This window comes from Lithobates pipiens, unplaced genomic scaffold (assembly GCF_037356315.1).
Source record: "Lithobates pipiens isolate NorthernLeopardFrog02 unplaced genomic scaffold, aLitPip1_a1.2 Scaffold_13, whole genome shotgun sequence".
Taxonomy (NCBI): Eukaryota; Metazoa; Chordata; class Amphibia; order Anura; family Ranidae; genus Lithobates; species Lithobates pipiens.
Genome location: NW_027507718.1, coordinates 276,887,317 through 276,959,405, shown reverse-complemented (window position 1 = coordinate 276,959,405; position 72,089 = coordinate 276,887,317).

Genomic DNA, 72,089 nt, shown 5'->3' with positions numbered 1-72,089 from the left:
AGGTCTTGAAACAAGCTGAACAACTACAGAAGGGAAATCTTGTTCTATGTGGAGATTTTAACATGGTGATGAATGCATCTATGGACTCCTCTTCCAGTGCAATGAGAAGGTGGCAGATTTTAGGTCCACTCTGTTTTAGGATCTTCTGTTTTTTGTTTTTTTTCCCCTTTTTTTTTACTTTATTTAATTATTCAAAATTTTCTTGATTATTACAAACAATGTTAAGAAAAAAGAATCAGACATGTCCTCCAAGTCCCGCCTCCCACCCCTGTTTGATCCGCCCATATAAAAGAGTCATTATAAAATAAATATAAGAATGTAATCTGGGGGGGTGTCTGACGGCCTGAAGGGGGACTGTCTGAAATATCGTTAAGGGCTAGCTTCACACTCATCCAGTACACCCTCCCAACTCAACCGTTCCACTCATTCTAACCAGCCATACATCTCACAAAATCTCTTTGGTCAATTTCTTTTAATTCATTCCCATCAAAACAATGTTTTACCTGATGAGTAAGGTTTACATATCAATCCCTCCTGCGTCCCACCAAGCTTTCCAAATCAGTTCATATTTCCATAATGCACTTTGTTTTATGTACACCGCTTTTTCTTTAAGAGTTACCGCATTCATGGTGTTTAGCCATTCCTCACTGGCCAGGGGTAGCAACGGTTACCCTCTCTGGGCGATCAAGTTCCTTGCTTGGAATAAACATCTCGTGACTGCTGTCTGCCTGTTTCCTAAATTCCCCCCTCCTTCCACTAAACCCAGCAGGCAACGTTTTGCTTCCAGCTCAGTGGAGGTACCAAGTACTCGGTCAATGGTTCCCGTCACCCCTGTCCAGTAACGGAACAGCTTCGGGCATCTCCAAAACATATGGAGCATGTCTGCCTCTAGATTCCCACACCTAGGACAGTTCAAGTCTAAGAGGCGGCCAAACTGGAAAAGTTTAGAAGGGGTTTAATAAGTTCTATAAAGCAGGAAAAAGTGTGATATCCTCTGGGAGGGGGACAAGGAAACCAGCGGGGCCAGTTCCAAAATTCTATTCCACTGTGTTTCTGTAATATCTCCCAGTTATTTATTAGGAGGTTCCAGCTTTCCCAGTCTCATCTTATTAATATGTAAATAAATTGTGGAGATTAGACCTTTCCCTGTATTTGTGTTAATTAATTTTTGAAGTACTGGGCTTGTGCTCCATTGTAAAGTCATTCCTCTAAACTGTTCCTTCAGGGCGTGCCTAACCTGTAGGTATCTGAAAAAAGATTTATTCGGAATGACATATTGGTCTCTTAATTCCTGAAAGGACTTCAGAGATCCAGCTGCATATAATTGAGAAATACATTTTATTCCAAAACTCTTCCATTCCCTTACTACCCCGATCTTCTGCAGTTCTCCCATTTTGTAATTTTCCCACAGTGGGGTATATTCTGTAAGAGAGAATACAAAGAAGGGGAAGGCGCACTGACCTAGTGCATTACCATAAAACAGCTTTATTTAAAATTGAATCATAGTCCTTTTTGGCTCTGAAGAAAGGGGGTCACTCCCGAAACGCGTTAGCCATTTCCGTAGAGGTACTCATCAAATTCCTCGGACATCTGGTCTGGAGTCGCCAAACGTTTGGTGCGATGGACTTATTTGTATTGATTTTGCCTGTAAGATCAATACTCGTTTGTGAGTAGCCATTTTGCTATTTGATTCAATTTTAAATAAAGCTGTTTTATGGTAATGCACTAGGTCAGTGCGCCTTCCCCTTCTTTGTATTCTCTCTTTTTAGTATTTGAACACCCAATGTTCTAAAGGAGGGCTGCAAGACGTAGTGACTACACCATTCCAAACTGTTTATATCACATTTAAAGACCAAGAAACCAGAGCGCAGGAGAATTTGCTGTGTTTGTATATTCTGTAAGGCCATTATACTTCAAGATTGTTTTCACTGTACCCATACTCTCATTATAAGGTTTAGGGTAGGTAGGCCTACGGGCAAAGATTGTGCCTCCAGGGCTTTGATTATGAAATCATGTGGGGTATTTTGTAGAAGCCTCTTTCTTCTTAGTTCTTGGCCTAATAAGTTACAACCCCCGATATGCTGAAGTGGTGACGCCCAGAAATAGCTAAACGGGTGTGGAAGGGCTACTCCTCTCTCCTGTTTCTGAAGCTGTAGAGTACTTAACCGAATTCTTGCAGGGCCAACCTTCCAAATCAATTCCCTGAACAACCTATCAATCTTTTGAAACCACTTTTTGTACAGCCATATTGGAGAATTATGTAGTACGTATAAAAGTTGCGGCATCCAGATAATTTTAATTAAGTTACGAGCCACCACTGATATTGGTAGACTTTTATTTCATCTCTAAATTTAGTCTGTAATTGGATGATGTTATCTGCGGTGTAACATTGAGGGTCTCTGGATATATTTATGCCTAAGTATTTAAATTTGTTTACCACTGGGATCTGGGCCACATCCTCAAGTAAGGCATCACTCAGCTGGTCTACAGGTAGAAAACAAGATTTCGCCCAGTTTATCTTTACCTGAGAGATTTGGCCAAACTTATTAATAATCTTGGTAGAAAGAGAGATATCACCGCTCCAGGTAGGTCAAGCGACAGTGGAAGCCCAGGTATCGGCAATGTATACTGCAATCAAAATCAGAAAGAAGATCTGGAGAGCTGCTTATGACTAAGCACTACATTGAAGTGTGAAACACGGTAGCTCCTGTCTGTTCCTTCTGTGGCTTGTATTTTTGTTCACAAGAATTTTTTAATAAAAGGCAAAGAAATATTGTTTACCTCTACTCTAGCCTCTGGGGCTCTATAAAGCATTTTAACCCAGCTGATGAATCCCGGTCCAAGCTGGACTGCTTCCATAGCCCTCCAAAGATAACGCCATTCTAGGCAATCAAAGGCCTTGGCAGCATTTAGCGAGAGAATGACCCTCTCCCCCCCCCCATCCATTGGAACCTGTAGGTTTAAATAAAGGTGCCTTATATTTATACTAGTTGTTCTTCCGGGTATAAAGCCCAATGGGTCGGGGTGGATACGTTTCGATATGAATTTATTCAGCCTAGCTGCCAAGGCCTTTGCATACATTTTCATGTCTGTATTCAATAGCGTGATAGGTCTATATGAGGCCACATCAAGTGGGTCTTTACCCTCCTTAAGTATGGTGATTATGGTGGAATCCATCATTGATGAGGGGAGAGTACCCTTTGCCATTGAGGAGTTCAGTACCCTCAAAAGCTCGGGGAGCAAGACCTTCCCATAATGCCAATATATCTCAGCTGGGAGGCCATCTGGGCCTGGGATTTCTGGTTTGCCATCTCATTAGTGATTTGTTGAATCTTCTCCAATGTGATGGGGTGGGCCAGCTCAGCTCTATCCATATCAGTGAGGGAGGGGAGATTCAGGTTCCCGAACAAACTCTCTGTTCCATCGCTCATCCCGTATTGATGGGGTCTACACAGATCTTCATAATATTCTTTAATATTTTTTTGCTATTTCTGGAGTATGGAAGGTCACTCTTCTATCACCACTGCGCTAAATATTGTGAAAATAAATCCCTTAACCCCAGCCGCTACTATAAACAAAATCAATAGTGTAGAAAAATGTTTTCCTTCCTCAATTGTAGGAAAAAAGCAGCGCTCAAAAGTGTAACTCTGCAAATATCACACAATATTATATATAAAACTCTAAATAACCAATGCCCATTAACTAGTGCACTGTGAAAAAATTGTAGCAAAGTGGGTTATTAAACTTTCAATATAGTGAATTGTGAAAACTCACATACAAAGTAGAAACCCTATATAAATAAATAATAACCAAAGAACTAAATAATTAAATAATCCAAATAAATAGTGCAGTGTCCACCCCCCATCAACTGAAGTCCATCAAAGTGAACCTCTTTCAATAAAGTCTATAAATGATGGTCCAAAAAACGAGAAACCACAAATAAAAAGTGATGACCAGTGCCTCTTAGTTAAAGAAATCTTGCAAACGCATCCTCCACCACAGTGTCTGTGACTCCCCATATGTGATTAAACTCACCAGCTGAAAAGCCTCACACTTCCGTGTTTGGTTAATATCACTTTACCCTCTTTACAGGGGTTAAATGGGAGATCCCCAAGCTTGCAGTTCAGAAGATCGATGTGATTTCCTTGGCAGTTCACATAAGCTCATCCATGCAATAAAAAAAAAAGATTGCCTCCAATAGCGTAATAAAATGTAAAACTTTTTAATCACACGCCAAAAATCTCACTTCAATGCACTCACATGTAAAACTATTGTAACACACCAAAAGGTAAACTTCTCATCAATCTTTAAAATCTGTATACTGGAGCATGGATGGTCACGGCAGACCCAGGATATACGAGAGGGTCAGTATTTCTCTCACCCCTTCTTATATCCATTCTCACTGTGCGCTAGGCGATATCGAGTGTTCACCGTCCTGTATTCCTCCTTAACTCCGCTCCCATTATCCACCGATCAATACGGTTGGTTGAGGTTATTTATCCCAGACGCTGTCAAAATTTTGCCTTTTCAGCAACTATATCTCTCTATACCAACCATTTACCTCAGGAATGTTATCTGTTTGTATTCAGGTGTCAAATGAAACCTGGCTGGGGTGCCCTCTTTCCCCAATAACTTTTTCCTTGACCATTGAGCCTCTAGCAGAGTATACTAGAACCAATTAGCACTGAAAAAAAGAACACAGACTGGGACTATTTGCAGACAATATTATATTGACAACAATCTAACCCGATATCTCTCTTTCTAAAGTACAAAACAGTTTGTCATGGTTCGGGAGAATTTCCAATTACAAGATTAATATGTCTAAATGCTATTCTCTTCCTGTAGGTATTTCCCCTGCTACATGCAACCTACTAAGGAAGCTATTCTCATGTAATTGGGATTCTCCTTCTATGATATACCTTGGCATACAGTTAACTTCCCCTGTCATTGATTTGCACAAGGTTAACTTCCCCAAACTCCTAGAACAAATCTCTCTGGAGATGTTACACATAGGTAAAAGCCATATCTCATGGATAAGTTGAATCGCAGCCTACAAAATGCAAATATTACCTAAACTTATTATTTAAGGTTGCTTCCTATTCCTGTCCCTTCACATTTTTTCTCCTTCCTTTGTTACTCTTTTGCAAAATTTTATCTGGGCAGGGAAAAAAAACCCAGGTTGTGTTAAATACCTTATACATACCTAAACACCTCAGGGGTCTAGGGCCCCCAAATGCACAAACCTATCACCAGGCCACACTTTTGGATCAATTACTCTACTGTCTCTTCTGTCAAGAAGATGAACTCTGAGTAGATGAAATATGGGAGGTAACCCCTGGGCATGGCCTGTTTGCCTTGATGAGGGCCTCCTGTCTCCACTATAAAATATATGCACCATCCAACCATTCAGGCAACTCAATCTGCATGGTCCTTGCTGACCAGACTCAAACTTAGCAATGATAATCCTTGAAGAGTAGGAGTTCCACTTAAAGCATATGAATACTTAATCCCATACATGTCAATTCAGTGAACTTTAACTTAGAGGACCTTGGGGAAATAGATGCTGCTGACCTATACAGAATAAATCAAATTAGGCACTTTCATAGAATGATATATGTTTGCCAAAATGTGGTGCCCCAGCGGATCTGGAACTTACTGACGATCAGATGCCTTAAGATGCATATCTTTCTTTTATAAACACTGCAATCCTAGTTCCTTAGACAAAAAATTTAACAGTATGCCAAAATGGTAAAAGGAATTAGACCAAACATTTTCACTATGCACAATGGTTGCAGGGCATAAAGGTTAAAACAGTCGATCATCAGCATGCACAGAGCACTGGGATAATTCTCAAAAAATATTTTATAGATGGTACATGACTTCCCTGAGAATTCATACATTTCAACCAGAGTCCTCCCCACTGTGTTGGAGGAATTTTAACCATATAGGCAACCTATTGCATATTCTAAGGGGTTGCAACATTCTCCAGAAGTTTTGTAAAGACGTTTTCTTCCTTATTTGAGACATTACAGGACTGCAAATTTTTATTACACCAGCCATATGCCACGTACACATGACCGGTTTTCCATGGAAACTGTCTTGCGTACACACGATCACACTAGTCTGATTGTTAAAAATGCGGTGACCTACAACACATACAACAGGACTAGAAAAAGGAAGTTCAATAGCTAGTAGCCAATAGCCTCAGTCTTGTACTTGCTTCAGAGCATACGTCGTTTTTGGTCCGTCGGAACAGCATACAGACGAGTGGTTTTCCCGATAGGAATTGGTTCCGTCAGAAATATTTAAAAAAAATTGTATTTCTAGGTCCCGATGTGCTCGTGTCACCCAGACATGGCGCATCTCAGATCGGCAGGAGGGCTCTGTGATTGGCCCTCCTGATCACATGACGGCCGTGTCCAATCACGGCCGTCATGTGATGTAAACAAACAGCCGGTCTCTAGGCAATCGACTCCTCCTCTCCTCACACAGAAGTCATCGCTGAGGAGAGGAGAGCAGATCGCTGCAGCCGGCTGATGATCAGTGAGTATGAGCTGTTTTTTACAGCTTTTTACTCACTGATCATCAGTCTAGTGTACACACAACACACCACACAGTATAAACACAATGTCCCCACATATGTCCCCAAAACACACATGTCCCCAAAACATACATGTCCCCAAATAATAAAAACACATGTCCCTAATAATAAAAACATGTCCCCCACATATGTCCCACTAAAATCACATGTCCCAATGATTATCTGCACACATATGTACGTGATCACCTGTACACATATGTACATGATCATTTGCGTACATATGTCCGTGATCACACAAACCAATTATTATACACTTAACGGAATTTTTTTTACCAAAAACATGTAGCAGAATACATTTTGGCTTAAATTTATGACAAAATTTGATTTTATTGGATTTCTTTTAAAATAGAAAAAAGAAAATATTGTTTTTTTTTACAAATTTCCGCTTTTTTTGCGCTTATATCGCAAAAAATAAAAAACGGAGTCGTGAATAAATAACACCAAAATAAAGCTCTATTTGTGCGAACAAAATGATAACAATGTCATTTGGGTACAGTGTAGCATGACCGCGCAATTGTCACTGAAAGCGCTAGAGCGATGAAAGCTGAAAATTGGGCTGGGAAGGAAGGGGGCGAAAGTGCCCTGTATTGAAGTGGTTAAAGAAAAGTCAGATGAGCCATACACACGGTCAGAATATACAATGAAAAGCTTTCATCTGACTTTTTCTGTTGGACATTCTGCTCGTGTGTAAAATCATCAGTGTTTCTTAGCATAGAGATGGAGTGTTTTCCCCCAGCCACCAGGACTGTGGTAACACATTCTATTTGCTGCTTGCATTACTATTGCCAAAGAATGGAAATCACCATATTCACCACAAATGTCTTTTTGAAAAATTGTTAGTGTACAAAGAACATAGAGTTCACATCTATCTTAAGCAATGGGATCTACGGAGAGGTTATTCTCAGACCTCGGCACAACTTTAACATTTTGAATTACTATTAGTGGTATATGTATTAATGCATATTCAATTCCAGCTGGAACAAGGAACATTCCAAATGTTTTCCTCATATGTTATGTAATTGTACTGCTCATGGTTTTAAGTTATTTTACACGTTATGAACCCTAGGTGGGCCAATCAGTGGCTCAGTGAAAAATAAGTGGCAAGCCTGATCACAATGTGTACCAATTAGGGGTGACAGGCTTCATTCCTCTGGTTAGGAGATTTAACCACTACTTGTTACTAAGATTCTGTAGGGTCCCAATATTATATCATATCATACCTTATTTATTTTATTTTTTTCTGATTGTGATTGTTCATTGCCAGTGCTTGCTGTACCATCTAATCATAGTTTCAATAAAAAAATGATGGTTAAAAAAAAAAAAAATCCCCCATTATTATCAATGTCCCAGCTCTAGCAGTCCTTTCTATCTGTGCAAATAGCTGGGTCATCACCTCCTCACTAACACTGGGAGGTTTATAACAATCTCCAATGATCACCTTTGTAGTACGCACATCCATGTGCAGTTCTACCCATAATGCTTCAGCCTTATAACACTCTCCATCAACTAGGTCCTCTTTTACGCTCGCTTTGAAATCACATCTCACATAGAGACAAAACCACCACCTTTCCTTGGTTTCAACCAAACCTTCAAGGTGGATGAGTGTTTCTTGGGTCCAGGTAAGGACAGGTCCTCACAGGCGCAGGGTAGAAAGGACCCAACACATTTCAGCGGCTACTGCTACTGAAAAAAACCCTGACCACTTCTTTATGGTTTGACTGTTTAAAAATGAAAATCTGTCTCAAGTCCAGCGGTAAATTTGTTCAAGAAATTTTGCAAATCTGTTGCAATTGGCAATTGGCTCCTCAGAATTACAGACGCACGGGTTTCAAATACATAGGAAAAATGTTACATAGATTTTGTGACATGAGAGGTGTTGCTGATGTGCCTAGTAAATGTTTGCCTCTAACTGGAAATATTCACCTGCAGTGAAATAATGGTGAATGTCATATTCACTGCTTTATAAACATGCCCCTTAAGTGTTACTGTAGCTAAAAAGTTAAATATATATTTTTTGAGATTGAGCCCATTTAGTTAAAGTCACTAAAATTATGTTTCTTTTACAAAGCATGATGAATTGAATTATACATGAAATAATAGTTTTTAAAATTATGTTTTTTTTTTTTTGCAATGTTAGAAAAAATAATTAACAAGATGAAACAAATAAAAATGGAAGATAATAGTATATCTCATGCTTTCTTGTACATTTTCTGGGGTTTACTTTATAAGTAAAACTTTTTTGATCTGCTCTTATGAACAGCAATCCAGCAATTTTCACCACAAGAGTATGTGTGTTCAGGCACTGGGTGTATCATGTGTGCCAAGGATATTTAGATTCTTTTTTTCTTGGCAAAATGTGTATTGCTGAAGTACGCCCCTTCACCCTCAACATCACAGGGGGGCCACATGCTATTGCTGTGGGCATGGAGATTTCCAGTAATAAATATTGCTATGTAGGACAGTTAACAGAGATCTTTTTTTTTGGAAAGGGTGAGACATTTTATGGAAAAGCTTTGGGGATTGTGGATCTTAGCTGTAAGAAAATGATTAAATGTTTTTATTATCAGCATGCTAGAATTGTTTTTACTGTGATTTTTTTTATCATATGGTATTAATATTGGCAATCAAATTTACTTTAGTTATAAAAAGCACATAGCAATGTGTTCAGTGAAAGTACATGTTCATTCCTTCTGTGGGGAACAAAAAATTATATTAGACTATTTTCTGTACAGATCAAACGTTTTTCATGGATTTAAAATGGCAATTATCATATTTGACCACTAGATGGTATTAAAGAGGAACTGCAGTGTGCTCACGTAATTTGTAATAAAAACATCTTTGCCAGTCTGAAGCTTTCCCTCCAACCACTTTTCATATTATTTTATATATACTGTGACTCTGTACTTGCCAAATATGCTGCAGAGATCTCCCTCCACTAAGTCTGGCTACAGCCATTTCACTGTGGACAGCCGAAGCTGCTGCATGTTCACTTCCTGGATCTACACAGACACACACACACACACACACACACACACACACACACACACACACACACACACACACACACACATAAACATATATAAAGACACACACACACACACATACACATTTAAAAAGACAGACATACACAATCACACCACTGCTTGCCTGTACATTTCTCCTCTCTTGATGAAAACACATGGATCTCTGAAGTCTCCTGTTATCTCAACCCTCATCCAGCCCCCTCCAGCTCTGCAGCTCTCCTTAGCTCTCCTATGACTCATCCCTCATCCACCCTCCTGCCCCCCCTTCCCTCACTTTCTGGCAAACTCTTACGAGAGTTAGAGAGAGAGCTGTGGATGATGTCATTAACCTAGACTAATTACCAGACAAGAGGAAGTGGGCTATAGAAGGTACTGGCAGAAAAAAAATGTTTTACTATCCAAAGTTAAAACAACAAGGGCAGAAGATCCGCTTTAAGTATGAGCAAAATTTTCAATGTCACGTTATGCCATCTAGTGGCCAAATGTAGTATTTTAATTTTAAATCAATGAAAAACATCCAACCATCACAGCAAATAGCAAATGTTTGGCCACATTCAGAAAGAACAAATGCACATACACTTCTATTGGAAAAATTGTTTTGCATTTTTTTAAATTAATACATCTCTAATAGTTGGGTTGAAGTGCCAAGTTAAGACTAAGGGTATAGTTAGATTGTTAAGGTTTAGTTTAATTTCTAGATTTTTAGAGCCTTACACATAAACTCTGTTAGTGGACTGTCCTTTAACATCCCTGCATACAGTGCAAGGCTATGGGGTCTTCAGTTGACATGATGATGTCAGAGGACTTGTAGCCACTGGAACATTGGGGTAGAAGAGGTTGCAAGGAGCAATATAACAGCCTGCAGGGAGCCTGTGGGAGTTAAGGATCGGGTAAGGGAGCAATTTATCTTTTCCATGTTAACTTAACCCAGGAAATGCAATTATTTTAGTAAATATAAACTGCCATAAATACTCTTCTCATCAGCGGTATATAGTAGTCTTGTCACTTCTGGGCATCAGTGTCCAGCCGAGCACTGGTTAAAACTTGTAGGATGATTTTTCATTCTCCTCTGACTGTCCTATGAGGCTGCATGACTCCTGAGCCTCTGTCCGGACAGTGCTCATTGGCCCTGTGCTGATCACATGCACCCTCACAAAAAAAAAACTCTCTAGCAATACAGACTACACTGAGCATGAGTGCCTCAAAGGCGCTGTACTATCTGTAGATGGATTGGGGACTGTGGAAGAAGGGGAGGATCAGATAAAATGGGATCAAACAACCTTTTTACTCAATACACAATATTAACCCCTTAGGTTTCACTGTAAGTATAAAAGGCATGCTTTACTGCATATACAGACTCATTTTATTGTCGTGGGATTAGTAACACTTTATGTTCAGAATACTTGGTAACATTAACTTTGGGATATGATCATTTGTGTGTGTGATAATTAAATTAATTTTTTTATCTATGTTGGGTGAAGGCAGTGACGATATCCCATGTGTGCACTTAGTAATGGACCCACATACCATCACTCCCAAAGATATCTTCCTTCCTAGATATCTTCTGTAAACTACCAATTAACCTTCCACCCATGTAACTGAATAATGGCGGCGATCAGCGTTTTTTTTTTGTGACTGCGACATTATGGCGGACATGTCGGACAATTTTGACACATTTTTGGGACCATTGGCATTAATACAGCAATCAGTGCGATTAAAAATGCATTGATTACTGTAAAGATATCACTGACAGTGAAGGGGTTAACACTAGGGGGCAGTGAAGGGGTTAAGTGTGACCTAATGTGTGTTTCTTAATGTAGGGGGTGCTATGACAGGGAACAGACGATCAGTGACAGGCAACTAGGAAGCATGGGGAGAGGTTTGTTTACACTTACCTCTCCCCATTCTTCAGCTCTGTGACCCGCGGGCACGGTCACGGAGCTCAGGACCGGGTCGCGAGTGGGCCACCGGCAGTGCGCACGCAACCCACGGCCAGGCAACGTACCTGTACGTGCTTGTGCCCAGTCGTGCCATTCTGCCAAGGTATATCGGTGTGAGGCGGTCCTTAAGTGGTTAAAAGCTATAAAAGAAAGGTATGATAGGAAAGGAAATATATATACAGTATGTCACAAAAGTGAGTACACCCCTCACATTTTTGTAAATATTTGATTAAATCTTTTCATGTGACAACACTGAAGAAATTACACTTTGCTACAATGTAAAGTAGTGAGCGTACAGCTTGTATAACAGTATAAATTTTCTGTCCCCTCAAAATAACTTGAAACACAGCCATTAATGTCTAAAGCGCTGACAACATGCTCTCACTCTCTCTTACTGGTCACTGGAATTTCAACATGGCACCTCATGGCAAATATCTCTCTGAGGATCTGAAAAAAATAAATTGTTGCTCTACATAAAGATGGCCTAGGCTATAAAAAGATTGCAAAGACCCTGAAACTGAGCTGCAGCACAGTGTCAAGACTATACAGCGGTTTAACAGGATGGGTTCCACTCAGAACAGGCCTCGCCATGGTCGACCATAGAAGTTGAGACTAAGGACATGGATTACTGGAACCATGTCTTATGGTCTGATGAGACCAATATAAACTTATTTGGTTCAGATGGTGTCAAGCGTTTGTGGTGGCAACCAGATGAGTAGTACAAAGACAAGTGTGTCTTGCCTACAGTCAATCATGGTGGTGGGAGTGTCATGGTTTGGGGCTGCATGAGTGCTGCCAACACAGGGGAGATACATTTCATTTGAGGGAACCATGAATGCCAACATGTACTGTGACATACTGAAACAGAGCACAATCCCCTCCCTTCAGAGAATGGGCCACAAGGCAGTATTCCAACATGATAACTACCTCAAACACACCTCCAAGACAACCACTGCCTTGCTAAAGAAGGGGCGCTAAAGAAGCTGCGGGTAAAAATGATGGCTTGGCAAAGCATGTCTCCAGACCTAAACCCTATTGAGCATCTGTGGGGCTTCCTCAAATGGAAGATGGAGGAGCGAAAGGTCTCTTAACATCCACCAGCTCTGTGATGTCATCATGGAGGAGTGGAAGAGAGTTCCAGTGGCAACCTGTGATGCTTTGGTGAACTCCATGCCCAAGAGGGTTAAGGCAGTGCAGGAAAATAATGGTGGCCACACAAAATATTGACACTTTGGGCCCAATTTGGACATTTTCACTTAGGGGTGTACTCACTTTTGTTGCCAGTGGTTTAAACATTAATGGTTGTGTGTTAAGTTATTGTGAGGGGGCAGCAAATTTACACTGTTATACAAGCTGTACACTCACTACTTTACGTTGTAGCAAAGTGTTATTTCTTCAGTGTTGTTACATGAAAAAAAGAATATATATTTACAAAAATGTGAGGGGTGTACTCACTTTTGTGAGATACTGTGGTATGTGTGTGTGTGTGTGTGTGCGTGATATATATATATATATATATATATATATATATATATATATATATATATATATATACACAAAGGCAAATAAACACACAAGACAAAGAAAAATACTGTATCATTTATTTTACAACTTTCTTTTTCATTGCCATCTTTTTGTCACCTTGTCTGTTAGTAGTTATTTCATTCAGAAGCTGTCCAATTTATAAGTACACAATGCACAGAATAATAGATCTTTGGTCTGTTTTCAGTTTCATTCATCTTAAGTAGGGTGTAATTTAAAATTCTAAAAAGCATCTGCTGATGCTTCCAATGACTGCCTTATAAGCTGCATAATAGTTCCAGGGCAGTTAGCTCACTCACAAGCTGAATGGGTTTTGGCATTAGAAATAAGCAATAGCAAACTTCATCAGAAAAGTATCTAACTTAATGACTTATCCCCTTTAAATTCCCTATCTCTTTATTTGGTTACTTGTCCTAATTGCAGTATCTGAACAAAACACTTTCAAGTAAGGCACTTTTTGCTGACAACCAGGATGATTTTATATTGATTTTCTTTCCTAGTTTAAGCTTTAAATTTTATCTTAGATGTTTCCTCAGGCAGGACAACTGGAATGCTTATTTGATAAAGCTGTTAAATATATTTTAAAGGACAGTTCCAATCAAAGGTGAAAATAAAGTTGTATGTAACATAAGGTTATATTTACTTGCAAGACCACACTCTGTTGCCCCACACACACTATCAGTTTTTCTGCTGAGTTTTTCCTTCAGGTTTACCAAAACCATATAATGTGAGGTCAAACCTTAGGAGTTTCAATTTTTATGCAATCAGACAGGCCCTTGCACTACATGATTTTGGTAAATCTGAAGGAAAAACTCAGCAGAAAAAACTGATAGTGTGTATGGGGCTTAAGTTGTTTTATTTAAAGCCACATATGGGTTCTGCAATATTCCCCCCACAGTCCTACACAGAGGCCTCTCAAGCTGTATTTTATTATATATTGTCTTCAAGACATTCACATGATAGTGCAGAGTCATCTTGTTCTTTACCCCTTGGGTGGCCCTCAGTCCTTCAGTCAATCTGCATCATTACACTGTGAGTGCCCGGTAGGGATGAGCTTCGTGTTCGAGTCGAACGTACGTTCGACTCGAACATTGGCTGTTCGGCCGTTCGGCGAATTCCGAACGTTTGGGCCGTTCGCGTTAAAATTCGAGTGGCGCGCGCGGACCACAATGCACTGCGGTGGCGCAGTGCATTGCTGGCTCATGATTGGCCAAGCATGCACTGTGACCCCGCATGCTTGGCCAATCGTAGCGCCAGCAGCGAGGAGAGCCATGATTGGCCACAGGCATCCTGCCTGTGGCCAATCATAGCTCAGGCTGTGTAGTGCACGCCCCACACTATATAAGGCCGCCTTTGAGGCGGCCTCGTGTAGTGTGTTAGCATCTGAAGCAGTGGGTGTTCTGTGTACCTTCAACACAGTACACACCGATCGTTTTTGGCTGATTTCCTATCTTGCTGCTGTGTAGTGGTTGTTGTCTGTGCCCTGACCGCAGTATACACCACTATATTCACCTCACCTATATAGCTAGTGATCTAGCTTTAACCACTTAACAACTGCCCATTGCCGATTAACGGCTTCAGGGCGGTTGTTTAACTCTGAGAGGCCGTTAATTAAGGTGTGGACAACCACAGTTATAGTATGTTTTAACAAGGGGGGCAATCACTTTTTCACACAGGGCCATGATGGTTTGGATTTTTTTTCACCTTTAATAATAAACACCTTCATTTACAAATTGCATTTTGTCTTTACTTGTGTTGTCCTTGACTATTGTTTAAATTGGTTTGATGTTCCGAAACACTTAAGTGTGACAAACATGCAAAGGAACAGGAAATGAGGAAGGGGGCAAACACTTTTTCACACCACTGTATATATATACTAAATAACATGCATAGTTGCTTGATATGCATGTGTTTTCACAATGATCTTTTATTAAAAAGATTGTACGACAGCAGAAGCTGCACTGGCAGCCTCTGAACATCAAGCTGAAATGTCTGTAGGTATCCTAAATCTTTAATTAGCATTTTGCTTTAAAAGCAATACAATATTACAGAATATTGCATCATTATGGATAAACATAATGTACACAGAATTTATAAATAAAAACAGATGTGTATTCTTGGAAGGCTTGGAAAGCAGAACTTAAAACTTATTTAACTTATTTAAAGGAAGAGTACAGTCAAAGCTCATTTGGCTATACTTCTCCTGTGGATCATAGGACTGCAATTCGTTTTTTACTTATGTTACCCTTTTTCAGCAGAGAGCGGGCTGAAATCTGCTCTCTGCTGATGTCCCAGTCGGTCCAAGCTAGGGTGTCATCAGGACCATGAAGTTGGGAACCGCCCAGATCCCTAGACCGCCACCTGGCCGCTGAGAGCCAGAGCAGGCCACTCCTGCCCCCTCCACAGCCCAGTGCTCCAGTGAGTGAGGAGGGGGCAGAGCAGAAAGCTGCTGATTGACAATCGGCGGTGTTCGATTGCTCGATTGTCATGTTAGAGGCGGTGTTGGAAGCTTATAGTACATTAAAAGATTAAATTAAAAAAACATTTGCTTACTGTATGCTACAATACTCACCTTACATCTGAAGTACCCTCAGTCAAGTACTTATTTTCGACCATTAGATGCCTTTAGTCTTCCAGCATGAATGAAAGCCAGCATCACTTTTCAGGAATTTAGACTGCTTACATTTAAAAACACATTTAATAATTTATTAATCTTTAAGCTCATATTTAAATATGGATAAAAGTGTATGTTACTGGTGCTTCTTGCCTTGAGTGGAATCAAGGCCTGATTTATATTTCTTGCCCTTCTGGGCCAAAAAGATATGTACATGGCACTCTCTGCCACCAACAAAAATACATAAACAATGTCGGGTCACCATTAACTTGGAAATAAATTAATTTCAAAAGTATGGCGGACTCCCGCCATAGTCCGGCGGACTAGTCCGGTTGTGTGTGGGCAGGTCCGCTCATTCGGAAAGTCCGGCGGACCTCTGCTTCAAAGTCCAGCGGTTTGTCCACCGGGCTAAGTCCACCGGACAGTCTGATCGTGTGTACGCGGCATAAGGGGACCCCACAGGCACCATATTGGAAGTCATTTTTAATTTTTATGCTTTCACTTTAAAAATCAAAAAGTCACTGCTCATTTGAAAATTACGTTTATCACAAACTTTTTTTTTATTCATACATGTCCCCCAGGGCAGGACCCGGACCCCTATAACCATTGAATAACCATTGCATTCTATTAAGGTCCCATTGACCTTAATAGAGTTTGTTATTCGGGTCTGAACTTTTGGAATATCTAGTCAGTTCAGGAGGCTGAACAAATGATCCAATGACCCATTTGTTCGGCTGTTTGTCGAACGTCCGATCAGTGAAAGTTTGGCCCGAACTTATGTTCGAGCCAAACCATTTGCCCACCTCTACCTATAGGTACTGTAAATATCTCCTAAAAGTGCACCCGTGCATGCTCTCTGAAGGAACAGCATACCTGTGTTTTATATATATATATATATATATATATATATATATATATATATATATATATATATATTAGGCTGGCTGTATGTATATATATATATATATATATATATATATATATATATATATATATATTTTGTAATATTGGGGTGATTAAGCACAATTGGTAGATGCACGTTTTAGTCTACATCAGGCAGGCGTTTTATGGTTAAGGGCCTGGTAGCCCACGTTTATTATAAGAAAACAAAAATATTTAGTTCATCCAGTAATCCCACGCAGGGGTTTAAATTCATTCAGCACACAAATGAACATACCAAGCCACCTGGCTCTCAATTGTCAACAGTTCCTCTGCTTGCTCCCAACAGATTTGTCAACTCTTTCCAGCCCCCTGGACTCACCGACTTCCTTAGTCTTCCTGACTCTCAAGGTTGTCAGCCTTTCCCAGTCCCTTACACGGACTACAGTCTCCCACAGGGCAAACCACTCTTCAGCCAGCAGCAAGCTGTTCACACTCCTCCACCTTCCACACCAACAGCCCTTCATTTATATGGCTTATATGCAGCTGGGCACACACCCTGCTCGTTAACATCAAGACCCAGACACAGGGCTGGAGATATGCAAACTCTGTGTCTGCGTCTCGTTTTCCTCCAATTTCATAGGAACAGAGCCTCGCTCTGTCACATATCCCCCCCCTTTGTTTCGATCCGGAGGGAGGAACACCAGCACCCATCATGATGGTTGGGACACCTCTGTGCTGGCTGTCAGCCACGTAGGCCCAACCTTTTTTCCGGGTGCGCTTCCAGGAACATTCCCCCCTGGATCTTAACAGGTTCCTATATTTTCCTATACTCAGCCTTCCTCTTCTTTTGGGGTCCCTGGGCTTATTCACTTTTCTTGGGGGAACTCTGCCTTCCTTGAGCCCTCCTTTCAACTTACAAATACCCATTTTACCCTTTACCATCTGTATTTCAGGTTCAAAACAGTTTCTCTTGTTACCCATGGCAACCAAATCATTGTTTGCAGAACGAACTCTTAACAGATCACAGCTTTCCGTATCATCAGTGCTTTCCAAATCAGTGTTTGTTAGAAGAAGACCCGAGGAGGGGCTACATCCGACGGAACCATAGCACAGCTCCACCTCACCAGTTGTCCAACACTCCATGGGTACCTGTTCTAACAAACTACCCTGACCCAACATAAACCATTTTTTTCAGGTGTACACATTACATTGTTACGGCAACCAACATTAACACTTTCTCCCATAGTGTCTCCGGGCACCTTAACTTGTACCCCTGGGCCAGTGACAGAAAGCATCTCTGCTACTGCTGAGTCCATTCTGGGCCGTTCCTTCTCATGAGGCCTAGCGGGTAAGGCAGTGTCTGCGCCCTCTACTGACAACTGCTCCGCCGTACCTCGGACCACACCAGCAGAGATTTTTCTAGTCACCGCCCCAGGCGGAGAGACCTCTGATATCTCAAGCAGTTCTCTCGCGTGCCTTCCATACCAATCAATAACTAGAAGTACGCTCACAGAGAATCTGGAGATCCTGTGCCAAATGGGTAACCATTGGTCCCACCAATTCCACTGTTGGTCATGGTTTCCCAGCACTGCCTGTACCACCTGGCTCCACCCATTGGTGCTACACAGCACCACCTGGTCCAACTGCGGTGGAGATACCCAAGTATACAGCAAGTTCATTTTTACCAACTCTAGCATTTCCAGTAAGGTTTCGGTCATCTCTAAACATCCCATGTCTAAACACCAGAACTTTCTAGGGTCTTTTACCCTGTCCAAGACATGGAGGGGCTCAGCGACTGCAGGTTGAGAGGGTGAGACATTTGAAGAGACCTCATCCTCCTTGGAGGTACTCATCATGACAGACTGTTTCTCCCCTGGAGAGCTGTCAGACACATGTCTCACACTTATCCCTTCTGCACCAGTGTTGGTGAGCCTCTGCAGGTCATTACAAGTCACACTATCACTTTGATACTCAATATCATTTAGCTGTGGAGCTGTGGACAACACATCTGCGATGCCAGTGCCCTGAACTGTTTCTTCAGAGGGGAGGGCAGCAACCTTTGCAGGGACCAGGACGCCCTCAGCCACCAGCGGATCTGCGATCCCCCTGTCTGGCATAGCAGTTGTGTCCACACCCTTGTTATTTAAGCTAGCCTTACCCAGCATGGCTAGCAATTGTTTGGCCCAGCTGTCCCAGTCCATTGTGGTTCCACCATGGGCGTTCCACAGCGTTGCATCACCTGCTGTAGAAAGCCGCACAGAAACCTGGGATTCATTAGCTTTAACTGCACATTCCTCACTTCTATATACATCATTTTGTGACACCACACTTTTATCAACGTTGCATTGGGGTGATGCTTCACCTAAAGCTTGGTGCAGCACACCATTTTGAACACCTTTTTCTGGTGGCACTACAGACACATTCAGCTTTGTACCCTCAACTTTTGCAGGCTGAATTAACCCCTTGCCCACTGGGCTACACATAGGGTTGTGGGGCTGCGCCCACACTCTCTCACTGTGCGGCTCAGTCGTAACATTACAGGAAACACATTTTTCAGCATTATAATCACCAATCACATCACATTGGCCAACACTATTGTCAGCATGACCATCAATATTCTCATTATGTGTTGACATAGCTCCTGCTTTTGTGGGTTGTCTATGAGCCACCATAACCTCTGAGCAACTCTTCACAGCACCCGTTCTTGGTAAAGGGGCACTTTTGCCTATTTGGGCAGCTCCATAGCTGACCTGGGAAACTCTCTGCTCCAACACTGCAAGCTCCTTGGAAGTTTCCCTGGGCAACCCTGCAGCAGCTGTCACTAGGGAACATGGTACCAGCACTGTTTTGGTCACCCCTAGCTCAATTTTCCCAGCCATCTGCTGGATCATAGCAGGCATATACAGAGTCCCCATGTCCTTTTCAGTCTTTAGCCCTGCGTCTAGTTGGGCTTTACGCTGCGCCTCCCCACTGCTCTGGGTAGCACAATGCAGAAAGTCTATGTCCATTTGTACTGCGGATCTCCCCACTGGACATACTCCCACTTCACTGGGTTCAGCATCACAAACTGAAACAGTCTTACCAGTTCCTGCAGCTGATGTCATAGCCTTCACTTGAGTGCGTTGTCTCACTGGTGTGGTGTCTCCATAGGCTGACTCCCCCATGTGGCCATGGAGCAAAACTGCAGCCTTTCTGGACCCACTGACGCCCCCTGTAGGTAACACAAGATCCTTGTTGCTAGGGGTAACTGCAGACTTGCGCTCCAAAGCTGGTTGGCTATAACGCATGCAGGATTCAGGCTGATGTACTCTCCTTTCAGGACTGACCCCTTTGCCTAAGCGGCCATGACAGAAAACTTTACGTTTCTCTGGATTTCCAAATCCTAGGTCTTCCGGCGACACTTCTCCCGTCCTGGAGCATTGCTGGTGGCCCATGATACGATATACCTCTCCTCTAAGAAGGATTTCCTCTTTAAACTTGCGATAGTCATCCTGGTCCCCATCCATCAAATGGTAAACCGACCGGAACTCTATCCGCAATAAGGTTTGCAGCAGTTTTGGCCACCGGTCCCTAGGCCATTTTCTCTTTACAGCAACTTTTTCAAATCTTACAAGGAAGTCTCCCACCTCCTCTGTAGGCAGCATGGGTTGCACATAGTCAGAGGCCAAGATGTCAGCCCCTTGCAGTGCACCCCACTCTTTGCGATTCCGCTGGAACCATTCATTCGCTGTCTCACATTTCACTGGCCCCTTTTGGCTGGCCCTACAAGGTGGAGACATCTTCTCAGGCCATGCTGAGCTCACGTCCTCAGCAGTCATCTTTTGCAGCGCTTTCTGCACAGTCCTTCTCCCAAAAAAAATCTCTGGAGCGGCTCCCATCACTGTGGGTGGATTAGCAACCACAGGCGCCTCTCGATTTGCTATCAGGTGCTCGATAAGTTGTTGTTGTGCAGCCATGGACTGTTCATGTCGTTGCTGTTGTTGCAAACTCACTTGCATAAACTGCTTCAGCATCTCCTCCATGTTGCTGGACTGTTCTTGGAGTGTAGTTGCAGCTTTCACCCAAGACATAAGCAGCTGTAGCCAAGTCTGTCCACACCGTTGCCCCTAGCAACCGACTTGCCCGCATTCTCCACCACTTGTAATATTGGGGTGATTAAGCACAATTGGTAGATGCACGTTTTAGTCTACATCAGGCAGGCGTTTTATGGTTAAGGGCCTGGTAGCCCACGTTTATTATAAGAAAACAAAAATATTTAGTTCATCCAGTAATCCCACGCAGGGGTTTAAATTCATTCAGCACACAAATGAACATACCAAGCCACCTGGCTCTCAATTGTCAACAGTTCCTCTGCTTGCTCCCAACAGATTTGTCAACTCTTTCCAGCCCCCTGGACTCACCGACTTCCTTAGTCTTCCTGACTCTCAAGGTTGTCAGCCTTTCCCAGTCCCTTACACGGACTACAGTCTCCCACAGGGCAAACCACTCTTCAGCCAGCAGCAAGCTGTTCACACTCCTCCACCTTCCACACCAACAGCCCTTCATTTATATGGCTTATATGCAGCTGGGCACACACCCTGCTCGTTAACATCAAGACCCAGACACAGGGCTGGAGATATGCAAACTCTGTGTCTGCGTCTCGTTTTCCTCCAATTTCATAGGGACAGAGCCTCGCTCTGTCACAATATTTACTAGACTGACTGTATTTGTTTATATATGTAGGGCGCACATGGGGCGCATGCACAGGGGAGGACATTCTATGACGGCCTCCCAGAAATTGAGGTCTGCGCTGTGGCCGTCATTCTGCAATGGCCTGGACCTCAACTGGTTAAACAGAACTGTAGGAGAGAAGTTTAGGGCCAGTACACCCTTTAGTAGTTGTAATGTTAATTTAGCAGACTCTGAGGCCGCGTACACACGCGGGGACTGTTCGCTCAACTTTGTCCGTCAAACAGTTTCAGCAAACAGTCCGCTCAAAATTAGCATGGACGGACTTGCCCACACACGACGAACGAACAGTTCGCTGAAACCGTGCGCGATGACGTGAACGGCACGTACGACGGGACGGAAAATACGACGTCCTATACACTGCATTACAACTTTCGGCGTGTAAATCCTTTCTGAGCATGCGCGGAACTTAGTTTGACGAACAAGCCTACACACGAGGGGACTGTTCGCTGAAACCAAGTTTCAGCGGACAGTTTTTCGGAATTTCCGAAAAACTTTGTTCAGCAGACTGTTCGCTGAAACTGTCCGCTGAAAGCCCACACACGGGCGGACTGTCCGCCGAAACACTGTTCAGCGGACAAAGTTGGGCGAACAGTCCCCGCGTGTGTACGCGGCCTTAGACGTCTATAGGTAAACATCCATGCATGGAAAGGCATCCAGCAAGACACCAAATCTGCATGAGTAGGATTGCTGTCTCCTATGGCAACAATCTTGAAACAGTTTCTTCTGGATGGACTGAAAGCCGCAATCCCAACTCTACGCTGCTCTCTTGCTATTGGATAGGCCCTCAGACAGCCCGGCAGCCAGATATACCTCAGATTCTGGCCTAGCAGCCTGGGGCAGCACAACACATGTCCACCCAGACAGCCGTTCAGGTGGCACAGAACCGATCACTTGACCTCACCAAAATAAATAGGCTCTCCCAGCAGGCCAAGGGAGATTGGTTGAGGCACCCCATTCACCCCATTCATTCCTAATTCCTTTCAGTGCCCTTATCTTGTCTAATGCCACCAGACACCCAGCCATCTAGTGACAGAAGATAGAAGTGCAGCAACGCCAGAATTAGGGTGACCTCTTATCAATTGGCCACGGCAACTACCACTTGGCAAATACATTTACTAGCAACCCTGCCCATATATCAGGGTGCTACATCTATATATACAAAACAACAGTTTTGAGCTTGCTTCAGCTCTTCCTCTGGAATGTCACACACTTGGTGATGCATTATCCAGATACAGAGAGTATTCCAACTGGCAATGCAAAAAGAAAAACAATTAAAGGAAAAAACAAAAGAGAAAAGAAAATATATCCAACAGTAAATACACTGTGCACTCTATTATTAAAAGCACATACAAGTTAAAATTCATGTTTAAATCTCTGGAGTATATGATAATAAGTCTGTGGATCTATTGTATTTCTTTATAACCAAGTATAAATTATCTGTTGCAACACCGTCTGGTGGTGCTACATGTTTTATAACCATGTACTTGAGTTGGGATGCTAAACGTGAATACTCAATAAAGTATGCCTGGTAATTCTGTTTTATTTTATTCCTAATAAAATATTTATAATGAGCAATACATACCTTTGCTTTCTGTGTGGTTTCTCCCACATAATATAGGCCACACCATTGATTTTGTAAATTACATATGAAGCCTGACATATTTAATATCCATTGATATTTATTTGATATTCCTTATGTGGATGATTTAACGTGGAAGTAAATTCCCATCTATGACTTGTACCTATAGGTAGGCCTATAATAAGGCTTACCTATAGACACTGTAATTATCCCCTAAATGTGCACCGTTTAGGAGATATTTACTGTCTAAGCAGCCGAATATGTCATCAGCGCACATGCTCTGGAGGAATGGCCACCCTGTTCCTGATACTAAAAAGGTTTGCCCCTCAACTATCTTATTTTGATGATCTGCCTGGAAATTGCAGTGCCTCTCCTGCAAGATTTCAATAGTACATTCTGAAATTCAAAAACATTTGATTGGAAAATGGGGGGTTGTGTTACAAATTGGATGTGCTTATCAGTTGTCCCTGGATGTTTATGGTAGATCTTTGATAGTCTCTTTACTATCTCAGGGCAACCTCTAGCCTTTAATTTATTCTCCATGTCTTTAACCTCTTGAGATCAGCGCTATAGCCGAATGACGGCTACAGCACGGACCTCCTTTGCCGGGACTACGTCTATTGACGTCGTCCCGTGCACGAGCGGCATGCGCGCCCCCTAAGGGGCGCGCACGCCGCGCTCTGTGAACGGCGAGTCAATGAGACTCGCCTGATCACCGATCACCCCTTACCACGTGATCAGCTGTCAGCCAATGACAGCTGATCATGTGACAAAACAGAGCCGGTAATTGGCTATTTTTCCTCCTCGCGCTGACAGCGCGAGGAGAGAAAAAAAAGCCGATCACCGGCGGCCGTGATCGGGACATCAGTCCCGATCACGGCCAGTGTATCAGTGCCCACCTGCCCCCTGCCAGTAACCCCCAGAGCATTAATAAAGTGCCACCCAGCAGTGCCACCCATCAGTGCCCATAATGCCACCCAGCAGTGCCATACATCAGTGCCATACATCAGTACCCACAGTGCCACCCATCAGTGCTCACAATGCCACCCATCAGTGCCCACAATCTGCCTCAACAACATTGCTGCACCTCAGTGCCACATATCCGTGCCTATCAGTGTCATCTACCAGTGCCCATCAGTGCCCAGCAGTGCTGCCCATCAGTGCCCAGCAGAGCCACCTATCAGAGCCACCTATCAGTGCCACCTATCAGTGCCCATCAGTCCCATCTATCAGTGGTACCTATCAGTGCCCCTTAGTGCCACCCATCCGTGCCACCCATCCGTGCCACCCATCCGCGCCACCTATCAGTGCCCATCAGTGCCGCCTTATCTATGCCCATCAGTACTGCCTTATCTGTGCCTATCGGTGCCGCCTTATCTGTGCCTATTAGTGTCGCCTTAACTGTGCCTATTAGTGCCCACCAGTGCTGCCCATCAGTGCCCACCAGTGCCGCCCATCAGTGCCCACCAGTGCCGCCTCATCAGCGCATTTCAATGAAGGAGAAAAATTACCTGTTTGCAAAATTTTATAACAAACTATTAAACATGATTTTTTTTTTTTCCATCTTTTTTTGTTTGTTTAGCAAAAAATAAAACTCCCAGCTGTAATTAAATACCACCAAAAGAAAGCTCTATTTGTGGGGAAAAAAATGATAAAAATGTCATTTGGGTACAGTGTTGTATGGCCGCGCAATTGTCATTCAAAGTGCATCAGGGCTGAAAGCTGAAAATTGGTCTGGGCAGGAGGGGGGTTTAAGTGCCCAGTAAGCATGTGGTTAAAAAAAATTCTCCCCTTGTACCTCATTACTGATTTATTCTTTCAAGCCATTTTACTTGGCTACTAGAGATCGATTTCATCATAATTGTACAATGAAAACTCCTAATGTGTAGCAATTGGTTTACAATATGTAGGGATTGTAAAAAAAAAATACCTTTTCACTCGACCCCCTGACAACTGAATGTAAGTGTCAAGAACTGGAATGGGTTATATTTTGTTAGATCGATTTGATTGTGGACACATAGAGTTAAAGGGTTCTAAAGGCTCAAGTATTTAAACCCTAATGCATTGTATGCATTAAGATAACAAACCTTCTGGGTGCAGCTCAACTCCCAGCCCATCCTTATACTTACTGGAGCCCCATCATGATCCAGTGATGCGCATAAGAGCAGCAGCCAACCCGGGTCTCTCTCTCTCCTCCTTGGCTCACACAGCAGTAGGAGCCAAGCCGAGGAGCCAGAGTATGGCTTGGGTGTGTCTTCATAGCAAGAGGCTTGCTATGGAGGGCACTCGGCCGGCAGGGGGAAAGAGTCAGGAATGCTGGCAGGGGACCTAAAAAAAAGAGGATCAGGGCATTGCACAGAGCATGTAAGTATAACATGTTTGTTTTTTGTTCTTTTTTATAATTACTTTAAGATACTCATCAAACTCTCTCAGAGATCGTGTGTTACCCCTATAGTGGGTAGATCCTGTGACGTGATACCAGAAAATTAAGTAGTTGATCATGAACATGAATTCTCAATCATTTTCATAAATGTATTGGAATATAGGAGAGTGACCTGCCAGCTCATTGCACCATTCAATTGCAGATAGTACTGATCCTTAAAAAAAAAAAAACAAGCACCATTTTCAGCAGAGACTCAAAAAGCCATGTAATCTGTGCACACGATTCCAATAAATCCAGATATGGTTGTAGACCCAGACCATTTTCAATGGAAGTAGATAGACTAGCTATATCACAAATGACAATTATGGACTTTTCTGGAGATGTATGCACTGAATCCACACTTGCCAATAAAAGTCTCTATAATCGATTTGCGGGGTCCTTGTAAACTTTCAGTAACATATGTATATAACATGAATGATCATGTACGCAATTAAAGGACCCCCCCTTTCTTATCCATAATCCCATTCTGCTCTTAATAGTTCCTCCTGCTGATTTCACATCACTACAGGACTGAGCAATGATGTAGGGGTCAGCATTGTGAATTACTGAATGCAGCTGGGAGGCAGGAGATTGACACTTTCAAAAGTGTTGTTTTCCAAATAGACTTTGGGGGGGTTATTCGCTGCAGTGGAATGCCCTTTTGCAACAGTGGGAGAGATACATATCCATTATCTTCTTTACAGGGAGTCCATTTTTAATTTTTTTAAACATTTAGTGTCAGAGATGGTTTAAAATAGATAGGTCAGTTACAAATCAATTTGTTTACTAATTAAATAAACTTCTTTGAAATATTATTGTACATTACTGTTCTGGGGCTTCTTTTAATTATAATTTTTAATGTAAAAACCTTTCTAAATGATGTCATTTATTTTTCCTCACTGCTGGCAACAATTAGCTTAATGTATTGGCATTGTGTGTTTTCAGGGGCGGACTGACCATTCGGGCGCTCAGGCACTGCCCGAGGGCCCCATGCCACTAAGGGGCCCCATCATGGTTGCCAGCCTCAATAAAACTAGGGACAATATGTAAAAATCTGTGTTTTTTAGAAATCCCAAGATTATAGCTGCCCTGCCTCTCCAGTACCTTTTCAGTGTGTGTATATGTATTCTGTGTGTGTATACTATGTGTGTGTATATTGTGTGTCTGTGTGCGTATACTGTATGTGTGTGTGTATACTGTGTGGCCCCATAATCTCCTATTGCCTGGGGGCCCCATAATCTCCTATTACCTGGGGGCCCCATAATCTCCTATTGCCCGGGGCCCCATAATCTTCTCCTATTGCTTGGGGGTCCCCATAATGCGTTGTCAGTCCGCCCCTTATTTTTTTTAGGTTTTTAAATGTTCACTTTTATCTTTCAATTATATATTTAAAGAGGAAGTAAACCCTTCCTCTTTCATTCCCTGCAAAGGCAAAGCATAATGGATTACTATGCATCGCATAGTAGTCCATTATGTGTCACTTACTTGACACAGGGGCCAGCAAAGTCACCGCTGTCCCCTGTAGTCTGGCGCATCCATCTTCTCGGTGGGGTCTCGCTGCTCCACCACTGTCATCAGCTCCGTCGTTGAAAATGTCGCGCTCAGTTTCTTGGACCTATAGGTAAGCCCTAATCTAGGCTTACCTGTAGGTCAAAGTGTGTTGTAAGGGTTTACAACCACTTTAAAAAAGGGAAATTTGCAATGGAAGTTTTATTTTATGGATCACAAGATGCTATGGAATGGAATTACAGTAATCCTGTTGAAATTTGCAACCAAACTTTGGCTCTACACTCTACAGTATAAAAGCAGACAAGATAGAACACAAATTGGGGGAGATTTATTAATACTGGAGAACTCAGAATCTCTTGCCGCTGTGCATGGTAGCCAATCTGCATCTAACTTCAGCTTGTTCAATAAAGCTTTGACAAAAAAAAATGGAAGGTGATTGGTTTCTATGCAGAGCTGCATCAGATTTTGCAATTACCAGTTATAGTAAATCAACCCCATTATGTACTGCTACCAGAAAGGTAAAATGGTAAAATTATCAATATGTAAAAGTGTAAAATATCCACTTCACGGTAGCATTGCAATCTATATATTAAAGATTCATAATAAAGTGCATAATCATCACAACAGAAAAGTCCTCAACATTGTGCAATGAAAAAAAGTACTTCAATCCTTCCCGGAAAACTTCTCCACCACACACCACTTGTGCTAGTAAATTTCCTCTCTGTCCAGACAGAAACTCACCAGAACTCTATGCAACCCACTCACATGGTTGGCATAGCTTGCTTTATGTCTAATTACACCTCTACTCCAGGATATCTGGTCACCAAATCACTCCTCCATCCTTCTCATTAATCGCCAAAGTATATGCAAGAGAAAGAGACAGCCCCCAACGTTACAGTAAGCCAGTCAACTTTAGTTTATTAAAAATGAAAAGCCACTAACAAATTAAAAACATAAATCACGCTCATCCACATCAGGCATCAGGTAAGCAGTGTTCCCTTAGCTGCCTCACCACCCCCAGAACCCACACAAGCAAGTAGTGTGTGGTGAAGAAATATTCTGGAAAGGATTGAAGCACTTTTTTCTTTGCACAATTTTGCAGACTTTTTTGAGGACATTTCTAATATGAAGATTATACACTTTATTTTGAATCTTTAATATATAGATCACAGTGATACTGTGAAGTAGATATTTTGTACTTTTACATATTGAATGGATTTAATAAGGTAGCAGCAGCGATTTGTTAAATATAAGTTTTTTTATGTTCACACAAATTCATGTTCATATATTTGTGAAGGTGGTGAATAATTTTCTGTTAATTGACTCTATAGCACAAGGTTTTTGTTTTTTTTTAAATATAAAATGGTAAATGTACTCAGCTTAGCATTATAAGGAAAGCAATTTATTTTGCATGATGTGTTGATGGGCAAGAGAGAAATATACACTGACACAACAGGAGGAGCACAAAGAGGTACAAACTCTGTTTACAGATGTATATAATTGTTAATTATATACTGTATCTAACATGCCAGTCTGTCTAATGTTTATCTGTGTTTTTGTTCTAGTCAAAAAGCATGGTCATCAATACTATATAATGCTATCTCTGAGGTAATGTTGTGTTTTCTTAAAGGGGCAATATAATTCTGTGTCAGCTTTATTTTATTTCTTAGAACTTTATATGTTATCTGAAGAGGCAGTACAACAGATGCTGTCTGCCTGGAGGCTTGCTATGTCTGACTGAAGCTTTGGATGAAGCAGTATGATAAAGGTTGTGTCACTTCTCATATGCATTTCTGTGTGTAAATTTAAACTTGACCTACTGAACTCTGTGAACAACAGGAGACTTACAACAGAGGTGCAAAGGAGTCCTTGAAAAACACATGACTAGGAACCAACAGCCCCACACGATAGCTCAAAATAATACAACATATTACATTGCATTACACAAACTGAAGATAAATAAAATATGTAATAAACCTCTAGGCATTTTATTTAAGCTTACATTCAAGTGCCTGCCTTCTATGTGCAATATGCAACAGCCGTAATAATATTTCGTTATAACTATAGCTTCTCACTCATGCAAGACTTTTTACTTTGTGTTAGGGGTGGCAAAAAAGAAGTTTAAGGGTTTTTGAATCACAAAACCAGAAGCTTATCACTGAGAAAAGACGTAAAATTATGATCATGGTGACTGTGTCAAGCAATGGCACCAGCAAGCACCACAATCACTTATGCCCCGTACACACGAGAGGACTTATGTCCGACAGACTTCCAAAGGAGTTCCGCCGGAGTTCCGACGGAGTTCCGACGGAGTTCTGACAGACTTTTCGGCCGAACGGACTTGGCCACACACGATCACACTAAACTCAGACGGATTCGAACGTGATGACGTACGACCCGACTCGAATAAGGAAGTTCATAGCCAGTAGCCAATAGCTGCCCTAGCGTCGGTTTTAGTCCGTCGGAGTAGCATACACACGAGCGGAGTTTTCGAAGGGGACCGGGTCCGGCGGAGTTCCTTCGGGAAAATTTGAAGCATGTTCCATATTCTAAAGTCCGTCAGACTTTGGTGAATCAAAAGTCCGTTGCAGCCCACACACGATCGGATAGTCTGACGGACTCGGTCCTTCGGACTTTGGATGTTGAAAAGTCCGCTCGTGTGTACGCGGCATAAGAGGTTTGTTTTCAACTATGAGAAAATGTTAAAGGAATTGGTGATGGCTACCAATGCCATTTAAAGACAGTATGGTAAATGAATAAAATATTGTAAAAAAAAATTAAAAATGCTGCAATACACTGCTGATAGTGGTGAGCAAGAACCATAAGTCAGTGACTTCTTTAGGACAGTGTTCCTCTGCAATGTGGGTTGCTGACCCAGGCCCTCAAGATTAGCTTTGCACAAAGTGGAATTGGACAGAGGCACAAGGAAAGATGCAAAAATACGGTTGACAGAATTAGAGACATTAGCCAGAAATTACCAGAGCATATGGACTGAACAAATGGTTTAGTGCAATCTGCTAAACTAGAAATATCCATCTTGAGAGCGTATACAGGTTGTTTGAATAACGCCATTATACAAAGTATGTTATGTTATATTGTTACTGGAGGTCAAAACTACTACGGGTGCATTGCTTTGCAACTAGTAAAACATGTCCAAATTCACTGTGGGTAAAAGAGTTGCTTATTGTTTCTAGGCTTGTGTCACGTTCATTAGGCCCTCTTATCAATGGCTCCACGTATATAGAGATGAAATCGAAATATTATGATGTAGTAGCATGGGATGATTTGTTAAAGGCCTTCCATCCTTGGGATCATTAATTTGGTAATCATCAAGAGTCCAGACCAGGCAGGCTGAGATGAATTCATTCATAAAAATACTTCACATAAATATAAATTTACAGACCACAATGTTTATCATAGGACCATCCTAGCAATCAGTCAGCTAAATTGGACCATAATATTACAGCCCTGATTTTATGATTTTCCAAAGTGCTGTAAACCTTAATAAACTTTACACATAAGTCGAAAAAGCACTAAAATATGTAAAAAATCAAGAATTATGTCAGTACAGAGCCTTGAAAAAATATTCATACCCCTTGAGATTTTCCACATTTTGTCATGTTATAATCAAAAATGTAAATGTATTTTATTGGGATTTTATGTGATAGACAACACAAATTGGCACATAATTGTGAACCGGAAGGAAAATGATAAATGGTTTTCAGATTTTTTTTTACAAATATATATCGGAAAAAGTGTGACAAGTATTTGCATTCAGCCCCCTTTACTCTGATACCTCTAACTAAAATCTAGTGGAACCAATTGCCTTCAGAAACCACCTAATTGGTAAATAAATACAACTCTTCTGTGAAGCTCTCATAGGTTTGTTAGAGAACCTTAGTGAACAAACAACACCAGACAGGTCAGGAATAAAGTTGTGGAAAAGTTTAAAGCTGGGTTAAGTTTTAAAAAAAATCCCAAGCTGTGAATATCTCTTGGAGCACTGTTTAACCGCTTGCCAACCGCTGCACACAGATATACGTTGGCAGAATGGCACGGGTAGGCAAATGGGTGTACAGGTACATCCCTTTAAATTTGACGCCTATCAAACGTGCCATGGATGCTTGCCCGCAAGTTCCAGGAACTCAATGTTCCCCGGCGGCCCGCAATTGTGGTGTGGAGAGGTAGAATGGGGAGATGCCTATGTAAACAAGGCATTTCCCCATTCTGCCTAGTGACAAGACAGGGATATACTGCTCCCTGTCATTGGGAGCAGTGATTGCTGTCATTTCCTAGGTAGCCCACCCCCCCAACAGTTAGAATCACTCCCTAGAACCCACTTAACCCCTTGATCGCCCCCTAGTAATTAACACCTTCCCTGCCAGTGTCATTTACACAGTAATCAGTGCATTTTTATAGCACTGATCACTGTATCAATGACATTGGTCCCAAAATAGTGCCAAAAGTGTCCGATGTGTCCACCATAATGTTGCAGTCACAATAAAAATTGCAGATCACCGCCATTACTAATAAAAAGATTAATAATAAAAATGCTATAAAACTATCCCCTATTTTCTAGACACTATAACTTTTGCGCAAACAAATCAATATATGCGTATTGTGATTTTTTTTTAACCAAAAATTTGTAGAAGAATACATATTGGCCCAAACTGAGGGAAAACATTTTTTTTTTATATATTTTTGGGGGATATTTATTATAGCAAAAAGTAACAAATATTGCTTTTTTTTCAAAATTGGCAAACTTTTTTTGTTATAGCGCAAAAAATAAAAACCGCCATAGGTGATCAAATACCACCAAAAGAAAGCTCTATTTGTGGGGAAAAAAAAGATTTTGTTTGGGGTACATTGCACAACTGCGCAATTGTCATCTAGCAGTGCTGAATCACAAAAAAATGCTCTGGTCAGGAAGGGGGTAAAATCTTCTGGGGCTAAAGCGGTAAATCCATCATCCAAAAATGGAAAGATTATGGCACAACTGCAAACCTACTAAGACATGGCCATCCACCTAAAATGACAGGCTGGGCAAGGATAGCATTAATCAGAGAAGCAACCAAGATGCCCATGGTAACTCAGCTCAGGTGGGAGATTCTGTCCACAGGATAACTATTAGTCATGCACTTCACAAAGCTGGTCTTTATGGAAGAGTGGCAAGAATAAAACCATTGTTGAAAGAAAGCCATAAGAAGTCCCATTTGCAGTTTGCGAGAAGCCATGTGGGGGACACAGCAAACATGTGGAAGAAGGTGCTCTGGTCAGATGAGACCAAAATTTAACTTTTTGGCCCAAAGGCAAAATGCTATGTATGGTGGAAAACTAACCCTGAACATACCATGCCCACCATGAAACATGATGGTGGCAGCATCATATTGTGGGGATGCTTTTTTCAGCAGGGACAGGGAAGCTGGTCAGAGTTGATGTGAAGATGGATGGAGCCAAATACAGGGAAATCTTAAGCCGCGTACACACGGGCAGATTGTATGGCCTACTTAGTCCGCCATACAATCCGACGGACAGTCCGTCCTACTTTCGAATGAACGGACTTGACCACACACGGATGCACAAACAGTCCGTCGAAAGCTTGCGCGATGACGTGTACAGCACGTACGACGGGACTAGAAATAGGAAGTCCAATACACAGCAATGCAACCTTTCGCCGTGTAAATCCTTTCTGAGCATGCGCCATTCTTAGTCCGTTGAACTAGCCTACTGACGAGCGGATTGTCCGCTGAAACCAAAGTATGACGGACAGTATTTCGAAAAATCCGAAATACTTAGTACGCCAGACTGCACGCTGAAAAAGTCCGCTGAAGCCCACACACGAGCGGACTGTCTGCTGAAATGTGTTTTGACGGACTAAGTAGGCCATACAGTCCGCCCGTGTGTACGTGGCTTTAGAAGAAAACCTGTCATGAAGTGTACACATGGCCGGACTTTTCGTCAGCAAAGGTCTGACAGAATTAATCCGTCTGACAATTCGAATGTGTGTGGGCTTCATCGGACCTTTGCTGTCGAAAAATTAGATGGACTTTAGATTTAGAACATGTTTCAAATCTTTCCGACAGACTCGAGTCCGGTCTAAAAATCCATACGTCTGTATGCTAGTCCGACAGACAAAAACCAACACTAGGGCAGCTATTGGCTACTAGCTATGAACTTCCTTATTCTAGTCAGTTCGCACTTCATCACAGTCGAATCCGTCTGACTTTCGTGTGATTAGCCCTTGTACACACGGTCGTATATTCCGATGGACAATGTCCGATAGGACCGTGTTGTCGGATAATCCGACAGTGTGTGGGCTCCATCGGACTGTTTCCGTCGGAGTATCCGACGGAAGAAATTTTCCAACAACATGCTCTGATCGGACATAGTCCGATCATGTGTAGCCTACTCAGACGACAAGGTGCCACTCATGCTTACAATCAAATTTGGACTCGGAAGCGCTCACTCAGGTAAAACTACCGCTCGTAATCGATATAGCACATTCGTCACGCTGCAATGTTAAAAATTCTTTAATGCAGCGTCTTCTCTTTTTCTTTACAGTGCTGCAAGAATGAAGTTGTTTTGGTGCTCATATTCACACACACTTCTCCCAAACTTATTTCTTTATTCTTTTTACTCATTTCAGCAATACAATATTTTAAATTGTCACATCTACCCAATCTTTTTTATTTTTTTATTTTGTGTTTGTTTTTTGAAAGTTTGCTCATCTTTGCATTTTTTTGGGTGTGTTGTGTGTGTCAACTTACCACAACACCATTATTATCTTTTTAATTTTGTTTTTCTTTTTTAATCTACAGGAGGTTGTTTGGTGTTGGTGCCCCTTGTTATTCGTTTGACTTTGTATTTTTGAAATGTCCCTGCCTACTCACAAATAAACTGTCCTTTTTTAAGTAAAACACATACGTAAGTATTTCTTCAACCGAAAAAAAACTTTATTTAGGTGTCAGTAACAAATAAAGAGGGAGGCAGCCATGGAGAAACTGGGGAGATTAGCGAAGCCTTTGGCCCCCAGGGCACACATCAACTATTTAAATGCAAAATTGGTGGCCTGAGGAATATATTTCTGAGGGAGAGTAGTCTGGTCCTGAAGTCCAAGAAACCCGGAACAGCAGCAGATGACATCTATGTTCCCAGGCTGTGGTACTACAAGAGGCTGCATCTTCTGTCAGACCAGACTGAACCCAGGTTATCACACTCTGGTCTTCCTTCCACGCTTCCTTCTAGGCTGTGGCTGTGGTGCTGGAGGTGTGGCAGAAGGAGGAGGAGGAGGGGCATGGGCCAAATCACACAAGTGTGTTGCTTGTGTGATTTGGCCCAACAGCCCCTTGTTGAGGGTGTGGAGAATTAGCTCCTCACACAAGATCTGCTGCCCCTTCTCCATTTGCTGGAGTTTGCAGGCAGCCAAGGCGGCAAAGGACTCTTAATAGGTAGGGGTGGCTTTGAGGGCCGCTGAAGCCTCCCCGATCAGCTTCAGAGCCGACTCCTCCACATTCCCCCCTTTCTGGCCCATTTGCGTGGAAGGCGGAGGGGAGGGACCTGGGATTCAGTCATGCTCCTCCGCCCGCCCACTGCTTGGCTGCCGCTTACCCCTGCCTCCTCCTGGCTGCCACTTTCCACAGCCACCTCCTGGCTGCTGCATTCTACACCCTCCTCCTGGCTGATGTCTTCCTGTGTATGAAAAAGGGACATCGTTTTAGTTTTTGGTTCATCAAACACACACAATTTTCAGCTCAAATTGTTCAAATTGTTAACAAATAGAAAAGACTATCATTCTGAGTCCAGCATTTTTCTTTCTTGGCCCAAAGGTTTTGGCCACTACTGTTTATTGATATGACAAACACTTTCTAAAATCAGCAATTAGAGAGCAAAAATCAATTTAACATAATTTATTTTTACTCCCAAAATATGTACAACAATACTATACCTGGCTCAAGCTGGGCTCCCCCAGTTCTTCCTGAGTGGAAGGCCCAGGTTGGGCGTTGGAAGACTAAGCAGGTGTGGAATGTAGCATAGAAGGATGCATGGAAGGAAGGGTAGAGAGTGATTCCCTGACATCAGCCTGGTCTGACAGAACCTGCATCCTCTCATAATACCACAGCCTGGGGACATAAACTTCATCTGCTGCAGCTCCAGATTGCATGGAGTCCAGCACCTTCTTCCGCTCCCTCAGATATGTACTCCTGAGGCCACCAATTTGCCCTGGGGACCACCGGCTTCACAAACTCAACCAGTTTCTCCATCGCTTTCTGCCTCTTTAGTTTGTTACTGCAATGTGGGTGTGTAGCTTGCCACAGGCAGGGCAGCTCCCTGTATTTATCGATGAACAGAGGGAGGAAACTGGTCATTAAAACCATCCATAATCTCTGCAAGACACAACACAAGACAAACCCTAATGTCAGGCTAAACTCCACTAATGCAGGCCTCAATCTAGAAGCAGTATAGGCTAGTGATGTACCAAGTTAAAAATTGTACCTTCGTTTGCACTATCGGCGCGTCAGCTTTTCCCTCTGTTCACAGATCGTACGTACGACACACACGTGTTGCGTTTTATATACACTGCGCATGCGTGAAACTCAGCCGGCCCCTGGCATTCTTTCTAGACTATTCCCCGCCCCTTCTCTTTCGGCGCAGTGGGGAGAGCACATGGCGGAGACAACGCAGGTGCACAATCAGAGTTCCACTAACGAGGAGGAGGGCGAGGAAAGCCCGGAGCTTGAAACGTCCCGATCCTAGTGGAGAAGATTTAAGGCCTCAAATATGTCTTTTGGAGAGATGTTGGAGATGGTGGACATATTGAAGAGGAACGACTATGATGGGAAGTATGGACCTTACCCAAACCCAAATATCAGAAAGGCCAAGATCATGACTAAAGTTGTGAAGAGTCTTCAGAAGAACTTTGGGGTACGACGATCCAAGGATCAACTGAGAAAACGCTGGTCAGACCTGAAACTGAGGGAACAAGATCAGTACAGAAGGATCAAGCGACTTCTTCAAAAAAGTAAGTAGTTGTCGTGTGTTTATATGATTATTCTTGCTTGCATACTGCTCCATGTGCTTTGATTTAATGTTGTACAGTTTAAACTGGCCACTTTCAAGTTCATGGGTTCATTCGTTCGTAATAAACATCGTTAGTTAGCACACTCCCAAAACTATGTTTTCCCAAATTACACTTCACTACATTTGTTCACACTGCAGGTAAGTATTCCAGCTTTAGAAAGTGTCCAAAATAATGTTCTCACCTTTGAACTCGGCCAAAAAACACAATTGGACGATGCTTCCAAGCAATGTTTCATATTCCTATTTCTGCCCTCTGTGTGTGTATTCCTTTTTTACATTCTTATAGGGGAGAGAAGACTCGGGAAGTCTGAGGACACCAGGCCCCCACACCTCCCAAAGAAGGCGAAATTCCAACACCAGAAGCAGGGGAGCAGGAGGAGGAAGGAGAGATTGTTGAAGTTGGACAAATTGTCACCACAACAGGTGAGTGTCGGAGACCACAGCTTACGGTAAGCTAATCAATGTATGTTGGCATATTTATAATACATGGTGTGTTTAGTTTGTTTTTTTTAGGTGATGTGGAAGAAGAATCACATTTTACCAGTGAAAGTGCCCAGATCCTGATTGGGGAGATAATGGGGTGCAATCGCGATTTAGAAATTATACAAAAAAACATCAATGATGATAAACATAAAATGAAGAACATCATTGATGTTTTGGGGAGAGTTTGAAACACCCCAAACTAGCTCGGGTTTTTTTGTTTTTCAAACAAACAACTTTTGTATTTTACTAAAAGCCAAATTTGGAAGATGCACACAGTGTGTCAACATGTGCTATCTCCCATCATGTGGGATCAATGTACGTGGATCAATGTACATGTTTTGTGGAAAGTGGCTCAGATGGGAGATGCATCTTCCAAATTTGGCTTTTCCAGGAGTGACACCCCATGTGATGAAGGCAATATCAGCCCAGTTTGTACATACTCATGTCTGATATTGTCTTCAATTTTCAAAGTTGAAATTTGTAAGTTCCTGTGTTCTGTATGTTATGCTTTGATACATGCCTTTTTACACAAAAACGCCAAGTTACAAAAAAGTAACCTAAAATAATGTTTTCTATACACCCAATATGTTGGTTTGTTGTAAAACCCTTTTCTAAACGTACATGTGAATGTGCTTTGATTAAAAAATGAAATTATCAACAATGTGTGGCTTCCTTTTTCAATGCGCAAAAGCAGTATTTAGAGTAAAGTTGTTGTTTTCTGAAGCATGGGTGTTATTTACTAAAGGCAAATCCACTTTACACTCCAAGTGCAGTTTCAGGTGCACTTTTGCAGTGCACTTGTAGTGCATAGTGGATGTGCCTTTAGTAAATAACACCCACAGTGATGTGTAAATTTCCCCAATCATGCCATTTTCCTGACCCCACATATTTCTGCCATTGTGCTGAAAATGAGAAATATTTTTGTCAGTAATGCACTACATACATTAGCAACAAAAACAAGGTGTGTGTGTAGCAGACCCACAACATAATACGATTATCTGAAGAAGAGACTGTCACCTCATCTCGCTCAGAACTTGGCTTTGCACTGTTGTAGAAAAAGGCCCAAAAAAAACAGCAAAAAACACCTATGAGACACCTAAAACAAAGCCAAGCAGTAAATGAAAATAAAGATTATTGTAGTTTCAAAGAAAAATGTATTAATAAAATGCCTCCCCGACATTGCCTGGCATATCAATGGCCCCCCTACCCACAAAGTACTCCATGTATTGGGTTCTGACCTCTCGGGAGCGCTTTGGGGGGGGGGGGGGGCAAGCCAGGATGAGCAGCTTCAAGGACCATGAGATTGTCATTTTCAGGCAAGTCTGCATCTGGGCCAACTGAGACCACATAGTTAGCTGAATGTCTTTTCAAGAAATTGTGCAGAACACAGCAGGCAAGCACTATGTGATTGAGTTTATATCCGCCATGTGGATTGGCGTCAAAAATAGGCGGAACCGGCTGGCCAGTATTCCAAAAGTGTTCTACACTACTCTTCTGGCTCTGGCCAGCCGGAAATTAAAGATCCTCTGATCCGGGGTGAGGGTCCTCATCGGGAAAGGCTGCACCAGGTGGTTTGCCAGGGCAAACGCCTCATCAGCGACGAATATGAACGGGAGTTCTTCGACATTCTCCTCTGGGGGTGGCAAGCCCAAACTGCCACTCTGGAGACGCCAGTAGAATTCCATCCGTGAGAACACTCCACCATCCGACATCCGGTCATTTTGCCCCACGTCCACATAAAGGAAGTCATAGGTCACTGACACCACCGCTAACATCACGATACTATTAAACCCCTTGTAATTATAATAGTACGACCCCGAGTTGGGAGGTGGAAGGATGCGGACATGTTTCCCATCAATTGCACCTCCACAATTGGGAAAGTACCAACGGCTGGCAAAGTGGGAGGCCCGCAGTCTGCCATTCCTGTGGTGTTGAAGGAAACTGTGGAGTGAAACAAGAAAAAATAATTTGTCATTTGGCACATCAACATTACAAGCAGATTAGACACAACATTTTTTGGCCAAGATCAGTATAACATTTTGGGAAATAAGTATTTAAAGCCTAAAGTATAAGGTCCCCTTATCAGAGTCATCACCCCCCCATCCCCCCCCCCCCCCAAATGAGGGGGGGGATGTTTTGGACAGGTAACCCTCTCCACTTGATTGAAAGCTGAATGCATAAATAATGTGTGATACTTTGGGCAGCCCCTCCTTACTTACACTATTGGCAGCCCACCGGACAGATAAGAAGTGTCATAATACAAAAAAAAGAAAAAAAAAATGGAAGCACATTTTGACATTCTGCTATTACCTATCAAGATAATAATAGCAGAAAAAAAAACTAGAAAATGTAGCATTTGAAAGTATTGAGGCAGGCCCTTGCACTACATGCTTTGGTGAATTTGTCCATAAATCTGACCAGAAAAAAGGTAGGTAGAGCGTGTATTGGGTTTGGCAAAGTCAGCAGATAGAGGATTGCTATCAGCTGACCTAGCAGTTGGGGGGAGGGGGGTTCCTAATGAGTTTGGGCCAACCAAAAAAAATAAAAAATTTCACTCTGCATGAATTGAAGCACACACATAAGATTTGTAGGCATTTTAGGGGGTGTTTAGGGGAAAGTAATACTATGGAGCTGACAAAAGACATTGCTAGGTGACTAGACTATAGGTTTATGGGCCCAGAAGAGCATGGTGGGGAAGTTAGTGAAGGCAAATATGCATGAAGGACAAAAAAGGAACTTGAAAAGCTTCCAGCATGCATGAGGACAAAGGGGCACAGCATATCAATTAGAGCATATTGCAATCATGGTAATTAGGGAATGAGGAAAGAAATCCAAGACATTAGCAATCATTAAATACATAGAATGTGATGTTAAAGGATAAAACTTACCTTCATATAGTCCTTCTGCAGGACCTGAATGATGGCAGAACAGGTCTCTGGAATAATGATCCCCAGAGCCTGGGGGGAGATGCCTGTGGAGAACTTGAGGTCCTGAAGGCTTCTCCCTGTCGCCAAGTAGCGCAACGTGGCGATGAGCCTCTGCTCCGGAGTGATGGCTTGCTTTATGCAGGTATCCTGCCTAGTGATATAAGGGAACAGCAAAGCCAGCAGATCGTGAAAAACGGGGTCCGTCATCCAGAGATAATTCCTGAAATCATCAGGATTATTCTCCCGGATCTCACGGAGCAAAGGCATGTGCGAGAACTGGTCACGCTGGTGCAACCAATTGTTGGTCCACAAACTCCTCCTCGCCCTGTTCATGGACCGGGCTTGTGTCAAAGCTAAAAGCCCAACACCAAGCCCCTGCACAGAACAAACTCTACGATGAGTACGTAGACGAAACATGGTTTAAAATGGTCAGCTGGTCAGAACGGACAACAGAAAGCACCGATAAACAGCAATGCCTGAAAGAACGAACTAAAAAGCAGAAACAAGCAGACAATAAGCAATGCAAATCAAAGCGTACTATACCAAGATATAGTCGACAATGAACAACAAATGCTTACTGGCTACACGCACTGATAATCAGATACGCACACACAAGCACAAACTAAAGAGCAGTAACGAACCTAAAAGGAAAAAATGGAAAAGTGCGAATCGTCTCTCACCAAACTTCTACTAACACGCGATAAACACGAGATCAGCAGAAGGAGCCCAAAGGGTGCCGGACGTGGTGCTGAACTTCCCTTTTCTAGTGCTGTCGTACGCGGCTTATGTCACCGAGTTCTTGGCAACTGGAATTTCCGACAACTTAGTCCGACCGTGTGTATGCAACACCACTTCCGGACTAAATCCTTCGGAATTTATCCAACAGATTTGGTTGCCGGAATGTCCGACCGTGTGTACAAGGGCTTAGAGTCTGCAAAAGACTTGAGACTGGGGTGGAGGTTCACCTTCTAGCAGGACAACGACCCTAAACATACAACCAGAGCTACAATGGAATGGTTTAGATTAAAGCATTTTCGTGTATTAGAATGCCCCAGTCAAACTTCAGACCTAAATCCAATTAAGAATCTGTGACTTCAAAAATTGCTGTACACATATGGTCTCCATTCAGTCTGACGGAGCTTGAGCTAGTTTGCAAAGAAGAATGGGCAAAAATGGCACTCTCTAGATGTGCAAAGCTGGTAAAGACATACCCAAAAAGACATGCAGCTGTAATTGCAGCAAAAGGTGGTTCTACAAAGTACTAACTCGAGGGGCTAAATACAAATGCACGTCACACTTTTCACATATTTATTTGTAAAAAAAATTGAAAACCATTTATCATTTTCCTTCCACTTCACAATTATGTGCCACTTTGTGTTGGTCTATCACATAAACTCCCAATAAAATACATTTACATGTTTGGTTGTAACATGACAAAATGTGGAAAATTTCAAGGCGTATGAATACTTTTTCAAGGCACTGTAAGCCATTGGTGACACCTCACCACCTCACCCAGTGGAAAAATCACTAAAATGCAACAGATTCCTTCCCTAATGGGTGATGCTGTCTTAATAGCAAAGTGAGGCCGCGTACACACGCGCGGACTGTTGGCCCAACTTTGTCCGTCCAACAGTTTGAGCGAACAGTCCGCTCAAACTTAGCATGGACGGACATGGCCACACACGACGGACGAACAGTTTGCTGAAACCGTGCGCGATGACGTGAACGGCACGTACGACGGGACGAAAAATACGACGTCCTATACACTGCAATGCAACCTTCCGACGTGGAAATCCTTTCTGAGCATGCGCGAGACTTAGTTGGCCGAACAAGCCTACACACGAGCGAACAGTCCGCTGAAACCTTGTTTCAGCGGACAGTTTTTCGGAATTTCCGTAAGACCTTGTTCGGCCAACTGTCCGCTGAAACTGTCCGCTGAAGCCCCACACACGAGCGGACTGTCCGCCCAAACACTGTTCAGCGGACAAGGTTGGGCGAACAGTCCGCGCGTGTGTACGCGGCCTGAGCAGTGAATTCTAACTAACTCGTGCAGTAAAAAAAGGTGACGCAAGGCATATAAGGAGTGGCTCAAAACTGTCCTTGTATTTTAAAACCAGTTATAGCTGTTTTCATGTACTGTATATGTTGTTTAACATGAAACATTTGTAGTAAAGAATTGTAAAAAATATAAGATTAAACCTAATTTGATAACATAAACTTTATCAGAAACGTGATTTTTTTTTTTTTTTTTTATTGTATGTGTGTCAACATCAGATTGGGAGTTTAGACATGTCCCTCTTTATTCTAAAATGAATGCTAATCTACATTGGACAAATCATATTGTAAACACTTCTCAGTGTGTAATCTTAAATGGTAATTATGTTGTGATTTTAAATTCAAAATGCGCTGTTAATTTTATTCTAGAATGCATAATCTTAATTATACATGAACCAGATTTTTTTCTAATTTTAATTTCATAAACCTCTGTGTTACACATCTCTTCTAAGGTCTTAGTGAAACTGAGTGAGACAAACTCTAGCTGCAAGTAGTATACATACTGTAGTATACATACTCATGTATGGATTGTGAACTGGTGGCTTAAATGTACCCTAAGAAACCAATGCTGGCATGTTCCATTCTGTAATATCTGGAGATCACCTAAAGTGATATTAACCACTTAACAACCGCCCATTGCCGATTAACGGCATCAGGGCGGTTGTTTAACTCTAAGAGGCCGTTAATTAACGGCCTCCTAGAATTCTGCTCTCGCGCGCCCCCTGGGGCGCGCACACGAGAGCATCCGTGACCGCTGGGTCCAGTGGACCCGGCGCATCACGAATCACGGTAAACGGCCGCTCATCGCGGCCGTTTACCACGTGATCGCTCCGTCAAATGACGGAGTGATCACTTGTAAACAAGCCGGCGTCATGTTATGACGCCGGTTCCTCCCTCCCCCTCTCTGTACCGATCGGTACAGCGGAGGGGGATGAGATCGGTGTCAGCAGCGATGTGGGCTGCATCTGCAGTGCCCACATCGCTGCTCACCGAAAATTAACCCCTCAAATCCCTGCAAATACTCTGCATTACTCTGCAATTCCCTGCAAATACTCTGCATTACTCTGCAATTCCCTGCAAATACTCTGCATTACTCTGCAATTCCCTGCAAATACTCTGCATTACTCTGCAATTCCCTGCAATTCCCTGCAAATACTCTGCATTACTCTGCAATTCCCTGCAAATACTCTGCATTACTCTGCAATTCCCTGCAAATACTCTGCATTACTCTGCAATTCCCTGCAAATACTCTGCAATTCCCTGCAAATACTCTGCAATGCCCTGCAACACTCTGCATTGCCCTGCAACACTCTGCATTGCCCTGCAACACTCCGCAATGCCCTGCAACACTCCGCAATGCCCTGCAACACTCCGCAATGCCCTGCAACACTCTGCAATGCCCTGCAACACTCCGCAATGCCCTGCAACACTCCGCAATGCCCTGCAACACTCCGCAACGCTCTGCAACACCCGCCAATACCCTGCAACACTCTGCAATGCTCTGCAACCCCCGCCGATACCCTGCAACACTCTGCAATGCTCTGCAACCCCCGCCGATACCCTGCAACACTCTGCAATGCTCTGCAACCCCCGCCGATACCCTGCAACACTCTGCAATGCTCTGCAACACCCGCCAATACCCTGCAACACTCTGCAATGCTCTGCAACACCCGCCAATACCCTGCAATGCTCTGCAACGCAGTACTCTGCAACACCATGCTCTGAGATACCCAGCCATAGTCGGTGATACCCTGCAATACCCAGCCATAGACATCTCCCGCCGCCCTCCGCCCTCCGGTGCTTCTACCGAATCGCTAATACGATCAAAGCCAGAATCTTTTTTTTTTTCAGGCTTCCCAGCTTAGAGGTGAGATGTGGGTCTTATTGACCCCACATCTCACTGTAAAGAGGACCTGTCATGCCATATTCCTATTACAAGGGATGTTTACATTCCTTGTAATAGGAATAAAAGTGATCAAAAAAATTATTTTTGGGGAAAAAAATGTCAAACTAAAATAAATAAAGTAAAATGAACAATAAAAAAAAAATGTTTTTTTTAAAGCGCCCCTGTCCCCATGTGCTCGCATGCAGAAGCGAACGCATGCGTAAGTCCCGCCCACATATGAAAACGGTGTTCAAACCACACATGTGAGGTATCGCTGCGAACGTTAGAGCGAGAGAAATAATTCTAGCCCTAGACCTCCTCTGTAACTCAAAACATATAACCAGTAAAAAAAATGTAAATCGTCGCCTATGGGGATTTTTAAGTAGCGACGTTTGCCGCCATTCCACGAGCGTGTGCAATTTTGAAGAGTGACATATTAGGTATCTATTTACTCAGCGTAACTTCATCTTTCACATTATGCAAAAATTGGGCTAACTTTACTGTGTTTTTTTTTTTTTAAGCACAAAACAGTTTTTTTTCCAAAAAAAAGCATTCGAAAAATTACTGCGCAAATACCGTGCGAGATAAAAAGTTGCAAAGACCACCATTGTATTCTCCAGGGTGTTTGCTAAAAAAACATATATAATGTTTTGGAGTTCTATGTAATTTTCTAGCAAATAAATGATGATTTTTACATGTAGGAGAGAAATGTCAGAATTGTCCTGGGTGCTCCAGAACGCCTGATGGCGCTCCCTGCATGTTGGGCCTCTGTATGTGGCCACGCTGTGTAAAAGTCTCACACATGTGGTATCACCATACTCGGGAGTAATAGCAGAATGTGTTTTGGGGTGTAATTTGTGGTATGCATATGCTGTGTGTGAGAAATAACCTGATAATATGACAATTTTGTGAAAAAAAAAAAAAAGTAAAAAGAATCTTGATTTTGCAAAGAATTGTGGGAAAAAATGACAACTTCAAAAAACTCATCATGCCTCTTACTAAATACCTTGGAATGTCTTCTTTCCAAAAAGGGGTCATTTGGGGGGTATTTGTACTTTTCTGGCATGTTAGGGTCTCAAGAATTGAAATAGGCCGTCAGTCCTTCAGGTGTGATCAATTTTCAGATATTGGCACCATAGCTTGTGGACTCTATAACTTTCACAAAGACCAAATAATATCCACCAATTTGTACTTATTTTTACCAAAGATATGTAGTAGTATAAATTTTGGCCAAAATTTATGAAGAAAAAATTTCTAATCTGCTAAATTTTCTAACAGAAACAAAGAAAAATTCATTTTTTTACAGAATTTTCGGTATTTTTTCTTTTATAGCACAAAAAAAAAAAAAACCCAGCGGTGATTAAATACCACCAAAAGAAAGCTCTATTTGTGTGAAAAAAAGGACAAAAATTTCATATAGGTCCAGTGTTGCATGACTGAGTAATTGTCATTCAAAATGCGAGAGCACCGAAAGCTGAAAATTGGTCTGGTTATTAAGGGTGTTTAAGTGCCCAGTGGTCAAGTGGTTAAAGGCAGCTTTTTTTATTTTTTAAATAACAAACATGTTATACTTACATGCTCTGTGCAGTAATTTTGCACAGAGCAGCCCATATTCTCCACTTCTTGGGTCCCCCGCTGGCACTCCTGGCCCCTCCCTCCTGCCCCAAAGCAAGCAGCTTGCTTTGGGGGCACCTGAGCAGGCTCACTCCCCAGTTGTTATGTGTGTCCATTCACACACGGAGCATGGCTCAGCCCTGTCCGTGCTCTCCCCTTATTGGCTCGCTGAATGTTATTGACAGTAGTCAGAGCCATTGGCTCCCGCTGCTGTCTCAGACAATGAGGAGGGAAAGACATGGAAGAGCCACTGCTCTTGTGCACATCGCTGGATCAAGATGGGCTCAGATAAGTATAAGCCCTTGTACACGCGATCGGAGATTCCGACAGGATTGTGTCCGATCGGAGCGTTTTGTCGGATATTCCGACTGTGTGTGGTCTGCATCGGACTGTTTCCGTCTGAATATTCGTTGGACCAAATTTTTTAACTTACCGGAAATATTTTCAGACAAAATGCTCTGATCGGACATACTCTGATCATGTGTAGAGAATTCCGATCGGACAAAGTGCCACGCATGCTCAGATCAAATTCCTACACCAAAGCTATTGGCTACTAGCCTTAACTAGTCCCGTCATAATGAAATAACGTCATCACGTTCTGAACGATCGGATTTTCCGATAACTTCGTCCGACCGCGTGTATACAACAGTTTCGGACAAAATCCGTCAGACAAAATCAGACGGATTTGGTTGTCGGAATCTCCGACCGTGTGTACAAGGGCTTAGAGGGGGCTGCTGCACACAGAAGCATTTTTTTTTTCAATTAACTTTTTTTATTAGAATATACAACAACAAAAGCAGAAACATTACATGTCGAGGGCACAGCAGCAGGATTGGCGTACAAAATAGAACTGTCAAATGTGGAAACCACTGTGCCCAGTTAAGGAGAAAAAAATCAGCAATCACTGGCACATCAGGCCCTACCGAAACAGTAGGCAGGGAACACCGAGTACCAACTTGTAGCTCACGGCGTTAGTAACAAACAGAAGTAACAAGAGAAGAAGAAGAAATGAATGGGGAGGTAGAAGAGAGAGAAGAAAAAGGGGGGGGAAGAGGAGAGGGGGAGGGGAAGAGAATAGAAGGGTAGGTAGATTAGCATCTCAGCTTCCAGGGCATCTCACCTCGTGTCCTCCCGAAGATGCCAGCGCTCCCAGACCACACCGTGCTCGTCCAACTTGTCCCTCACCCTAGCCGTCAACTTTTCCATCAGTTCAACATCCTTAATTATGGCGTACAGGTCCTCTTGGGATGGGGGTGTATTTTTTTTCCAATTTAGAGCTATCAGGCAGCGGGCAGCTGCGAGTATGTGTCGGAGTAACTTCCTGGACGGCTTGGCCATCTTCGGGTGCGATAAGCCAAGCAGGAAAAATTGTGGCGTAAAGGGTATAGGTGCGTCAAAGCACAGAAGCATTTTTATCGTCATGCATAGAATCCATGACGGAAAAAAACCTTGCACCTTAACAACCACTTTAACTTAGGGTAAGTTCAGATGAACATTTCGATCTGATTTGCCTGTCAGTTTTCCAGGCAGATATGAGAGGAAGCTCAGATATATGGACAGGCAGATGTAAACTAATGTGCTTCCCTTCACAACCAAATACCTCCAAGTCTGTCTAGGTCTGAAAAAAAACTGGAAAAGGTTTATGCCTTTTACATTTTTCCAATCCTTAACATAGCAGATTGGAGGTAAAATGATGTGAACAAATGCATGTCCCTTTATAGCTGCCTACCCAGAGACCAAACATGGGTCCAGTTCGAGGCTGAAAGTAAAACCTAAATGGACATGGATTTCACAAATGTCCTGATGTCCTGCTCCAAGTCAGTAGGGGATTTGATTATTGTTGACTGAAGTGTACACCATTCATTTGAAAAGCCCATTAGGCTATCTCCTAAAGCCCAAGTCAGGGAAAAAATCCAAAGGTGTGCTGCCTAGTTCCTTGTCATTTAAGTCTGCTGTTGAGTGACAAGTCCACATTGTTTTTTTGGTACTTAAAGCTGTGCCAGCAAACCAGTCTTCTACTATATATTATGATGTCATAATGTTGCTACTGGAGGTGTTCGGTATCCTGTGAGAACTCCTTACAGTACAACTAAGTGCATAACTTTTTTTTTTTGGATAAGGTGGAGATGGACTAGAACAACTGCCAGTTTTTATTGCCTTCTGTACCCCCATTAGGGAGATTCACCATTTCTATTTGTTTTGTTTAGCATTGAAAGTAAATCCCACATTTTGGGTTGTCCCCAGAAAATGAATAGAGTGGAAATATTCTAATGGGGACACTAGTTCTGGTGACCTAAGGGTCCCCAATGGATTCCGTTAATTTGTAAGTATTTCCTCTCACTTCCTGTCTTGGCTATGGGACAGGAAGTGAAGGTAAATCTCCCCAATAAGACATCCCAATAAGACACAGATGGCAAAAAATTAATTTACTGGGGTTATGACCCTCCCTTACTCTATCGAAAAGGGAAAAAAAGTTTTGCATATAGTACTACTTTAAGGATCCTAAGGGAGCTCTGTGATTGACACATTCTGCAGTCACTGGGCAGTATTCACCTCAGTAGAAAATAATATTGGCACCATACACTGAACCCTCCTGCACCACAGACCAGGATGAAGATATCCTGGTTTTAAAGAAGTAATTCAGGATTTTAGTTACATTTGTTTTATTTAAAAATGGTAAATCATGGAGGAAAGGGCTCAGAGTGGGTAGGTGAGTAGGAAAAGGCTATCCATTAGTAGAGGATGAGCTTTAAAGTTTATAAACCTAACACAAAAATCACATTAAAGGAAAGAAAGAACTTGTGCTATGAAAATAAGAACTATATAATAGTATAAAAGAGCTGCTACTAAAGTGAAAGGTGAAAGACCCCAATAAATGCAAAAAAAAATGTAATTAAAGTCAGTGTTGCTCCTATGACTCAAATCAATATAGTATTAATCAAACTTATATCAACATATACAATATCATAATATGACTTAACAACATAATATAATGTGCTCAGTGCAAATATAAAGTGCAAAAAATATATAAAATATCTAAAGTGCAATCATATAAAGTTCATCCAATATGGTGTGCTGAATTGTAAACAGTTGTAGTGATGGTTCTCATGTGACTATTCATCTATTCATGCTCCCCTCCTGGGTCCCCACTCACCAAAAAAGTCTGTAAATGCGCCTGTTAATATATACAGATCAGAATCTCTGGTCAATGGTAACTGGATTGTATAGACACTGTATAGGGATAACTTATATCTTCCCTTGGTATAGTTAAAAGTTGTGGACATCCTGGATCCTTCCTATCTTACTTAGTGATCAGTCATCCATAAGGATGTGTGGCAATGAAGAAAAAAGAGTATATATAGTGTAATACTGCAAGGCTTATTCATAAAATCTAAAAGATATTAAACTTACATCAAAAACTTTAAAAACATGCAGAGAAACGACGCCTTGGTGTGCAAACAATGGTCACTAGGTCTCCTCAGCTTGATAAGTTTCGTCCCTCCCACTGGGCATCATTAGAAGCTTCTGGGGCCTGTGACTAGCTGTCTTATATATATTACATCCCGCCCACTACACCCAATTACCCCTTCTACACCCTTTCTCTACACGTTTTTAACGTTTTTGATGTAAGTATAATATCTTTTGGATTTTATGAATAAACCTTGCAGTATTACACTATATGCACTATTTTTTCTTCTTTGCCACACCCTTATGGGTCTGATCACTGAGTAAGATGGGAAGGATCCAGGATGTCCACATCTTTAAAGAGGAAGTAAACCCTGATGAGTTTACTTCCTCTTTCATTCCCTGCAAAGGCAAAGCATAATGGACTACTATGCATCATTATGTGTCACTTACCTGACACAGGAGCCAGCGAATCGCCGCTGTCCCCTGTAGTCCGCCGCATCCATCTCGTTGGTGGGGTCGCACGGGAGCCGACACGCGCGGCAGCTCCGTCGCTGAGAATGCTGCCGTAGACAGCGGTGCCTGTTTTCGGGCAAATATCTCCTAAACCATATAGGTTTAGGAGATATTGCTTGGACCTACAGGTAAGCCTTAATCTAGGCTTACCTGTAGGTCAAAGTGGTTTGTAAGGGTTTACAACCACTTTAAACTATACCGTGGGAATATAGTAGTTATTCCTAAGCAGTGTTTATACAATCCAGTTACCATTGACAGGAGATGCTGATTTGGAAATATTAACAGGAGCATTTACAGACATTTTTGGTGAGTGGAGACCCAGGAGGGGAGCACGAATAGTCATCTGACAACCATTAGACATGTGCGATTCGTTTCGTACGAATCTCAAATTCGTACGAATTTCTCAAAATTCGTACGTTCGGGAGGATCCGAAATACGAATTGCCGTGCGTCCGAATTCTGTACGGAATACGAACTTTTGTTTACGAATTCCGGATCTCAGTCATTATGCTTATTATGACTTGCAGAAGACTTCTGTGATAGAAGTCAATGTAAATTGCCTGAAGACATCAGTGAAGGACTTTCATCCTCTCTGGGCAGGCTGCCAAGAAAAGAACAAAATGATACAATGTTTCTTCTTCAATGGGCTGAACTCAAAGTTTTCAGTTTAACCATTTAAAGACTAAGGCCGCGTACACACGGGCGGATTGTCTGCCCAACTAAGTTCGTCAGACAATCCGACAGACAGTCCGTTCAACTTTTGAATGAACGGACTTGACCACACACGATGAACAGACAGTCCGCTGAAAGCTTGCACGATGACGTATACAGCACGTACGACGGGACTAGAAATACGACGTCCAATACACTGCAATGCAACCTTCGGCCGTGTAAATCCTTTCTGAGCATGCGCCATACTTAGTCCGTCCAACTTGCCTACACACGAGCGGACTGTCCGCTGAAACCAAGTTTGGACGGACAAAACCAAGTTTGGACGGACAAAATTACGGAAATTCCGAAAGACTTAGTCCGTCAGACTGTCCACTGAAAAAGTCCGCTGAAGCCCACACACGAGCGGATTGTCCGCTGAAACACGGTTCAGTAGACTAAGTTGGGCAGACAATCCGCCCGTGTGTACGCGGCCTAAATCTTTTCTGACACTTGTTGCTTACATGTAAAAATCCAGTATTTTCTGCTAGAAAATCACTCAGAAGCCCCAAAAATGATATATATTTTTTTAGCAGAGACCCTAGGGAATAAAATAGCGGTTGTTGCAATATTTTATGTGACGCGGTATTTGCGCAGAGGTCTTTCAAACGCAAGTTAGCCCTTTATCACGGTGCTGGTGTCATTGCTGTATGTCACGCTGCTGATGTCAGTGCTCTCTATCACGGTGCAGGTGTCATTGCTGTATGTCACGCTGCTAATGTCACTGCTCCCTAGAGGTCCACCGAAAAAAAAGGGCTAACTTGCGTTTGAAAGACCGCTGCGCAAATACCGCATCACATAAAATATTGCAACAACCGCTATTTTATTCCCTAGGGTCTCTGCTAAAAAATATATATATAATTTTTGGGGCTTCTGAGTGATTTTCTAGCAGAAAATACTGGATTTTTACTTGTAAGCAACAAGTGTCAGAAAAGATTTAGTCTTTAAATGATTAAACTGAGAACTTCTACACACGGAGTTCAGCCCATTGAAGAAGAAACATTGTATAATTTTGTTCTTTTCTTGGCAGCCTGCCCAGAGAGGATGAAAATCCTTCACTGATGTCTTCAGGCAATTTACATTGACTTCTATCACAGAAGTCTTCTGTAAGTCATAATAAGCATAATGAGCAATGTTTTTGCCTTTAAATTCATCGTAAAGAACGTTCGTACACGTTAACGACAATTCGTATTTCGTACGAAACAGAACGGAATTTCGGACACGAAATACGAAGTATGAATTAATTTTATTACGAATCGAAACGGAACAGAACGAAACAAATTTATTGACGGCGCCCATGTCTAACAACCATGACTTCAACTGCCTACAATTCAGCACACCATATTGGATGGACTTTATATGATTGCACTTTATATATTTTATATATTTTTTGCACTTTATATTTGCACTGAGCACTTCATATTATGTCGTTAAGTCATATTTTGATATTGTATATGTTGATATAAGTTTGCTTAATACTAGATTAATTTCAGCCATAGGAGCAGCGCTGAGTTTAATTTAAATGTTTTACAAAAATCACATTAATCACTATAAATAACATTCTAGAGAAAATAAATCTAGTCACATGCAAAATGTTTTGGACTATTTATCTCCAATATAATGAATCTAACCTTGATATAAGTTTTTTTTTTTTTTTTTTTTTTTTAAAGTCAGCAGTTTCAAACACTGTAGCTGCTGACTTTTAATAAGGACACTTACCTGTCCAGCGAGCCCATGATGACGATCCCCCGACGATCCATCCGCACCGCCATCTTAACGAAGGGAAACAGGCAGTGGAGCCTGGTGGCTTCACTGCCCGTTTCTTACTGTGCATGCATGACTCTTTATGAATGGTCCTGTTGTTTTCTGGAACGCACACATGTCCCACAACAGGGCAGCACGCCGAAGAGGAGGAAGCACCGCAAAATAGGAAGAGGCAGATTAGGAAGACTGATTAACAACAGGGGTTTCTGGTAAATTTAAAAAAAAAAAAATTAATTTTTTTTTTTACTTTTTTAACCACTTACAGACCGGACCATTTTGCTGGTCAAAGACCAGACCACTTTTTGCGATTCGGCACTGAGTCGCTTTAACTTACAATTGCGCAGTCGTGCGACGTGGCTCCCAAACAAAATTGACGTCCTTTTTTTCCCACAAATAGAGCTTTCTTTTGGTGGTATTTGATCACCCCTTCGGTTTTTATTTTTTGCGCTATAAACAAAAATAGAGCGACGATTTTGAAAAAAACGCATTATTTTTTACTTTTTGTTATAATAAATATCCCCCAAAAATATATATAAAAGCATTTTCTCCCTCAGTTTAGGCCGATACGTATTCTTCTACATATTTTTGGTAAAAAAAATCGCAATAAGCGATTGTTGATTGGTTTGCGCAAAAGTTATAGCGTTTACAAAATAGGGATAGTTTTATAGCATTTTTATTAATAATTTTTTATTATTTTTTTTTTACTAGTAATGGCGGCGATCAGCGATTTTTATTGTGGCTGCAACATTGTGGGGGACCCATCGGACATTTTTGACACATTTTTGGGACCATTGTCATTTATACAGTAATCACTGCTATATAAATGCAGTGATTCCTGTGTAAATGACACTGGCAGTGAAGGGGTTAACCAGTGGGCGGCAGTGTAGGGGTTAAGTGTTCCTAGGGGAGTGTTACTAACTGTGGGGGGGTTGGGCTTTCATTTAGTGAACACTGATCTCTGCTCCAATCACATGGAGCAGAGATCAGCGTCACTAGTTGCTAGGCAGAATGGAGAAATGCTGTTTACACGGCATTTCCTCCATTCAGCCGTCCCGTGAGACGATCGCGGGTATGCTCGCGGCGATCGAGTCCGCAGGTCCCGCGACCGGACTCATGGGGCTCCCGACCAGTGCGGGAGCACGCCGCCCCCGGCGCGCTCCCGATGGCAGGACGGCATTGAAGATTGGACGTACCTGTACGCCAATATGCCTGCCCGTGCCATTCTGTCGACGTACATCAGCGTGCGCTGGTCGGGAACCGGTTAAAGAATATTAATACTTTTTTTTTTATTGTGGCCCTCCGCTTTAATAGAGTTTAAAAATAATTAGAAACACCAAGGTTCATCATGCAAAAACATCACATTTTATTATTTAGAAAGTGTAAATCTAAATAGGGGAGGACCTCTGAGTACACACCTTCTTTTGCATCAAGTAATGTCCAAAGCAATACACCAAAGCTGGTGCACTGCTGAAGGGTCTATTCCAGTGATGGCGAACCTTGGCACCCCAGATGTTTTGGAACTACATTTCCCATGATGCCCCACTACACTGCAGAGTGCCAGAGCATCATGGGAAATGTAGTTCCAAAACATCTGGGGTGCCAAGGTTCGCCATCACTGGTCTATTCATTAAATAGCTTTTTGTTATAGAACCTCCAGGGCCTGGGCCTGTTGATATTACTATTGTTTTGCGTTACTCATTGCTGATCTGTATTATCTGACTCTACTTATGTGTCCTGTTGACTATGCCCACTCCTGGTATCCTCTTGGTTGCTGCTGGCATCTACCTCTGCCTGAACACTAACTACTCTCTTACATGCTGTCTGCCTCCAACTCTGCCTGGACACTCAATTTTTTTTCCTGCCTGCCTTGACTTCTTGAGGTCAATGAAACCACCCAAGATCACTATTTATATATAAAAACCATCAGGGATTATTGAGGCGGTGGGTCAACATCATTGGTGTCACTTATTGTGATTGATGGGGGTTTACATTGCTGGATGACCTAATTGAGATTGGATTTACATTGTGTTACCTTATTTGCTATTTACATTCACCTTAAGGGGAGGATATCTGGAGACCTTCTTATTCTAAAGGGGGTTTCCAGATTCTGATAAGCTCCCACTGCAGACCCCCACATCTCTTTTGGGAAACAGGATGTTGGGAGGAGGCCATTGTCTCCATTACCATGCAGACAAGGTGATTTGCAAGGGCTAAAATCCTCATGTTGAGGGCATGTGGCACACTCTTACTTTACGCCCTTGCATATGCATGCGTTTATGTAAGCACAGCATATACCTACATACAGCTGGCGTAAAGCCATTTATTACTATGGGCGTCCGTCTGTACGGAGCAGCTATCTCTCCCAGCCACAGAATTTTACCTGCAATTTGGATCAGAAGTACAAAAGCAGCCAAGTGCGAGATTCACTAATCCTCACATTTAATTTTCAGTAATGAGTTTTCCACAGCAGGATTTCTCTATCTTACTATGGTGAATTGAGAATTGCCCTTATTCCCATTCAAATGATCATGTTTTATATCAGGTAGAAAAATTAATGAGATTTTCAACACGGGTCCCAGAGTACCATATTGAATTGAAAAAAAGCTATGCTGCCATTGTTAACTGATTTCTATAGTGTTCCTCTAATACTTTGCTTCCTACTTTAATTTTAAAAGTCTCTCTAGCACAATGTTTACAACCAAATGCAAAGAAGACAGCTCAAACCTAAATGCAAAGAATGTCAGGTAAGAGTTTCTGTTTCTTATATACTGTAGCTTTACAGCTAAATCACAATGTAAGAGGATATTTATATTGTAATGGTTTCTGAAATAATGTACCTTTCCATTTAGGGTTTTGATGACTCACCTGGTTGTGCATTGCTATTTTATTTGGAGAAAGGCAGATACTAACAAAAAGCCATTAGTAAAAACCACAGTAGCAAGGCAAAGCTACAGCACATAATGGCAGCAGGCTGAATGAGAAAAACAATGGTTTCCTCCACCCATGCTAAGCAGCATGGATGGAACAATCTCCAGTGCTGGCTATCATATTGAGGCATCCCAAATACTGGATATCCAACACTTACTGCATATGTTTGGGGAGATTCACTCCTCTATTTGTTATAGTGACCATTTGTCACTGTGAAAGATGATGATAGGAAATCCAACAGTTTTCAGTTGTTATCTGAACAGGAGATTAGGTGAAATCTGCCAATGGAGAGAGTTGTACTTGTGATAAGGATCTATAAGGGATTTTTCCCTTAAGTTTGGGAGAGATTTTCTATTACTTTCAATTCCTGTACCTCTGGTACAGGAATTGAACCAAAATCTCACCAGTAGGAAACAGCATAAAAAAGACATGGGTTTAACCATTCTCTATTCTGTCCAAAAAATACAATAATAACAGCAAAAAATAATGTTTGCATTAGGTATGTTTTAACTTTGTGCACCCCGACACTAGCACAAGCTTTGGCATAACAAATGATAGGGCTCTAGCTCTTTGCCCCTTCACCAGCACTCACTAACTTTTCATAATCTGATCTGCATACATCAACACAATTTCATCTTCCTTGTCTTTATCGTAGTCAGAACTCCTTAGCTTAATAAATAAACACTATTGGCTCAAGAACCAATGGTTTGAATAGGCCGTGGCCCTTTATTATAGATATAATAAATAAATGAATCTATTATCTCAACGTCAATAAAACCTAAATAATTTTTTTAATTAAAATTAATTAAGCAATACTCATATCTTTGTATTTAACATAATACATAACCATATAAATATAGCTCAGCTATTGAAGTTTGAGCTACCACTTAACTCAAGCATAACATCCCCTTTCCAAGAAAGGGACAAACCTAGTAAATAAGCCAATTACAGGGAGGGAGGATAGGATGAGCTGTCTTCTGTATCTTCCCATCATCTGCCCATCTAATGACACATTCTCATCTTTTTATAGGTACTAGCTTTATGGGCAACTGTCAGAACATCTTTTAATCAGTGATATTTTTCTTCATTTTTTTTGTAACCATTAGTGATAAATTTATAACTTTCTTTGTCTGTTGCAATCCCATAGGTGGTGGGGGCATTTTATCTAACATCAGAGACCCATTTACATTCGTGTTAGAGCATCTACCTCAACTCCCATACAACTGGAGCTCTGACCTTCTCTGGGGGGAAGACCTACCTCCTCAGCAGACATATAAAACCCTCTTCTTCAACTTATTAAACAACTCCTCCCAGTCTCTTTTATCATTTTTTTCTCTACCTGAAAATCCCTAATAGGGCAGGAAAGGTTCACTGTATGTAATAATGTGAAAAAGGGCAGTTAATCCACATTTTTACCATGCCTCAACTGCCAACCTAAAATCTAACATGGCAGCCGGAGGGGTTCATACATATGCCCTAGTCACAGCAATTTTAACTCAGAATGTTGAGTTTAATAGGCAGTACTTTCCTGTCAAACTCGCCTGTTGAAGTTAAAGGGACCACACCTCAACCGAGACCAATACAAAATCTCTCTGCATTATCTTGACAATGCTCTGAGATGTCAGGTTATCCTCAGACTTTATAGAGTGATCAGGAACACACACTAAAAAAGATTACTATTGAATCAACACTGTAAAAAAAAATAAACACATTAAAAAACAGATGTTGAGCAGACAAAAAAAGTTGTACAGTGTACTTACAGAATTGGAACATTTGCCAAAAATCAGGATGCAGTGGTACAATGCAGTGTCCATGTAGTCATAAAATACAGGGCAACATTTAAACATTTAAAGGCAGCACAGATTCTGAGGACCACTATCAACATACAGAAGACGCAGAGCAGCACAATGTCACACTTGCCTATGCCAAATATATGTGTAACTTAAAACCAGAGAAATATTACTATGAAATGTCCATATGTAAATGTTGGTAAACTTTTAGAGTAACCAAAATGACAAAATACAAAATAAACATTTTACATATATGAACATATCAGTGCTGCCTTTCAAAATATGGGTCACTTGGCAGCTTTCTTCATCAGATTTCTGATGAATCAGAGGGACTATGGAAGATGTTGACATCATGCAGGTGACTCCTTGGAAGTCAGAGGGGTGTTTCCTGCGACTTGATATGTCATTTTAAATTCAGAAATTGAGCAAGGGCATACTTTTTATCTCTGGAAGAGATGTATCAAGTTCCAGATGTGGCTTTTAAACTGACAGTGAATACCACATTTTATCTTGTATCACTGGCAATTAGAAAATAAGGTGTTATTTAAGATGCAATGTATGGCAGTAAAACAAAAGGGGATATGGACCTGGGAACCTGATCTCAATGAAAATAGCGAGGAGCGCCGCCCACACTTAAGGGGAGGGTGTTTTCATATATTTGCATACTGTATACATGAGAAAAAAGAAAAATTGATATACCACCCAAAGGCCTCTTATAAATGTATTAGATATAAAACAGCATACAAAAAGAGGATTAAAGAGAAAGCTCCTACAGCATGCTAATCCTCCCTCCTACCTAACCCCTCAAGCACTCCCCATAAATAACATATCTATCCACACCCATCCCCTATATTCCTCCTCCTACACACAGCAACACCCTAAAGCCCTCCCATAGGAAGCTGGGACAGAGGTGACTGTATAAACTAGACCCCCTCTATATTATGGAACCCTTGGTATATAAACTTGCATGCTAGAGGGACCTAAGGTCCATATGTATAAAGAGACTCACATAAATACAGAACTCAAGTATGTGATGACTCTGCACATTAAAGCCACAATGGGCGATTGCAGTGCACAATCACTACACAGATTATCAAATGGGGGATGGGCAATTACTCCCCATTACTGTAACTGGCATGGCCAGTGCTATGGTTGTGTTCCAGCCATTGTGGATATCATATCAGCCATGCCAGCTACAGTACTGGGGAGTCATCGCTAGCAGATCTCTCTCTGTATACAATGTGAATCCACTGTTGCTCTGCCTGCTGAGTCTTTTCCATCTGTTTCTAGTATACCATGGTCTATAATCCCCACAGGATAATCTCTGTTCTGGTTGTGCACTGCATTCACCCATTGTAGCTTTAAGGAGTTGCCACTTACAGGCGTTCTGTATTTATTTGGGTCTCTTTATGCATATAGACCTTAGGTCCCTCTAGCGTGCAGGTTTATATGTCAGGGGTTCCATCATATAGAGGGGGGTGGGGGTCTAGTTTATACAGTCACCTCTGTTACAGTTTTCTACAGGAGGGATTTAGAATGTTGCTGTGTGTAGGAGGGGGATTATAGAGGGTGGGTGTGGATAGGTATATATTTATGGAGAGTGTTTGAGGGGTTAGGTAGGAGGGAGGTTTTGCTCGCTGTAGGAGCCTTCTTTTTTATCCTCTTTTTGTATGCTGTTTTATATTTAATACATTTCTATGAGGAAGCAGCCTTTGGATGATATATATTTTTTTATTTTTTCTCATGTATAAAATCTGTGGCAGTACTTGAGAGATAATAGCTATTTTTTTGTCTTTATTTTGAGAATAAACTATTTTATTAAAGCGGGGTTCCACCCTAAAGTGGAACTTCCGCTGATCGGAACCCTCTCCCCCTCCGGTGTCACAATTGGCACCTTTCAGGGGGGAGGGGGGGTGGAGATACCTCGGGAGTCTATGCCTCTTCCTGTCCTGCTGCGCTGTCTGCTGGGACACACACGGGTCCCAGAGACAGCGCGGACAATTCCTATTGCGCTAGGCGACTCGCGCATGCGCAGTAGGGAACCAGGAAGTGAAGCCGATTCGCTTCACTTCCTGATTCCCTCACCTAGAATGGTGGCGGCAGTAGTCGAGAGCCGAGCGATCGATCGGCCTCGGCTGCTGGCATCGCTGGACCCCGGGACAGGTGAGTGTCCATTTATTAAAAGTCAGCAGCTGTAGTATTTATAGCTGCTGGCTTTTAATATTTTTTTCCCCAGTACAGTCCCGCTTTAAGAAAAGTGAATAATTTGGGAATTAGGGGAAAAAGATAATGAAAATACTTGAATGAAAGAGGTACATTTCTTAAAGCATATACATATTCTGAGTATATGTTCACATTAATATTTGTCTAGCAAAGTCCCAAGTCCCTTGAGGCCTAATGGTGACCTCCAGAGTTAGGGACAGCTAACATCCTTCTGTGTAGAATGGGTTACAAGGCATGGTGGGTGTAATCCAAGATGAAGCGGTGGGCGCCAGACACTTTTTGAATACAAAGAGATTTATTGTCTCTTGAACAGAACTGTGGGACAGATGGTTAGGTCCTGGACACCCTTAAGTAGATGCAATGTTAATTGGCAGACTCCAAGACTTCTATAGGTAGACAGCTATACAGGTGAAGGCCTCCATCTGCACACCACTTCTGTATAGGTAGGACCGCTGTCTCCTATGGCAACAATCTTGTAGCAGTTACTAACAGTAGTTGTATTCAACTATTGGCAACACAAACAGTTCTCTGCTTACTCCACGGTCACTCACTGTGACTCTTCACTCTTCAACAAACTCCCAGTCTTTCACTAGACTTTGGATTCAATAGCCACTGGATCCCCTGAGCTCTGTCAGTTTTAGCACTCAGTATCTCCCTCAAGTGACAACTCCGCTTCCCTCCTGGGTCCCTGGCTTGGCACTTACAGATACTCTTCAAGCGTCACCCCTGCTGACCCACTAGGTCCCTGGCTTGGCACCCACTGATGCTCTGCAAGCGTCACCTCTGCTGTCACACTGGGTCCCTGGCTTGGCACTCACTGAAGTTTTCCCACTGCTTGTCAGTCCCCGGCTGGTGAGAAGACTGCTCTGGTACTGGCTTCAGCTTAATCACAGTGATCTCCGATAACAAGGTGGATGGTCCCTTAGTGGGGACAGCTTGCCCTTCTACCGCCGACCCCAGCTGGTTCCCCATCGGACGAACAACTACTTCTGGTCTGCTACTGCCACTCCTGGAAAGGCCTTCAGGCAGCCTAGCAGCCAAATGTCCCTGGGATAGGCTGTAGGCTCCTGGCCTAGCAGCCTGGGGCAACATAACATGTGTCCACCCAGGCAACCATTCAGGTGGCACAGAACCCCAATCACCTGATTCCACCCAAATAAATAGGCTCTCCTAGCAGGCCAAGGGACCAAAGAAAATCCCTGCCCATTGGCTGAGGCACCCCATTCATTTATGTCTGAGCTTGCAAAGCCCCTGTCTTATCTAATGTCACTAGCATAGTGCAACCCAGTGACAGAAGAGAAAGGGTGCAACAAGTCCAAATTTAGAGAAGAATCAATTGATCTTCTAACAATTGGCCAAGGCAAATATCGCCTGGCAACTAAATTTGATAGCAATCCTGCCTAAACATCAGGGTGCTACATTTGAATATGTCTACTTTGCCACAGTGGAAGGCTGTAGGGCCTTCCACTTGATCAGTATAGTCCACGTAGTATAGAATGCTAAATAGTAAATTAATAACTTAATATAGTGGGTATTTGCTATATTGTCAGTCAGGCCTAGTAGGAAAATAAGAGGATCTTGGGCAACTAACAGACCACATACAGAGTTGACAGTGGATATTACTTCTTTCCAATAGGTCTGTAGGTGGGTACAGGTCCATAGCATGTGAAAAAGAGTGCCCTCTTCCATGGAAAAACTCTGAGAAGTACTGGAGGTATTTAGATATATACAAGACAGCCTTTGTGGGGGATAGTGGACTCTGTGTAGGAGCTTGAGCTGAGCAAACCTGTCTCTAGCCAAGATCATACCAGTTAAGTAGTGGTCCAAACATTCAGACCAGTCCTCTTCCTTAGGGGTGGGGAGATCCTTCGACCATCTTCAATAAAGGCTGTCCAGCCTAGGTCCATGGGTAGACGTTGGCTCTGAATAAATAGAGGATAACGGTTTATCTAACTCCTCTGTCATCAGTAGCTCCTCTAGTGAGTGCGCGGACAGGGAAATCCTGTGACAAAATTGCATATTAACTGAAAGCAAATGCTTTAGTAAGTGGACTATTTTGGCACAAATCACTCTTTAGTGTATTTGATTGCACTGTACAGACACTTTAGTGTTATAGTACACAGGAGAGCATCATCATAATCCCAATTTTTATTGGGTTATTTTTGTCTCTTATTCTTTTGACTTTAATAGGGTCGGCAGCTCTTTTCATTTGTTTGTATTTATTTAATTATGTTTCACTGTGTAATTATTGTTCATTATTCATAATTTCTGAGGTTGCTTGCAAGGATGCAAGTATATCAAATTGTGTATTAACTTCCAAAGTTTGAAATAAGAAAAAAAAACATGATTAGGTTAGTGAAAGGTGGCCTTCATAACGAGGTGTGGGCAGAATATACTCTAGGCTTGTGATATCTCATAGAGGCCTCCATCCAAAACTTCAAGGTTGTGTGCATAGGAACAATGACAGCTACATTTGATCTTGAGCCCTGAAAAGGTAGAGTACTCAGCTCCATGTATGAGCCCAGGAGACCAGCTTCCAAGTTATGTGGTTTACTAAACCACCAATATTAAGATCGCTACCCAGCAATATTTTATAAAGTTGGGGAGAGTGAATCTGCCCAGTGTAAAAGGGTGTTACAAGGCTATCTTGGCCAATTTGAGAGTTCATCCTGCCCAAACAAATGAAGTAGCGGCCCTGTCAATCTTACAAAGAAAGGATTGAGGTACTATGACCAGCGCATATTGAAAAAAGTACAAAAATTTGGGCAGGAAAATAATTTTGATTAGATTGACCTAACCTACTGAGCCCAGGGGAGAGAAGACCAACTTGTACATTGGTGTATAAAGCGGTCTAAGATGGATTGCAGATTGTCCAATACACAGCCAGAGATATCATATTGAACCACTACCCCTAAGTATTTGAGATTAGTGACCTGCCGAAGAGGAGTATATGGTCAGTGGTGTCGATGGGTCTAGCTGGAACAATAGTGACTTATCCCAGTTAATTTTAGACCCTAAGACTGAGGCCGCGTACACACGCGGGGACTGTTCGCCCAACTTTGTCCGCTGAACAGTGTTTCGGCGGACAGTCCGCTCGTGTGTGGGCTTCAGCGGACAGTTTCAGCGGACAGTCTGACGAACAAAGTTTTTTGGAAATTCCGTAAAACTGTCCGCTGAAACTTGGTTTGAGCGGACAGTCCGCCCGTGTGTAGGCTTGTTCGTCAAACTAAGTTCCGCGCATGCTCAGAAAGGATTTACACGGCGAAGGTTGCATTGCAGTGTATAGGACGTCGTATTTCTAGTCCCGTCGTACGTGCCGTTCACGTCATCGCGCAAGTTTCAGCGGACTGTTCGTTCGTCGTGTGTGGCCAAGTCCGTCCATGCTAATTTTGAGCGGACTGTCCGCTCAAACTGTTTGACGAACAAAGTTGGGCGAACAGTCCCCGCGTGTGTACGCGGCCTTAGCCAAAGTTCTCGACAATTCCTAATGCATCCAGTAGCAAGTTTGTGATATCTCCCAGCTACAGGGAGGCAAATTCTGTTTTACCACTGATCCACCAACAAACCTCTCATTGACATAAAGCCTGTAATCAGGATAGACAAGGGTTCCAATGTCTTAGTCGAAGAGCTCAGGTGTCTCATGCCTCTAGTAAGTGGAAATGAAGGGGAAATAGTATTATTAGTACAAACCCTTGCTGTGGGATTGGTGAATAGCAGCTACAACCAAGAGATAAATTGAGGACCAAAACCAAATTGTCACAGTATTTCCTAAAGATAGACCCATTCAGTGGAATCAAAATCTTTTTCAGCATCAAGAGACGCCACCACTCCCCTGCTCTCCTTCTGTTATGGCGTCAATATGTTCTTAAAAAGATGCCGAATACTAAAGTCAATGCCCTTACCAGGCACAAAACCTGTTTGGTCTGTATGGATAACCATAGGCAGGGCCCTTGTTTAACACTTGGCTAAAAGTTTTGCTATTATTATGACATTAATGATAAGTAGAGAAGTAGGTTAATATGAAGAGCAAGTCTTTAGTATGCAACTAGAGATTCTTGATTTTAGGACAGTTTTATTTCAAGTAATCTTTTATATGCACACAAGAGGCTTTTAAGTATTGAGATAAATATTGGTATTTTTAATAAATACACAGGAGATACAAGAGATCGGCTCATTAGTAAACATTGGAAAGGTTTTCCTATGACAATAGATTTTCAAACGTTTTAATTGTTAAAAGATATAGAACAATGTGAAAATAAAGATGTAAAACACACTGCTCTCTTTCTAACCACAGAAGGACAATTTTATTACTTTTTATTCTGAACCAAAGTACAGTGTGTTTTAAAGTTTAAATATTACAAGTACAGTTAGTCTTATGGGTAGGTTGTTCCCAGCTAATATTTCATACTGTAATGATTCAAGATTTTTAATATGATAAATGGCAATGTGCAAAGAGCATTAACCCATGGAATAAAAAAAAACTGCTGCAAACTGAAACCTGATTGGATGCTATGGGTTATTGCATTTTGCAAAACAATTTAGATGCATTTCAAAAATTACTATTATGATTATGCTTTCCACATAACACCAGTAAAATCATGGTATAAAAAAGATGAACTTTTATGACTAACATTTAAACTCTGTGAGCTTCTTTATTCAGATCATTACCATAAAAACACAGTGGACAACAACCTTGACACAGAAGGCCTTATCAGTGAGCCCATCATGTAAAATGCATCAAGGCTGCTTGTGTCCACTGTGCTTGTTTGCAGATGAGTTCAATAAAGATTCTCACTGACTTTTAACTCTGTGATAGGTAATTTTATTTTATGCTATGTTGCATGTTGCTTGGACTGGATACGTAGCTCATGGATGGAGAAGAGGTGTGACAACCCCCCCCCCCCACACACACACACACACGTGGCAACAAGCTATCCATGTGGAGCTTAAAGTGTTTGCTAACCCCCCCAAAAAATAGAAGAACATTGAAATCCTGGTCTCTTAAAGCAGATTAAACAGCACAGTGCTTGTGCTGTGTAATCTACCCCTCTCATGGGGCTTGGCGCAAGGTCTCTAACATCCACCAGTGATGTCAGAGTGGAAGAGGACTCCAGTGGCAACCTGTGAAACTCTGGTGAATCCATGCCAAAGAGGGTTAAGGCAGTGCTGGAAAATAATGGTGGCCACACAAAATATTGACACTCTGGGCCCAATTTGGATATTTGTACTCACTTTTGTTGCCAGCGGTTTAGACATTAATGGCTGTGTGTTGAGTTATTTTGAGAGAACAGCACATTTACACTGTTATACAAGCTGTAACTCACTACTTTACATTGCAGCAAAGTGTAATTTCTTCAGTGTTGTCACATGAAAAGGTATAATAAAATATTTACAAAAATGTGAGGGGTGTACTCACTTTTGTGAGATACTGTATACAGTAAATAAATCAGATAAATATGAAATACTGCAAAGAATGTTCTATGTTATATCTAACCAGCAACTGGAACTCCCAGCTACTTTTTACACATTTTCAGGTTCCTCTTTTCTGCTTTTTTCAAAAAGAACTCATGCTAAAAATGGCAAAATGGCATGAAAAGATATAATAAAATATTTACAAAAATGTGAGGGATGTATTCACTTTTGTGAAATACTGTGTGTGTATATATATATATATATATATATATATATATATATATATATATAGTGCTGTGTAAAAGTATTTGCCCCCTTCCTGATTTTTATTTTTTTGCATATTTCTCACACTTAAATGATTCAGATAACCGAACATATTTCAATATTACACAAAGATTACTCGGGTAAATCCAAAATGCAGTTTTTAAATTAATATTTCATTTATTAACCACTTGCTTACTGGGCACTTAAACCCCCCTCAGTCCCAGACCAATTTTCAGCTTTCAGCGCTGATGCACTTTGAATGACAATTGCGCGGGCATACAACACTGTACCCAAATGAAATTTTTATCATTTTTTTCCCACAAATAGAGCTTTCTTTTGGTGGTATTTAGTTACAGCTCGGAGTTTTATTTTTTGCTAAACAAACAAAAAAAGATGCAAAAAAAAAAAAATCATGTTTTAATAGTTTGTTATAAAATTTTGCAAACGGGTCATTTTTCTCCTTCATTGAAGTGCGCTGATAAGGCGGCACTGATAGGCTGCATTGGTGGGCACTGATGGGCTGCATTGGTGGGCACTGATAGGCTGCATTGGTGGGCACTGATAGGCTGCACTTGTGGGCACTGATAGGCATAGTTAAGGCGGCACTAATAGGCACAGATAAGGCGGCACCGATGGGCACAGATAAGGCGGCACTGATGGGCAAAGATGGGCACAGATAAGATGGCACGGATGGGTGGCACGGATAAGTGGCACGGATGGGTGGCACGGATGGGCACTGATAGGTACCACAGATAGATGGGACTGATGGGCACTGATAGGTGGCACTGATAGGTGGCTCTGATAGGTGGTACTGCTGGGCACTGATGGGCGGCACTGCTGGGCACTGATGGGCGGCACTGCTGGGCACTGATGGGCGGCACTGGGGTGCAGCACCTTTGAGGCAGATTGGGTGGCACTGTGGGTGGCACTGTGGGTGGCACTGTGGGTGGCACTGTGGGGTGGCACTGTGGGGTGGCACTGTGGGTGGCACTGTGGGTGGCACTGTGGGCATTATGGGCACAGACGGGGGGCACTTACTTTTACTTTGTTATATTTCAGGATGGCACTGCGGGAGGCAGGTGGGCACTGGCAGGTGGCATGTGGTGCCTTTCATTGCTGGCCGTGATCGGGACTGATGTCACGGCCGCCGGTGATCGGCTTTTTTTTTTTCTCCTCGCGCTGTCAGCGCGAGGAGGAATAATAGCCGATTACCGGCTCCGTTCTATCACATGATCAGCTGTCATTGGCTGACAGCTGATCACGTGATAAGGGGTCGGGATCGACCCCTTACACGGATCGGTGATCAGGCGAGTCTCACGGACTCGCCGATCACAGAGCGCGCCGCGCGCGCCCCTCAGGGGGCTCGCAGGCCGCTCGTGACCGGGACGACGTCAATAGACGTAGTCCCGGAAATCTAGGTCCGCGCTAATGCCGTCATTCGGCAATAGCGCGGTACCCAAGTGGTTAAGGAAAAAACCTGTTCAAACCTGCCTTTCCCTATGTGAAAAACGAATTGCCCCCTCCCATGCTGAATTATTAATGAACTGTGATTAACCACAATTTTTTGGAAAGCTGAGTTAAATTTCACTTGCCACACCAAAGCCTGAATACTGCCAGACCTTTTGAATCAAGGAATCAATAAATAGAAGCTGTCTGACAAAGTGAAGTACGCTAACAGGTCACAAAAAGTCACACATCATACCACAATCTAAAAAAATTCAAGAACAGATTAGAAACAAAGTAATGTACATGTGTTGGTCTAAAAAAGATTTCAAAACCATTTCTAAGGCTTTTATACTCCAGTGAACCATGGGGAGAGCCATTATATACAAATGGAGATAACTTGGAACAGTGGTGAACCTTCCCAGGAGTGGCTGGCCTACAAACATTGCTCCAAGAGCATGACGACGACTCATCTTAGGTCTTAGGTCATGATAGAAACCAAGTAAGATCAGTGTTCATGATTACACAATAAGAAAGATACGGGAAAAAATGGCATCCATGGGAGGGTTCCAAGGCCAAAGCCACTGCTGACCTAAAAGAACACAAAGTTCATCTCACATTTACCAAAAAAACATCTTGATTATCCTTTTAAGCAAATATTCTTTGGACTGATAAAACTAAAATTTTACTTTTTGGAAAATGTACATCCTGTTACATCTGGCATAAAACGAATACAGCATTTCATAACAATAACATCATACTAACAGTCAGACATGGTGGTGGTAGCGTGATGGTCTGGGGCTGCTTTGCAGCTTCAGGACCTGGACGACTTACAATAATTGATGGAACCATGAATTCTGAGCCCTACCAGAAAATCCTAAAGGAGAATGTCCTGTCATCAGTTCATGACCTCAAGCTCAAGTGCACTTGGGTTATGCAGCAGGACAATGATCCAAAACAAAACAGCAAGCCAACCTCATAATGGTTCAAACAAAGCAACATTTAGGTTTTGGAGTTGCCTAGTCAAAGCCCGGACTTAAATCCAATTGCGGTGCTGTATCATGACCTTACACAAGCAATTCATGCTGGAAAATCCTCCAATGTGGCTGAATTAAAACAATTCTGCAAACAGGAGTAGGCCATAATTGCTCCACAGAAATTGCCAGTTATTGCAAATGCTTGATTGCAGTTGTTGCCGCCAAGGGTGGCACAGCCAGTTATTAGGTTTAGAGGGCAATTACTTTTTCAGTATTCAGTATTCCTACCCCTTGAAATTTTCCACATTTTGTCATGTTACAACCAAAAACGTAAATGTATTTTATTGGGATTTTATGATTTTATGTGATAAACCAACACAAAGTGGCACATGATTGTGAAGTGGAAGGAAAATTATAAATGGTTTGCAAAACTTCTTACAAATAAATATCTGAAAAGAGTGGCATGCATTTTATTAAGTCAATACTTTGTAGAACCACCTTTCACTGCAATTGCAGCAACAAGTTTTTTTGGATATGTCTCTACCAGCTTTGCACATCTAGAGAGTGACATTTTTATCCATTTTTCTTTGCAAAAAAAGCTTGAGCTATGTCAGATTGGATAGAGAGCGTCTGTGGACAGCAATTTTCAAGGCTTGCACAGATTCTCAATTAGATTTAGGTCTGGACTTTTACTGGGCCAATCTAATAAATGAATATGCTTTAATCTAAACCACTCCATTTGAGCTCTGGCTGGATGTTTAGGGTCGTTGTTCTGCTGGAAGGTGAACCTCCACCCCAGTCTCAAGTCTTTTGCAGACTCTAACAGCATTTTTTCTAAGATTGCGCTGTATTTGGCTCCATCCATCTTTCCATCAACTCTGACCAGATTCCCTGTTCCTGCTGAAGAAAAGCATCCCCACAACATGATGCTGCCACCACCATGTTTCACAATGGGGATGGTGTGTTCAGGGTGATGTGTAGTGTTAGCTTTCCGCCACACATAGCATTTTGATTTTAGGCCAAAAAGTTCAATTTTGGTCTCATCTGACCAGAGCACCTTCTTCCACGTGTTTGCTGTGTCTACCACATGGCTTCTCACAAACTGGAAATGGGTCTTCTTTTGGCTTTCTTTCAACGATGGCTTTCTTCTTGCCACTCTTCCATAAAGGCCAGATTTGTGGCGTGCATGACTAATCGTTATTCTGTGTACAGATTCTCCCACCTGAGCTAGGGATCTCTGCATCTCTCTTGGCTGCTTCTCTGATTAATGTTCTCCTTGCCTGGCCTGTCAATATAGGTGGACGGCCATGTCTTGGTAGGTTTGCAGTTGTGCCATGCTCTTTCCATTTTTGGATAATGGATTGAACAGTGCTCTGTGAGATGTTCAAAGCTTGGGATATTTTTTAATAACCTAACCCTGCTTTAAACATACCCACAACTTTATCCCTGACCTGTCTAGTGTGTTCCTTGGCCTACATAATGATGTTTCTTTACTAAGATTCTCTAACACACCTCTGAGGGCTTAACAGGACAGCTGTATTTATACTGAGATGAAATTACACACAAGTGGACTCTATTTACTAATTAGGGGTCTTCTGAAGGCAATTGGTTCCACCAGATTTTAGTTAGGGGTGTCAGAGTAAAGGGGACTGAAAACAAATGCATGCCACCCTTTTCATATATTTATTTGTAAAAAAAAATGTAATACCATTTATCATTTCCCTTCCACTTCACAATGTTATGCCACTTTGTGTTGATCTATCACATACAATCCCAATAAAATACATTTAAGTTTTTGGTTGTAATGACAAAATGTGGAAAATGTCAAGGGGTATGAATACCTTTTCAAGGCATTGTATATATATATATATACATACACACACACACACACACACACACACACACACACACACACACACACAGTTGTGCTCAAAAGTTTGCATACCCTGGCAGGAAATTGTGACATTTTGGCATTAATATTGAAAATATGACTGATCATGCAAAAAAAACAGTCTTTTATTTAGGGATAGCAATCCAATGAAGCCATGTATTATCACATAGTTTTTCTTGATGCTTTTTAAATCATAATGATAACAGAAATTACCCAAATTGCCTTGCTAAAAAGTCTACAGACCCTGGAATGTTTGGCCTTGGTACAGACACAGAAGGTGGCACACATTTGTGGCTTTTTAAATCGCACAAATAATAGGTTATTTATTTATTTACACACAATTGTCATAATGACAAGTTATTTCTCACACACAGCATATGCATACTTCAAATTACACCCCAAAATACATTCTGATACTCCTTTCGAGTATGACAATACCACATGTGTGGGAATTTTTCACAGCCTGGCCACATAGAGAGGTCCAACATGTAGGGAGCACCGTCAGGCATTCTAGGACCATAAATTACACATACAATTTCCTAACGACCTATTAGACCTTTAAAGATCCTGGAGCACTAGGTCAATTGAATTACCAACACAATGACGCCATTTTGGAAAGCAAACACCCCATTCTATGAGGCATAATGAATCTTTTGAATGGTTCATTTTTTACCACAAGTTTTCGGAAAACGTGGAAAGAATATCAAAACCTATTTTTTTTACATAAAGTTGTCAATTTATATTATATTTCTAACACACGGCATGTACGTAGCAAAAATTATACCTCCAAAATGCATTATGCTACTCCTCCTGAGTATGGCGATACCACATGTGTGAGACTTTTATACCGCCTGACCACATAGAGATGTCCAACATTGAAGTAGTACCTTCAAGCATTGTGGGAGCATAAATTACACATCTAATTTCATTCCTACCTATCACACTTGAAGGTTTTGGACCAGGACAGTGGAATTACCAACAAAATGACACCATTACGGAAAGCAAACACCCCAAGGTATATTCTATGAGGCATGGGCTGCAGATAAGTACTCTAATGGTCTGGAGACAGGTACTTGGGTAATCTGATGGGCTGCATATAGGTACTTGGGTACTCTGATGGGCTGTAGACAAGTACTCTGGTAATCTGATGGGCTGCAGATAGGTACTTGGGTACTCTGATGGGCTGCAGATAGGTACACAGGTACTCTGATGGGCTGGTGACAGGTACTCAAGTCCTCTCATGGGCTGGTGACAGGTACTCAGGTAATCAGATGGGCTGGTGGCAGGTACTTGGGTACTCTGTTGGTCTGGTGACAGGTACTCGGGTACACTGATGGGCTGGTGACAGGTACTTTGATGGGCTAGTGACAGGTCCTCTTAATAAGTGGAGGGGGCAATCAGTGTGTTGGTGTGCACTGTAAGCGGTAATGGGCTGTTACCGTGATCTCTTCCTCACACACGATCGGTGTGGTAACAGTTCGCCATGGTTTGTTTACATTCTGTGACTGGCTGTGATTGGACATGGGCTGTGTCAGGGTGACAACCTCGCCCCCAGTCGCCCAGTCGCCGCTCTGCGCACCTCTATGGGCGTGCAGGAGCACTGTGCAGTAGGACCGTGCATGTGACCGGTTGTGATTGGACACAGCTAGTCATGTGATAAAGAGCCATTTTTAATGTATCTTTACACTGATCTGGGATGGGCTGTGTCCTGAGGGACACGCCTCATCCCCAATTGCCACGCTGTGGCTGGACAAGGTGCTTTGGGGGGCTACCCCAAAGCACCCTCCCCATGTTGAGGGCATGTGGCCTGGTACGGTTCAGAAGGGGGAAGGCGCTCTAACATTCCACCCTATTTTCCTGTGGCCTGCCAGGTTGCGTGCTCATACAAGGGTCTGGTATGGATTTTGAGGGGGGGCCCCTATGCCATTTTTTATAAAAAATTGGAGCAGGGTTCCCCTTAATTTGGGGGGACCCTCACACGATTTTTTTTAAATTACCGTTTGGGGTTCCCCTTAATATTTATATCAGACCCAAAGGGCCTGGTAATGGACTTGGGGGGATTCCATGCCATTTTTTTCAATAACTTTTATCTGTATTGCTGGGATCCAACAATTCATTATAGACAGTTGTAGTTTTAAATTACTTTTTTCCTTTATAAATGTCATTTTGTGCAGGGACTGTTCTAAACATAGGAAAAATTTGCCACTTTACAGGCATACTATAGACACCCCCGAGGTACAAAATTTAAAGGAATATTTCACTTTTATTGTTTCACTTTAAGCGTTATTAAAATTACTGCTCCTGAAAATTGTCCTTTTTAAAACTTTTTTTTGCATTGATACATGTCCCCTGGGGCAGGACCCAGGTCCCCAAACACTTTTTATGACAATACCATGCATATAAGCCTTTAAAATTAGCACTTCTTTTGATTTCTCCCATAGACAATTCTTTATAGCCGCAGGTAGTTTTAAATTACTTTTTTTTTTTTAAATGTCATTTTGTGCAGGGACTGTAGTAAACATAAGAAAAATGTGCCACTTTACAGGCATACTATAGACACCCCCCTAGGTAGGAAATTTAAAGGAATATTTAACTTTTATTGTTTCACTTTAAGCATTATTAAAATCACTGCTCCCGAAAAAACTGCTATTTAAAAAAAAAAAAAAAATTGCATTTATAAATGTCCCCTGGGGCAGGACCCAGGTCCCCAACCACTTTTTATGACAATAACTTGCATATTAACCCTTAAAATTAGCACTTTTGAATTTTCACATTCGTGTCCCATAGACTTTAATGGTGTTCAAACTAATTTTTTGCCTGTTCGCATGTTCTGCTGTGAACTGAACCGGGGGGTGTTCGGCTCATCCCTAACTGTGGAACCTTATGTAGACAGGTGTGTGCCTTTCCAAATCATGTCCAATCAACTGAATTTACCACAGGTGGACTCCAATCAAGTTGTAAAAGCATCTCAGGCTGGGTTTACACTACTACACGACAGTAGTAGAACTTTGAAGACAAGTAGACTAAGGACATGGATTACTATAATCATGTCCTGTGGTCTGATGAAACCAAGCTAAAGTTATTTGGGTCAGATGTGCCAAGCATGTGTGGTGGCAACCAGGTATGGAGTACAAAGACAAGTGTGTGTTGCCTACAGTCAAGCATGGTGGCGGGAGTGCATGAATGCTGCCAACCCCGGGGAGCTACAGTTTATTGAGGGAACCATGAATGCACCAACATGTACTGTAAAATACTGGAGCAGAGCATGATTCCCTCCCCTCGGAGATTGGGCTGCAGGGCAATATTCCAACATGATAAAGACCACAAACACACCTTCAAGATGACCACTGCCTTGCTAAAGAAGCTGAGGGTAAAGGTGATGGACTGGACCAGCATGTCTCCAGACCTAAACCCCATTGAGCATCTGTCGGGCATCCTCAAACAGAAGGTGGAAGAGCGCAAGGTCTCTATCTCTAACAATCACCAGCTCCATGATGTCATCATGGAGGAGTAGAAGAGGACTCCAGTGGCAACCTGTGAAGCTCTGGTGAACTCCATGCCCAAGAGGGTTAAGGCAGTGCTGGAAAATAATGGTGGCCACACAAAATATTCACACTTTTGGCCCAATTTGGACATTTTCACTTGGGGGTGTACTCACTATTAGACATTAATGACTGTGTGTTTAGTTATTTTGAGGGGACAGAAAATTTACACTGTTATACAAGCTGTACGCTCACTACTTTACATTGTAACAAAGTGTCATTTTCATTGTTTTGTGTTGTCACATAAAAAGATATAATAAAATAGGGATGTGGCGACTGGACTCCAAGATGGACGTTTAGCCTAGGAGCTCCGATCGTCCACGGAGATAATCTGCAGCAATC